This window comes from Henckelia pumila, unplaced genomic scaffold (assembly GCF_033568475.1).
Source record: "Henckelia pumila isolate YLH828 unplaced genomic scaffold, ASM3356847v2 CTG_461:::fragment_3, whole genome shotgun sequence".
NCBI lineage: Eukaryota > Viridiplantae > Streptophyta > Magnoliopsida > Lamiales > Gesneriaceae > Henckelia > Henckelia pumila.
The window spans coordinates 7,531,497-7,603,585 of record NW_027331831.1 but is presented as its reverse complement, the minus strand read 5'-3'; the positions used below and the strand labels follow the sequence as shown (position 1 = coordinate 7,603,585).

At 32.4% G+C, this 72,089-nt stretch overlaps 4 protein-coding genes across 5 annotated transcripts; 1 reads left to right on the top strand and 3 right to left on the bottom strand.

Moving 5' to 3' along the window:
- The first annotated feature begins 15,476 nt into the window (after nt 1-15,476).
- Nucleotides 15,477-21,740, top strand: LOC140871898 (uncharacterized). The gene is made up of 4 exons (XM_073274643.1): nt 15,477-15,486; nt 19,984-20,110; nt 20,872-21,028; nt 21,550-21,740. The coding sequence occupies exons 2-4, from the start codon at nt 20,108-20,110 to the stop codon at nt 21,594-21,596; spliced, it is 207 nt and encodes a 68-aa protein (XP_073130744.1). The 5' UTR covers nt 15,477-15,486; nt 19,984-20,107; the 3' UTR covers nt 21,597-21,740.
- Nucleotides 21,741-23,562: 1,822 nt separating this feature from the next.
- On the bottom strand, nt 23,563-27,447 carry LOC140871376 (F-box only protein 6). Of its 2 annotated transcripts, none has more exons than XM_073273862.1 (2): nt 27,244-27,447; nt 23,563-25,074 (listed from the first exon to the last, which is right to left on the bottom strand). In XM_073273862.1, exons 1-2 carry the CDS (start codon nt 27,384-27,386, stop codon nt 23,826-23,828), a joined length of 1,392 nt encoding a protein of 463 aa, XP_073129963.1. In that variant the 5' UTR covers nt 27,387-27,447; the 3' UTR covers nt 23,563-23,825. The 2 variants fall into 2 exon arrangements, with proteins under 2 accessions (XP_073129963.1, XP_073129964.1); XM_073273863.1 differs by lacking the exon at nt 27,244-27,447 and adding an exon at nt 26,115-26,244.
- Nucleotides 27,448-33,177: 5,730 nt separating this feature from the next.
- On the bottom strand, nt 33,178-34,270 carry LOC140872084 (protein PLANT CADMIUM RESISTANCE 2-like). Its single transcript, XM_073274817.1, has 4 exons — nt 34,052-34,270; nt 33,877-33,948; nt 33,557-33,769; nt 33,178-33,417 (listed from the first exon to the last, which is right to left on the bottom strand). The coding sequence occupies exons 1-4, from the start codon at nt 34,176-34,178 to the stop codon at nt 33,338-33,340; spliced, it is 492 nt and encodes a 163-aa protein (XP_073130918.1). The 5' UTR covers nt 34,179-34,270; the 3' UTR covers nt 33,178-33,337.
- Nucleotides 34,271-52,462: 18,192 nt separating this feature from the next.
- Nucleotides 52,463-53,607, bottom strand: LOC140872268 (protein PLANT CADMIUM RESISTANCE 2-like). The gene is made up of 4 exons (XM_073275086.1): nt 53,408-53,607; nt 53,154-53,225; nt 52,841-53,053; nt 52,463-52,686 (listed from the first exon to the last, which is right to left on the bottom strand). Exons 1-4 carry the CDS (start codon nt 53,547-53,549, stop codon nt 52,607-52,609), a joined length of 507 nt encoding a protein of 168 aa, XP_073131187.1. The 5' UTR covers nt 53,550-53,607; the 3' UTR covers nt 52,463-52,606.
- Between the last annotated feature and the right edge of the window lie 18,482 nt (nt 53,608-72,089).

Genomic DNA, 72,089 nt, shown 5'->3' with positions numbered 1-72,089 from the left:
GGCTGCATTTTATACCAATAGTACTGGAGTGGAGTATTGTGCTATATATATATTCCAGATTTTGTTTAATTAGAAATGATTTTTCTAAGACATAAATTGGATGGAATTTGTCAACAAGGATCGAAATTTCCAAAGGCGATCACGATTCACGCCTCCAGAAATTCTTGCAAGTCATCATGCGGAGACTCGAATTTTCCCAGCTCAAGAAACCGAAACACCTTGAATGAACAAGGTTTGAACGAAAGTCATGTCTTTGATTTGTTGAGGTAATCAAAAGGTGTTTAATATCGTACCGATGACTTATGTTTAATTCACCTGACACAAAATTTTTAAGTTTATGACGAATCGAGATTAATTTATTTAACAAAATTTTCCCCAAACTCAAAAGAAATAAAAGGTGTTTATGAGAGAGACCGGGAAGTGCATTTTCTTGTTGCAACCACTTTCTGTTTATCCTAATTCCTACATCACACTTGAACTGCCGGCTGCTTTATTTCTTGTTCATTTATTTTTGGAAATAAAGATCTATAGTTTGTTATGTTTTACTACTTTTAATTTACATATGCGAATTAAGACAAAAACTCATATGAGACGGTTTCGATAGTCATTTTTTTGAGACGAGTCTCTTATATGAGTTATCCATTAAAAAATATTACATTTTATGCCAAAAATATTATTTATTATTAAATATGGGTAATGTTGACCCGTCTCACGAATAGATCGTCTCACAGGAGTGTTACTCGCAAGTTAATTAGGAGTTTATTGCGTTTTTTATTTATAATTTTTTGTTGAATAAATTATAATTCCACGGTTTCTTTACGTTGCATAAATCACATGATGAGAAATCTATAATCAAATACTTATTCTTTTTTCTTTTTTAGAAACTTTAAGACACACATACAGGGGTGATCACGGTGCGGTTTTGCAGTTATTTATTTATTTTAAAAATATTTAAACCGAATTGCTCTTTGCGGTTCGGTTATATTTTATTTTTTTATTTGAGGTTTTACATATAAAATTGGTTTCGCGGTTTTAAACGGTTGCAGTCGGTTTGCGGTTTTTTATGATAAATAGAATGAAAAAAAGCTAAAATTATTTAAAATAATAATAGAAAAAAATAATAAATAACCTATTTAAAGATAATATAACCATAAATAGCTAGTACAATACATAATTAGATAAAATAGATTAAAAAAAAGCATCAAAATTGATAAATATAATGCTCTAAGTTTCATTTTTAGTCATGATTAAATTAACTTTGAAGAATATTTGTTGTGTTAAGAAAGAAAGAAGATAAAATATTGAAAGAATGTTGCAAGAGAAAGTGACGGAGTGCAAGTTAGAAATATATTAAGGTACCGTTAATAACATTATTTAAAACAACTATATAAGGCAAGGCGATGCGGGTGGTTTTGGGTAAAAAAAAAAAAAATTAACCGCACCGTGGAGGCGGTGCGGTTTCATATTTTTTTTTAAAAACTGCGGTTATTTATAAAAAATAAAAAATGTGATATGGTCGGTTCGGGCGGTTATTGAAAAATTTTGATCACCCCTACACACACTCTTTTTGAACCCACTCGAACCGGGTCGGAATCCAAATTTTCATTATTTGATTCAATCCGATCATACAACAATTGAAAAGAAATCCATAGACATGAAACAAACACGTCCAACTATTAACTAAATACTTAATCAAATAAATATCAATAAAAATAATCACAAAAATTCATGTAAAACTATCTCATGATTAATTTTGTGAAATTGATATTTTACTCGATCCGATACATGAAAACATATCATTTTCTATGTCAAAAATATTATTTTTCACTTTATAAGTAAATCAGATCGCCCCACAGGGCCGTCTCCAGAAATTTAGAGGCCCTAGGCTAATAGTTAAGAAAAAGTTTTAAAAAAAATTTATTAAATAAAAATAAGGATAATTGCATATGCTATATATGGGAAATATCGAGATTGCTAAAACCCCCTATGAAAAAAAATGATCTATTAGCTCCTTTTTTTTTAATCTTGAGCACATACGTCTCCATGTTTTAAAATTTTGAGCACAAAGCCCATTGTCCGTACGTGTTTTCAGGAGTATTTGTGCTCAAAATTAGAAAATACAAGGGGTTAATAGTCATAGAGAGTTTCAGCAATCTTATGATTTTACAGTGGTAGTGTAAGCAATTATCCTATAAAAATATTACATACGGGTTAATAATTAATAATGAACATAATAATCATCCATATCTAATTCGTGTTTTTTGTTGCACCAAATTGTCTACTAAATCATCATAATTAAGTTTAGCTATTATTAGGGGTGGGTTTTCGGTATACCGTATAAAAAATATTTGAAAGAGTTGATGCCCCGCTAGCCAAGTTGTGGCTAAGGGTTTTGAGAGTCTCTTATGTAAACAATCTTTGTTTAATATAATTTACATTCATTAATGACATTTTCTTTATCTTTCTTTATAATGTTATATTGTGATATACTATTATTGTTTTGATAAAGACCTTAAATATACTATAGTGTAAGTAAGATGAGATAGTGAATAAAGAGAGATCACTATCATGAAACACATTTTATAGTCACTGTATATTATAAACAGTTCCTAGTCAATTGAGCCGTCCGCAAATAAGGATAAGGATCGCTCGAGATCGAGACTAGCATTTGCGATGCCAAGTACTACGTTTCATTGGTATGGAACATAGAGATGTTCAAAGCATGCAAATGGATATTCATATGATGAATGATCGAACTACCCTATTCGAACTTTCCAAGTGGTTATCATTAATTGAGTGGATAAGTCCGCGGTTTTGGTTGTACACCATTAGTCCTTATTACTTGAAACATCATGGAGACTCTATATGCTAGTATTGTACTTTGACTCGTTTACCGACTCTATGAGGGTCATCAGGTGTCAGGATTGGGTACAGTTACGACACATATAGGAGTCGATGCTTTGTTGTCAAGGATTCACCACACGCTTGCGAGTGTGGATATCCTATGCAATCTGAGGAGATATTAGTGTGACAAATCTTTGGCCAGAGTACTCGATGTGATTTAGGTTACTTGGTTTTCTAGTAGCACATGCGATGTCACTATTTGATCTTCAAAATGCATAGTTATCGAATCTCGAACAACTCTCGATGTACCAATGGTTGTTGATTCGATCTGGATATATGGATGAAGGGACCGTACTGTACGCTAACCAAAACCTACTGGTTCTTGCAGGCACTATCAGTGATACCTAGGGAATCATGGGGCGATGTTGCTAGTCGCTCTTACCATGATTCGATGGGTAAGTCGGAAATAGTTGTTCCGAGTCACAAGGAGTTGTGAGCCCACAGCTAGCTGTATCCCTGAACTATTGAGGGTCACACAAGTAATGGATTACTAATCCTCGTTGAGATAGTTAAATTTAAAGAGTTAAATTTAATGAAAGAGAAGTTGGACTTCTTAATTAAAGGGAGTGGAATTTCCTAAAATGACATAGGGGTGGGCATTTTTGGAAATCACTGAATTCGGATTCAGAAAAATTATCTTGACTTTAAAAGGTGCAAAAATGGTTTCTGTGCACATTGGTGAAATCAGTTTATCAATCGGAGTCATGATGAATTTTATATTAATTTCTATAATAACAGGCTTGGCTTGTTGGGCTTAAGTTATGGATTATGGGCCCAAAGAAGTTAGTGTCCTAATAGACATATAACTTAATCCAGTCTATAAATTATAAATACATGATAAGCAATTTTCGAAAATCACAAGTTATTCCAAGCTTGATTTTTCGAAAATTACACAAAATAGAAAAAGGATTTTTCGAAAATCCACTCTCCCTTTTTTGAGAGAATTCAGTCTGTGATTTTTATGAAAAATTACATTCTGAATTGACAGATCAAATCTGTTTAATCTCTTCGATAAACATTTGATTGATTTCTAGTGCAATCAATCAGAGGGTTTTAGTTTTCTGTTCGTGGACCTAATTCCGGAGATTGATCGAGCAAGTCATCAGTTCCTGGGATTTACAACAAGAGCAGATTTAATCTGTTGGAGTCCATAATCAAGTCATAGCTTGAACAGGTAAAATATTAATTGTTATTATTATTTTACTTGCATAATTTAATCGTTAGGATTTGATACCCATGATATGGAATCGTTCCAAATAAAAATTATTAAACTTTCGCTGCACCGGGTATCAGATCTATGATCTGAAAATGTGTTCCAACAGTGGCGTCAGAGACAGGTTGCTCTCAGATCAAACGATTAAAATTAATCGATTGTACAAAATTTTTAGCCTCGGATTTTGAAACAAAACCAAATTTTAAATTAAATTTTTTTTTTGAAGGGCAACACGGGCAGCGATTGTCGCTGCCCAGCTCCACGTGGGCAGCCCTGTACCACATGGAGGCGGGGCTGCCAGAGAACGTCCCAGGCAGCCCGGAAAATTAAATTTTGATTTATAATTAGAATTTTAATTTTTTGAAATTTTAATTTTTGGTCCGATCGAAAATTGTTTTTGATTGGTCCACGAGGCATCGGGTCAAATTGTTTGAGTCCGAAATTTTTAAAATTGATTTTTGGATAAATTTGAATTTTAAAAAAATTTATAAATTTTATCCGTTAAATTAAATTTTATAAAATTAATTATTTTGGTACAATTGATGATAAGATATGATCTTATGTATATATTAGATAAAATTTGATTTTATCTTTTAATTATGTTGTCATTGCATGTTATCCAATGATTTAATTATTGAACTAAATATTGGATAAAGGATGATCGATTGCCATGACCAATTTTGTAGGTGTATGTTAGGAAATTTACATTTGGTTTTTGTTATTGTTGTTGAGTTTTATTAATGGGCTTGGTTTATGGCCCAATTTGATTTGTCATTTGTAATAAAAAATGGGTCTGGTTTATGGCCCGTTCCCACCCTTAAATATGTATCCCCTACTTGTCATCGAAATTTATTGTAAATTTATTAGACTTAGTGGGAGATAAAGATTTGAAAACAAAGGTGGGCCCATCAGACAATAAAGACCGAATAAATATAAATTGGAAGCTCAATGTAATAGGATTGCATTGCATACTTGCATATCACCTAGGATTGGACTTAGACTCGTGATTGGCAACCATGGGTCGATTAGTTTTGGGGTAGATCATCCTAAATATAATATATGATATTATTGTTGTATGCATGTTTAGACTAAATTGCATGAATCCCGCAAGCATACAAATATGATAAGATGAGACAATTTTTCAAAATTAAAAATCCCTCATTTTAAATATGATTTAAAATTGATATCAAGATAAACAAAAGAGAATTTAAATATTATTTAAATATTCCTACCTTCCATCAACGATCAATGTATGAGATGCTACCCGCGGGCACGGTCCGGCTCATATTATTGGGGGGGGCCGTTCGTCGGAAAGTTGTACATTGGATCGACACATGTTGTAAGTTGGGTGGAACTCTCATGGGATTGGCTCATATTATTGGGGATCCACATGGCGACCGTCCATCACAACTTAATATTGATGGGTCATCTTGACATATCACAATAAACAGCGTCATATTATTGGGCTCTTATTGAACATGAGGTAAAAAACATGGGAATTGCTTTGGAAGCAATTGGGCTCTACCTTTTGAAAATTATGGTTGGCTGATATTATTCGGGACTATGATTTGTCAATTGGACTCCATGTTCCCACTAAGAAAATCGGTTTCTCGTTTTCACTAGAGGGTAGTGAAATCGTTAAAATAGTGGGAGTGAAATTCATAAAATTAAATCTCGCCATATTTTATGTCTTAGTAAATTAATTAAGCAATCACTGATTATTGTCTGTTTCTTTTCAGTATTTCATTACAATGAATTCACGCAATCCACTATTTTCAATTCTCGAACAAAACAAACTGACTGGCGCAAACTATACGGAATGGTTCCGTAAGTTAAGGATTGTTCTTAGTTCGGAAAAGGTTTTCTACGTGTTAGAAAAGCCTCCTCCGAAAGAAGCCCCGGCTGATGTGAGTCCGGAAGAATTGGCCAAACTTGACAAATGGTGGGACCATGATATCAAGGCCAAATGTTACATGCAGGCTTCGATGTCTGATGAACTTCAGAGGCGATTTGAGAATGCAGTGAATGCTGCTGACATTCACGATACTCTCAAGGAACTTTTTGGAGCTCATTCAAGATCGAAGAGGTATGCCACCGTCAAAGAGCTCATGACATGCCGCATGCGAGATGGGACTTCGGTCCGTGAGCATGGGGTACACATGATTGGACTCATTGAAAAGTTGGTAACACTCGATTTGACATTGGAGCATGAACTGAACGCGGACTTGTTACTTCTTTCTCTTCCTTTGTCGTTTGACGGCTTTGTGATGAACTTCAATATGAACAAGATAGAGGCCATCCTTGAAGAGATGGTCAATATGCTTGTGACTTATGAGGCCATATTAAATAAGGATAAACCGGTACTCTTGGTTGGTTCCTCTTTTAACTCTAAGAAAGGGCCAAGTGGAAAGGGTAAGAAACGTTCTGCCTCACCCAAGAAAATTGTACCAAAGAAAAAGATCAAAACAAAGGCTTCAAACGTGAACGGATCTAAAGACGTTTGTCATCACTGCAAGAAACCCGGTCATTGGAAGCGTAACTGCAAAGTATATCTCGAGCAGTTGCGAACTGCAAAGGGTATGTTTTACATTGAAATAAATGTTTCACTTAATACTACTTATTGGGTATTGGATACCGGATGTGGATCTCACATTTGCAATGATTTGCAGGTGATGACAAGAAGTCGTAAGCTTAGGATGAGTGAGACCCAGCTAAGGCTCGGAAATGGTTCTAGAGTTGAAGCCAAAGCTGTGGGAGACGTTTATTTAGTTTTGCAGAACGATTTTAGGTTATTTTTTAGAGATGTTTTATTTGTGCTAGATTTAGTTAAAAACATTATTTCTGTTTCTATGCTTGATACAGATGGTTTTTCTTGTAATTTTGTGAATGGGATTTGCAATATTTACAAGAATGAATGTTTGATTGGATGTGGACAACTTGAAAACGATCTATATAACTTAAAATTAAAAGACGTACCAATTAATTATGTTGATAAACCGGCAACAACAAATAAAAGGAAAAACGATAGTCAAAACCCGGCAAACCTTTGGCATGCTAGGCTAGGTCATATTTCCTCAAGGAGGATAAACAAGCTAGTGGGAGAGTGCATGTTTGATATGTCTGATATTAACTCTCTACCTACTTGTGAGTCCTGCCTAAAAGGAAAAATGACTAAATCTCTTTTCAAAGGAAAACCTGAGTGTAGTCAAAATCTGTTGGATTTGATCCATACAGATGTTTGCGGTCCATTTAGTATTGATACTAAATTTGGTCACACCTACTTCATTACCTTTACTGATGATTATTCTAGGTATGGGTATTTATATTTGATGAAATATAAGTCTGAATCATTTGAAAAGTTCAAAGAATTCAAGACTGAAGTAGAAAATAAACTAGGTAAAAGTATTAAAGCACTTCGATCGGATCGAGGTGGAGAATATTTAAGTACCGAGTTTTTGGACTATCTAAAAGAGAATGGGATTCTCTCTCAGTGGACTCCTCCTATGACATCTCAGCTTAATGGTGTTTCGTAGCGTCGCAATCGAACTTTGTTGGACATGGTTCGATCCATGACGGGCTTCACTGAGCTCCCACCTTCGTTTTGGGGCTATGCGCTTGAAACGGCGGTATTGTTATTGAACAATGTCTACACTAAAGCAGTGGATAAAACTCCATACGAGTTATGGAATGGCAAAGCTCCTAAGTATTCGTACTTAAGGATTTGGGGATGTCCTGCTTACGTCAAGCGGACAGTGGGAGATAAGTTGGATAGTCGATCCACCTTATGTTATTTTGTAGGGTATCCGAAGAATTCAATCGAATATTATTTCTATCATCCTACTGAAACAAAAGTGTTTGTTTCGAGGAATGCCACCTTCATGGAGAAGAAGTTCTTACTTGATCAGAAAGGCAAGATGATGGAACTCGAAGAAATTCGAGAAGAACCCGAGATACAAAATAACGATCCCACACCTCAGGAACCATTAAACGACACGCCTCTTTCTAGAAGATCCGAGAGGACTTCTAGACCTCCTATTCGATATGGTCTGCTTCTTGAAGGGGATCAAAATGAACCCGACATTGGATGTGATCCAAGAAACTTCAAGGAAGCAATTTTTGATGCAGATTCGAATTTATGGCTTGAAGCTATGCAGTCGGAAATAGACTCGATGCATACAAACCAAGTTTGGTCTTTAGTAGATCCTCCTGATGGAATTGTTCCAATAGGGTGTAAATGGATCTACAAAAGAAAACTTAGGCCTGATGGTAAGGTACTGACATACAAGGCACGATTGGTAGCAAAAGGTTATACTCAAAGACAAGGAGTTGACTATGATGAAACCTTTTCATCAGTCGCAATGTTCAAGTCCATAAGAATCCTTATTGCCATAGCAGCTTGGTATGACTATGAGATATGACAAATGGATGTGAAGACTGCATTTTTTAATGGAAACATTAAGAAAGAAATCTATATGATGCAGCCCGAGGGATTCACATCCATGGGAAGCGAGCATAAGGTATGCAAGCTTCAGAGATCAATTTATGGTCTCAAACAGGCATCAAGAAGTTGGAACCAGAAATTTGATGAAACAATAAAGGATTTTGGTTTCATCAAGAACCCGGAGGAACCATGCGTGTACAAGAAAGTAGTTAAGGATGCTGTGACATTCTTAGTACTTTATGTTGATGACATCCTACTCATTGGAAATGATGTAGGGATGTTGCAGTCAACAAAGATATGGTTATCAGGTAGATTCTCGATGAAGGATTTGGGTGAGGCGTCCTATATTCTACGAATACAGATCTATAGAGATAGATCTAAGAGAATGGTAGGACTCACTCAAGCAACCTACATCAACACCATATTGAAAAAGTTTTCTATGGATGAGTCCAAGAGAGGACATCTATCTATGTGTCATGGAGTTTCTCTATCCAAGTCTATGTCTCCTAAGACTGATGAAGAGATAGAGAAAATGACACACATACCATATGCATCAGCCATAGGTAGTATCATGTATGGGATGATATCTACCAGATCGGATGTAGCCTTTGCTCTAAGTGTCACAAGCAGATATCAGGCCAATCCCGGTCAAATGCATTGGAAAGCTGTGAAGGATATTCTAAAGTACTTGAGAAGGACTAAGAATATATTTATGATTTATGAAGGAAGAGAATTGAAATTGGAAGGCTATACCGACTCTAGCTTCCAAAGTGATGTGGATGACTCGAAGTCAACCTCTGGATTTGTATTCATGCTCAATGACGGTGCTGTCTCTTGGAAGAGTTCCAAGCAGGACACCACAGCAGATTCCACCACTGAGGCAAAATACATTGCAGCATCAGCTGCTGCTAAAGAGGCCGTTTGGATGAGGAATTTCGTCCAAGAGTTGGGCGTAGTTCCTGAAGCTGTTGGTCCAGTCCCGGTGTACTGTGACAACACTGATGTCATTGCTCAGGCAAAGGAACCAAGGTCTCATCAAATATCCAAACACATACTGAGGAAATACCATATCATCCGGAAGATCGTGAAAAGAGGAGACATCACTGTCGAGAGAGCGGCCTCTGCAGACAATATCGCTGATCCACTTACTAAGCCCTTGCCAGGACCATTGTTTGACAAACATCGCGAAGTAGTGGGACTACGTAGTATGACTAGTTGGCTATAGGGCAAGTGGGAGATTGAAAGAGTTGATGCCCCGCTAGCCAAGTTGTGGCTAAGGGCTTTAAGAGTCTCTTATTGTAAACAATCTTTGTTTAATATAATTTACATTCATTAATGACATTTTCTTTATCATTCTTCATAATGTTATATTGTGATATACTATTGTTGTTTTGATAAAGACCTTGAATATACTATAGTGTAAGTAAGATGAGATAGTGAATAAAGAGAGATCACTATCATGAAACACATCTTATAGTCACTGTATATTCTAAATAGTTCCTATTCAATTGAGCCGTCCGCAAATAAAGATAAGGATCGCTCGAGATCGAGACTAGCATTTGCGATGCCAAGTACCACGTTTCATTGGTATAGAACATAGAGATGTTCAAAGCATGCAAATGGATATTCATATGATAAATGATCGAACTACCCTATTCGGACTTTCCAAGTGGTTATCATTAATTGAGTGGATAAGTCCGCGGTTTTGGTTGTACACCATTAGTCCTTATTACTTGAAACATCATGGAGACTCTATATGCTAGTACTGTACTTTGACTCGTTTACCGACTCTATGAGGGTCATCAGGTGTCGGGATTGGGTACAGTTACGACACATATAGAAGTCGATGCTTTGTTGTCATTTTTGGAAATCACTGAATTCGGATTCAGAAAAATTATCTTGACTTTAAAAGGTGCAGAAATGGTTTCTATGCACATTGGTGTAATCAGTTTATCAATCGGAGTCATGATAAATTTTATATTAATTTCTATAATAACAGGCTTGGCTTGTTGGGCTTAAGTTATGGATTATGGGCCCTAAGGAGTTAGTGTCCTAATAGACATATAACTTAATCCAGTCTAAAAATTATAAATACATGATATGCAATTTTCAAAAAGCACAAGTTATTCCAAACTTGATTTTTTGAAAATTACACAAAATAGAAAAAGGATTTTTCGAAAATCCACTCTCCCTTTTTTGAGAGAATTCAGTTTGTGATTTTTATGAAAAATTACATTCTGAATTGACAGATCAAATCTATTTAATCTCTTCGATAAACATTTGATTGATTTCTAGTGCAATCAATCAGAGGGTTTTAGTTTTCTGTTCGTGGACCTAATTCCGGAGATTGATCGAGCAAGTCATCAGTTCCTGGGATTTACAACAAGAATAGATTTAATCTGTTGGAGTCCATAATCAAGTCATAGCTTGAAGAGGTAAAATATTAATTGTTATTATTATTTTACTTGCATAATTTAATCGTTAGGATTTGATACCCATGATATGGAATCGTTCCATATAAAAATTTTTAAACTTCCGCTGCACCGGGTATCAGATCTATGATCTGAAAACGTGTTTCAAAAATATTGGCATGAAAAAAATTCATACTGGTAACGATATCAAAATTCTGAAATGTTGGTATCAAAAAAATCCATATTGGTACCGTATAGATATCGAAAAAAAATTCAATATACCAAAAAAATGTCTAGATTTTAAAAAAAGTTCGGTACAGTATCTCAAAAATTCGGTATTTTAGCTCGGTATCTCAGCCCTAGCTATTATAATTTTTTCAACAGATAATTTGATCAATTAAAAGATTCTAGAATCTCGGAGACCAAAGTCCAGAAATCAAATAATGAAAATAAAAACATCAACCACAACTCACAAATATACAAGAAAAAAATATCCAATAAAAAAACGGCACACTAGTTGACCCAATGTGAATAACTTAGTTCACCTGAGTAGAGCAATTTAACGAAGAAAAACGTTTTTTAAGATGAAACATGATTTTTTTTTTTTTTTACCTACAAAAAAGTGGAGAAACAAAAATACAAAAATTGATCATTATTTCACATTTTTAACAAAAAAACTAAGAAATTCATCTAAAATTTTAAATAAAAAAAATTGAGGCCCCATCTAAGGGGAGGTCCTAGGCTACTGCCTAGGGTGCCTCCTCCTAGAGCTGGGCTTGTCAGATAAATATTCGTGAGACTATCTAAGAAAAAATAATCTATACCAATTATAAAAGTGTGAACCAAGGTCAAAATTTTTCATCGTGTATTTTCAACTACCACTTGATAAATTCTATGAGGATACTTTTGTAAAATCAATTATTATGATAATGTCAAAATTGAGAATGCGTGCATATTAGATAAGGTTTCAGTTTCCAAAAAGATTGAAATACCAAAATATTTTAGTTTTTATTTTATTGTAGATAAACTAAACTTATTTTTTTCACAAGAATTTTAATTAAATTAAATACTTATCCAGTTTTCTAAAAGATTGAAACAACAAAATGCTCTAGTTTTATTTGTTTGTATATGGAAAAACATATTTTTTCAACAAAAAATCTTATGTATTTTAATTTGCGTAAGGACCTATTGAACTAATTAATTATATCATGAGTTCATAAATATAACAAAATATCATATTTTTAAACGTTATTAATATATATATATATATATTAAATTACATATCGGTGTTGAAATAAATCAATTCACGTGGAGTCAAGTATTAATCCAAAATAGTAAATAAAGAACAAACCAACACACAAATATCATATATGTAAAAGTTAAAATTTAAAAAATTAACTATTTTTCCTCCTCAAAAAATCTAAAAACTATAACAATTATTTTATGAGATAATGTTACAATTAACGAAAGAATATTTTTACAAGAGTTGGAGATGGATATCTTCAATTGTTTTTAGCAAAACTATATAAGATTGATATTATTTAAATATTATTTAAGTCTGTAAATATATCTATGTTAATCAATTTACTACGGGTTAGTTAATAAATAAAAAAAAGAAGCCTACAAAAATTATGGATGACACTTCTCACATTAAATTAAAAATCCTGTAAAAATTACATTGATGCAATCAATCAGATGAATAAATAAAGAAAAATATGCAAGAAAACGGTTGAGATAAAATATTGAATGTTAACATTTAAATTAAAGACATTCAAAATTCAATCAAAAATTTCAACAATGAGAGCATTTTAAGCAAAAAGAGATCAGTAGATTTCGAAAAACGAGAAATCAAAAATAAAAGAGGATGTCCAACAAATACATTGATCGTTAATGATACTGACATACAAGTAATAGAAGACAATAACATACCAGCATGCAGATGAGAATGATGAAATTATTGTTGTTCTTTGCAAGTAAATATTTTTAGCATAAAAAAGAGACCGTCTGATTAAATAATAACGATAGAAAAATGCAAATGATTGATGAATATAGTGTCACAAATATAATAATTAAAGATGATGATAATAATGATTTTTTTTGAAGAATAAAAAACACATGATATAAAAAATCGTTAATGAGAGAAAAATCTCAAATATAAAATAAAATATTTGACGCAATAATTTAAATTAAGGTTTAGAATGTATTATCTATAACAATTTTTTTTTTTCATAAATCAACAATGATCAACATATAACATAGAAAATTACAAAATCATATTTAATATAATTTGATTAACATATCACACTTATTAATAAATAAAGAATAAATAATACATAAATGAGATAGAAAATAAAATGAATACATGGTATGAAACATGTCATAATTTCTCAAAATTAATAAAAAAATAGAAAACTCGACCGAGATGTAATAATTACATAGTTTCAATATCAATATTGTATTAATGTAAAACTACAATACACGTAACACTTATATTTATAAGCTTACATGAATTATTGATAATGTCTTATTCTAAACTGTTAATGTGGATGTAAAATAATCATGACCGTAAATAATAGAAACATTGAAACTTCAAGTGTTACATTGTTCGAAAATGTTGCAAATATTTTTATTAGTCGAAAGGTCGAAAATTATATTGATTACATCACTAAGACATGTAATATGTTTTTTTTTCAAAAAATATATATTATTAAAAGAAAATAATTTATTAACTGCGTGTTAATATCTTCTCATCTCAATTAATTTATTTAACAACGTTTATCGACAACAAAACATGTTCCCACGTGCATTTCACGTGACTTTTACTGGGTTTTTTTTATTTTTAGTTTAAAAAAAATAAAACATTTCAAAAATAAGGCGAGTGGTAAAAAATTTCAAAAATACCGCAAAACTCCATTAGCAACAGCGGACGCTGCAAAATTATTTTGCAACGTAATTTTTTTCTCAACAAAATCAAACTCTAAATTTTAATTTTCGACTTGATTATCAGCTAAATCATGAAGACAAAATTTAAAATTTAGCTGGTAAAAAATTAAAATGATTGAATAAATTTGTTTGTGATCAATTATATTTATAACAAAATGGTTAACCAAAATAAACATTTATTGATTAAAAATTTTTGATTTAATATTATTATTAAATAGAACATTTCTCAACCCAAACTCGAGCCGAATCGTAATCATCTCGAAAATAGGAACTTAAACCCGATCAATTCGATATGATTTTTTTTTTACAAAATGATTAAATAACAATTTAAAACACACAATATTAATAGTAATATTAAATCAAAAATTTTAATCAAAATATGTTTATTTAAGTTAACCAATTTTTTTATAATATAACTGATCACAAACAAATTTATTTAATCAGTTTAATTTTTTATCCGTTAAATTTTTATTTTTTTTAAATAATTTTTTAAGTTTAATTATGTTCTTTCAATTTGTGTTGGTTGCATGAAAGAAAATTTAACTTAAAAGTCTAAGTTGTATTAAAAATGTAAATAAGTTTGATAAAAAAAATATATAGTTAGCGAAATTTTTTATAATTATAATTAAAAACAAGCAACTATTTGTGTTTGAAATGAAGATATAAAGTATGAGAATTCATGATTTAATTTTTTAATCAATAAATATTTATTTTGGTTAACCATTTTTTTATAAATATAATTGATCACAAACAAATTTATTTAATCATTTTAATTTTTTACCAGCTAAATTTTTAATTTTTGTCTTCATGATTTAGCTGATAATCAAGTCGAAAATTAAAATTAAAAGTTTATTTTGTTGAGAAAAAATTTACGTTCCAATAAGAAATACATAATCATTTTTTATAAAAATATTTACAAATTAAAAATTATAATAAAACAAATTAAATAATAATAAAAAATTTTAAAAACAAAGAAAGAAAAAAACAACTAGCAGCGTCCGCTGCTAGTTGTTGCTGACTCTGCAAAATAATTTTGCGCGTTTTGCGGTATTTTTGAATTTTTTTAGCACTCGTCTTATTTTTGAAATGTTTTATTTTTTTAAATTAAAAATAAGAAACCCGACTTTTACTTGTATATATAAAAGACCGTGCATGAACTATGTTATATTTAATTTTCTGATTGTGGACTTTGTTGGACGTGGAAAATGCTTGCGACCCACATTTAAACCAGTCTGAATTTGGTGGCGTAGAATGAAAAATTGGTTGGGTTGACATATTTTGGATAATAAATATTAATAATTATTTTGCTCTAACCAGCTCCACAACGACCTACTTAACATAAATCATAATGTATCTACTAAAGGAAGAAATCTTTTTGTCAACTTATGTGTAATTGTTACCGGACCACACTAATTGTAATTAAATTATTTAAAATCTAATAAAAATGCAATATAAAATATTTATCAGAGAACTATCCAATTATTAATTGTTCAAATGCGTGTACTATATCATATGCATAAATACATGTACAAAGTTTATCTATATATATCGATCAATCCGGTAAATTAAAACTAGGTTGGGATATAACAACTAAAATTTTCTTTATGGAATATATACTATAACTTATATAAAATTACAAGCTTCGCCGTATTTTTTCTTTTAAAATTAAAATATTATTTCTTAAAAAAAGATTAAAAAAGGTAAAAGGAATAAAAATTAAATAAAACGTGAGAAGACAAACAGATAAAAATGAAGAAAACAAGTGGGAAGCTATCTATTCCATACTTTCTCCAAATCCCTAAATTAAAAAAAAAAAAAAAAAAACTCTCCATCAAATTGTACATTGAACTTTATATTTTTTTATGTAAGTTATTTATTTTTTGTTTGATGATTTTTTATTGCGTTGAAATAATATTTTGTTTTATAATTATCTTTCTCTCGAAATATATGTGTTTGTTCATCTCGCCCGCCCTATTTTATTTTTCTGGCTCCGTCCCTGTTCACTGTCAAAAAAAATTTTGAACGGTCTAGTATATTAACTGAAGTTATGTATTTTTGACATAAAAAAAAATATTTTTTCATGATTGGAGTTGAGATCTATTTCATATAAATTTTGTGTTTAAATAATTGCTCCAATTATATATATAAACATGGAACACGTAAAAAGAGAATTAGTTATATATCATTAAAAGTTCTATTATATATAATATCACGGATAGTAAAATATTTTGCTAATAATACTCATTTACCAAAGTGGAAATTATAAAATATGATTTTATGCAGGGGCGGATTCAGGACGTTAAAATTGGATGTGCCGCATATTATGTAACGACAATGTACGATGGTATTAGAGTTGTCAATTTTCAACAATGACTATTAATTTCGCTATTTTGACTTGTAGTTTATTTGTTATTTTCATAAAATTTTCTTTTTGAGTTCGAAATATAAAAAAATAAATAAAAATTTTATGTTCGAGGGTCATATAGGTTTGTCATTATTAACGAAATCAAATTTTAACTTAATAAAACTCCTAATTTTTGTCATTTTAGATTTAATTCTTAATTAGTTTAAAGTTCAGAGATATTTTTTTAACTAATTTTTTAGACCTTTTTCAATAAGAGAAAAGCGAGGTAACATAAATTTTTAAAAGTAAAATTTTAGTTTTATAAGAAATGCTCATGCTTAACGTCTATACATGGAAAAAAATTAATTCAATTTAATAAAAACTTAATAATAGACATTAAAATTGTCTCAACTAAAAAAAATTGAAAATGTATCAATTAATCCATGAGTCCAAGATAAAAAAAAAAAAAAAAAAACATTAATCAATAAGAAGAACAAGACATAAATAAAAAAACATTAATTCATGAGTCCAAGACAAATAAATTAAAAAAAAACTATACATGGAAAAAATAATTCAATTTAATAAAGGCATAATAATAGACATTAAAAATGTCTCAATTAAAAAAGATTGAAAATGATTAATTAATCCATGAGTCCAAGATAAATATAAAAAAACAATGGATTGAGAAGAACAAGACAAATAAATGAAAAGAAATCAACTAAAAAAGATTGAAAATGTATTAATTAATTCATGAGTCCAAGATAAATAAATAAAAAAACAATGGATTGAGAAGAACAAGACAAATAAATGAAAAAATTAAAAAGAAAATGAAATGAGGGGAACGTGACCCATTTGCCTGAATAAAATTCTGCAAGCCATCTAGCCTGAAGGCTTGATTATTTTGCGACATAGTTATTAATATATATATATATATATATATATATATATTAATATATAAACGCACTTTATAAAACATTCATATATAATACTAAATTGTTTTTTTTTTGGGATTTTTATAAGAAAAAATTAAATGTAATAACCAACGATGTAATTATTATTTTAAATTTAAATGTGTAAGACAATATGCCAAACGAATTTTGAAAAATAATTGAATAAATTAATATTATAAATTTTGCATGCAATTGTTATTATCTTAGCTAGCTGGGGAGTGGAAGACTTTTTTGTGCATATATGTTAACAATGTGACAATTAACGAGGGATAAGATATACAATCATCTCTGCTGTTTAGGCTTTCTCCTTGGTTCAGTCTTTTAATTTATTTAATCTTTCAAATATATCGTTTTCACGGATTAATTGAACATACTTGAGAGAGTAGAATATTGATGTATGCGTTATAAAAAAATTGAGAAATTAAATTAAAAACATAATTAAATTAGTGGGACGATTTTTACGTGTTATATATCCCAATATTTGTGCATTTAAGAATGCAATGCAGAGAAGATATTTGTTACTCCCCGCCGGCCGACGCTCGCCTCTCACTTTATTTTGCCGTAGAAGTAATGTTCCTTTCTAGATTTTGATAGTTTCCGTATACTTATTTAGTAACATGATTTGAATATGATGATAGTTATATATTAGATTCAATTTTAGTAACATAATTTGAACTTTGAGATAAAATATGAAAAAAAATGGAGAAAGATATGAAAGTAGTTATTAGTAATTTTATACTAAGCGTTGAGAAATAAATTATAGAGATATAAATTAATGAAGTTTAATATTTTACAACATGTTAATTTTTTTAATTGATATCATTATTTACTTAAAATTGAGGTTTTATATTAATTAATTTTTTAATTGATTTGATCAAATCTTATTTGAAATTACAATTATACTCTTTACATAATTTTATTAATTAATTATTTTTATTTTCCTACAATATCGTTTCTTTTATATCTTTATTAATTATACTTTTTATCTATATGTTAAATTCAATCATATATTTAATTATATTTTAAATTTTTAGATAGTTCATCACTCTTAATTAAAAACTACCTCGTCTGCACACGAGTTGCATGTGTACTTAAAATATTTACTATATATATATATATATATTATATTTTTGTTTCAATCAATTTAAATTTGATGAAAGTACAAAAATGGAGAAAATCATGGAGTTTAAAATAGAGATAGATATTTTGTTCTTTTTTTTGTGATTTTTGAAAGGTATTTTAGATATTTCATCTTTGATTTCATCAAATTAATTTTAATTTCGTTACTAAATGGTGTTCTTTTTTAATAATAGAAAGAATTACGCATAAAATGCTTGCAAATAGAGAGACACTAGTTTTAAACAATAAACATTTCACAAGAATTCCGGCAAAAACCGTTTTATGCGTTAATTTTGTGAGATAGAGTTGTGTCTTAATGTGACTCATAAAAATATTATTTTTCATGCATATATTAACTCGATTCATCTCATAAAAATTGATTTGTGATAACATTTAACGTGTTTCTAAAAAATGTTGAGTTTTTACGTCACTTTCCATTGAATTTATACACGGATAATCTATACTATATATATTAATAAATTTGATACATTTTAGTGTCATTATTCATTTTTTCAATGTCAAATTTATCATAATTTAACTTAGTTACTTTTTGTTCTTTGATGTATATTTAATTATGAAAATATTGCATTTATTTATTATTATTTTAACCCTATGTATATTTATATACGGAAACATTATTTTTTATTTTATATTTCACCATTTATTATTTTTTATTTTTTGGTGCAAAAGGAAGTTTGGAGCCTTTTCCAATTAAATTTGGGAGGCAAGGCAAAACGGTTCATTTCAACTTACCTTTACAGGCACTACCTTCATGATAGATCTAAGAGTCATCATTTATCAATACATGCAGGGTCCATTAAAAAATAATGGACCCTACATTTATTAAGAAATATCAACCGTTAGATGCATATCAAGACAGTGCCTGTATAGATAGGATCTAACTTAGCAGGCAAAACCAAGTTTATATACTCATCCACAACTGATTCCCGCTAATTCATCCCCGATTTAAATTTGATGAAAGCATAAAAGTGGAGCAAATCATGGAGTTTAAAATAGAGATATATATTTTGTTCTTTTTTTTATTTTAAGGATATTTTAGATATTTTGTCTTTGATTTTGTCAAATTAATTTTAATTTCATTACTAAGTGGTGTTTTCTTTAATAATAGAAAGAATTGTGCATGAAAATTGAAATGTGTGCAAATAGAGGGACACTAGTTTTAAACAATAAACATTTCAGAAGAATTCCGGCAAAAATGGTTTTATGAATTAATTTTGTGAAATAGAGTTGTGTCTTAACGAAACTCATAAAAATATTGTTTTTCATGAATGTATTAACTCAATTCATCTCATAAAAATTGATTTGTGATAACATTTAACGTGTTTCTAAAAAATGTTGAGTTTTTACGCCATTTTCCACTAAATTTATACACGGAATAAAATAAATTTGATTTATTGTCATTGTCCGTCTTTTCAATGTAAAATTTACCACAATTTAATTAGATTATACATACATACAAGTATGTAACGCGTGTATGTTTTCTTGGAATGACCAATAGAAGTATGCCACGTCAAGAAACCACGCGTTTGACCCAATCGCAAGATAGGCGGTGACTCTTTCCCGGATGGACTGAATTCTTATTCTACATAAATACCGCCTGCGTCAACTCAAATCGTAGACCCAAACAAATTAAAATTAAATTAAAACTAAAATTAAAATAAAGAGATCGGTGCTATTTGCCCCTTCGCCGGAGATAAATCACCTGCAATATCTGCGGCAATCTTTGTTTCCAGCTTCATCTAGCAACCGATCTCGTGAATCATGGTAAGAATTCGTATTTTTCCCTCTATTTTGCGTTCTTTATGGTTAATGTTATCCTTTCCGTCAGATTTTTAGTTTGTGATCGTGATTTTCTATTTTGTTTTCGCATTTATTTTTTCTCTCTGTTTCGTAATCTTGGTGAGATTTTTCTGGCGATGTTGAATAGTTGTGATTTTATATTGTATGATTAATGTTGAGCGACAATGTAGTTCGTGGAGCCGTCAGCTTTGATGGTAGTGTCCCTAATGTTCATAACTGAAACGTTTTCCTTCTCATAGATCTCGTTAGGAAATTGATTACTTTTTTCTTCGTTCGGTAGAAAAGGATTTCTGCGTTTGCGTTTTCTTTTCTTCTGTTTTTTTTTTCTTATTAGCATTGCTCCAATTTTATTGCCTGCGTTATCTGACGATGATTTGGCGCTGTCGATTCAAAGAAAGAACGTAGCTTTCTTAATTTTTTGCTGATCTGATTTTTGTTTTGAAATGTATTAATTGTTGGTTTCTCTATTATGTTGTATGTTGGTGTCTGCATTGTAACTTATTGATGAGAAACAGTATTTGCGCTAGCACGTGGTTGTTATTTGTTTCTCCTCTCTGGATATACTTTCATGAGTTCCTTTTGGCACCCTTTGGTTCATGGATTGGACGATGAGAGATTAATAATATAAGGATTTATTTTAAATTAATATATTTGGATTAGACAATGTGTTATCCTTCACACCAAACAATAGCAATATGTATGATGTGTTGCACGATCTTATACAGACAACTTCAAGGAGGTTTGCCGACAGGAAGATAGAGAAGTTTGACAAGAATATTACCAGGCGTGGTGCAGTCTCTGAGACTAACACAAAGAAGGGAAGCAAATTCCCTGTTGGCCCTATCTTGCTGGGGTTTTTCATTTTCGTTGTTATTGGATCATGTAAAGTTCTCTCGTCCTTTTCCAATTTACTTCTCAGATGATAACTTATTTGTTGATGCAACTATTTGCCGTTTTGGAAGCAATTTTCTTGCTGATGACTTTGGTGCTTTAACGTTGAATGTCATCTAGGTCATGGAATTATAGTTCTTGTGAGAGAGGAAGTTGTGTTCTCAAATTAAGGATACATATTCCTAGTGATGTAGTGTCAAAACCCCTGACTACAAAGTTTAGAGAAATAGATGCAAGGTTTTTGATGATGTTCGCACTTTCATATTTGTACAGGAAAGACATTTAGAAAATGCATTATCATATGACTATATGAGCAAAACCAGCATCCTTGTTTGATATTTCCTCCTGGTTTTGAGAAACTAATTTCAATTCCCATGCGTGCTATTGCGTTACCTGTGATTTCGTCTTTTTTCATCTGTTGTAATAAACTTGCGTTCTATATGTTACTTTGCTAGTGTGTTGTATATCAAACATATGAATGACCCTTTGGTATTGCTTGTGTGTATCTGCAGCGCTGTTTCAGATAATCAGGACAGCTACAAGTGGAGGGATGGCTTAACCACAGTCAATAGTTTTGGCTCTTGAAACGTGGGAGACTCTTTGTTTCTTCAGTGTTTTTGTGCTGGTTACTTTCTGAGTGTAGATGCGAACCTTTTCTATGTTACGATCTACTTTCTCCATTATCATCAAATTTAAGCCTTCACTATAATGCAATTTATTTTCTAAATATTCAATTTTAAAGTTTATGAAGAGATGGCTGAATCGAATAAAATGATAATGGTGGACGCACATATGCACGCACACTATATAATAAATCACTAAAGAGTTCTGATATTTATATGCATACATGTACGTATATATGCACTCACATTATAAAAACTCAATAAGAGGGTGTTTGGAGTATAAGCCGAACTTACAAGCTCTTTAATTCTGTTTGGCAAATATTTTGTCAAAACATTTTATAAGCTGTTAAAATAAGTTGTTTGACAACTTATAAGCTGTTTTTAAAAAAAACATAAGGTTACTCATATTTTTTTAAAAAAATCTTATTTTGATATTTTATTTTTTCATATTATTTTTATATATTTTATTAAATTTTCATTATATCCCTGTCAATTTTTTGTACGTAATTTATTATTTTTTATTTTCTAAATTAAAATTAAAAATAGTTTTATTTTTTAATATATGTTTAATATTTATGATTATGATAAATTGAAAACTACTTTTTTTTTATGTATATTACTATTTAAATTATTTTCATAATATTTTACCTTTTTTATAATTTCGACAATAAAAAAATCTTATAATACCAAACATATCAATATCTTTAAATTGTTTAAAATTAGTTTATCCAAGCACTTTAACAAGTTATTTAAAATAAGTTTATCCAAACACTTTAACAACTTATTTTTAAAATAAGATCTAACAGTTTATAAGCTACTAAGAGGGTGTTTGTGAGAGCTTTTAAGCTCTTAAAAACAGCTTTTAAGTTGTTTTAGAGCTTAAAAGCTTTCCGAATTTGTTTGGTAAGATTTTTTTAGAAACAGCTTATAAGCTGTCAAAATAAGCTGTTTGACAGCTTATAAGCTGTTTTTAAAAAAGTAAGGGGGGAGGTACTTTTTTAAAAAAAATCTTATTTTAAAATTCTATCTTCTAAAATATCCTTATATATTTTAATAAATCTCCACTATATCCTCCAACTATTAAATATTAAATATTATTTTTTAAAAAAAATTTCAAATCACATAATTTTTTCTAAAATAAAATATTATAACAATTTTATTTTTTAAAATATATGTTTATTCTAAAACTATTTTCATATATGTATAACTCGAAATATTATTTTCATATAATTATACCCTTTTTGATAATTTCGACGATAAAAAGATATTATAATACCAAACACATCAACATCTTTAAGTTATTTAAAATAAGTTTATCTAAACACTTTAACAGCTTATTTTTAAATAAGTTCTAACAGCTTATAAGCTCATTAAACAGCTTTTAAGCTTTAGGAGCTTATAAGCTCTTTTTAATAAGGTTAGCCAAACACCCTCTAAAATAGCTTATAAGCTCTAGGCTTATAAGCTGTTTTAAATAAATTTTTAGACAAACACCATCTAAGTTTTGAATGATGAGTGAAAATTTGGTTATACCATAAAATGTGTTTCTCTCATAAATTATAGTATTTACATCAATATATGATGTTTATTTACATTCAAGTGCCAGATTCTCATATGGTGTTTCAGAGTTTATGATTATGCATCTGTCTATTTCCTTTAAAATGTGAGATTTCTCAAGTGTTTGTCAGTAGTTTTTAGGTCATCAATATATAATATATGATACCAATAATTTTCATTAAAATTTGAGGTATAAGGGATTTTCATGATCTAATGACGTTAAAATATGAGGAATGAGGGATTTTCATGATCTAATGACCGGATAATATGAAGACGTAGAAAATTACTCCGAAGGGGACATAGACTAACTCTGTAAAAAGAGACAGGCATTTGCATTAAGAAAACAAATTAACTCCTAGATCATGGAGGACAATGACCAATTATGACAAATAAAATTGTTGGGAGAAAATGTACAATGATTATTTGATCAAAGCATCAAAGCTATAGAAACACAAATACAACATCCGATGATTACAAGAAGATGACATCGTACGGCTGCCACAAGAAGAAAACTCAGCTGTCGAGCGTACAGCAGCGAAATACACGCATCAAAATGAGATCTAGCTACCATTTAAATGCGGTAAATTTAGATCCAGACCAAAGGAAAATCAAGCCAATGCCGTCAAACAAGGGTGAAATGCAGTACCACAAGCAATCCATTGCTTCTTCCTCCCGCGTGGCAGCACACAGCCAGGCACCTTGAGCCATTCCCTGCTTGACAAATCGTAGGAAACAAGCCGATTCATTTGTCTTGATCTCAGTGATAACATAAGTAAGCCCTTGTTACCCAGACAAGTCATTCTAACGTGCTTCCCATAAAACTCCAAGCACCATATGTTTGGCATTCTGTCGACCTCCTTCCACAAAAGAGTCATCTTTTGCAGCTCCCAAATGCACACACACGTGGCGGCATTTTTAGTTAGCAGCCCCACGAGCATGATCCTCCCCCCACATTCAGCTAATGTGTGATCGCTGAGATGTGGAGGACCTGGGATTAGAAACTGCTTCCAAATCCCAGTGTCCATGTTGTAGGACACGAGCCCTTCAGGGTCTGACCGCATGAAGTAGAGCGTTCTATCAACGGAGACTGCTTGAGACCTGAAATTCAGTGAAAGTGGAAGTTTGATATTCGAGGGCATGATTCCGGGACGAGTCCAGTGATTTTTTGTGGAGTCATAGACTTCGTATTCGCCCTCACAACCAACCCAAATGATTTTATATCCAGAGTCTGCAGATCTGCCGTTCAGAGTCATCCCAACTGCTACACGAGACCAGACCTTAACGGACCTAGCTGGCAACTCCTTGAAGGATCTTGTCAAGGGGTTGCAGATATAGAAACTCCGGTGGCCTATATCGAGGAAACATACGAGGCCACCTGCTGATGCCACTGGCAGCACGATCAATTTTGTTGGCAAGGCAGGCACAGTTGGATGGTGCCACTTCTTTGATAATGGGTCATACATTGCTCCAGTATTGACATTTTCATGAGTGATGGTGTAAAACCAAGGTTGGGCTTGCTCGACTTGAGTACATTGGTGGGAGAAACTTTGAGAAGTCAGCAATGAATTCCACTTTTGGCAAACCGAACGGAAACGGAAAAATGTTGCTATCGGAAGTCTTGCAATCACAACTTCAAAGAGATCCTCTGGAAATTCTTTCCAGATAGTTTGTTCCATGCTTTCAGCGGAGCTTGTCATGGCAGTTACTTTCCCTCGATTCCGTTCCTTGCGTGGTTTTTTTGTGGGTGGAGGTTTACCAGGTTCCATCATCTTCAAGTTTTCAGATTTTCCAGCAGTCATAGTGAGATTATAGCAACCGTCTTCTAAAGAACTACCATCTAGATTGAAAAAACACCATCTGAAGAACAAATGAAGTACCTTTAGATGCTAAATGTCAAAAGAATTAAGTAGAGAGAATAACTAAAAACACTGCATGCCAACAGAAATGTCATTTCCGAAAGCAAATACATCCCAGACCACACACGGACATCTAAAGTGTAAACAGAAGGATGTGTACGCAATTTAACATTTAAACGTTAAATTTTTTAACATACGTACGTAATTAGACCTTATATATCTGATCATGACACAAACACTCAGCACTGCTGATGAACATAATCAAAAGGCAGATAAAAAGTAAACGTAAAATAAAATAATCGAGATGCTCAACATCTAGGATGAATAGGTTAGTGATGATACTTTGCAAGGGACTTGTAACATCGAAATAATTGCACATCAATGAAAGTTAATTCTTTCAGTTCAAGGATAGGTTAATCAAACTTGTTTGGGTACAAGAGTGAAAGTTTTCAGACATCCTAGGCACATGCCTCTAGTGAACTCCAGATTAGATATAACAGGTAAACCAAACGGGCACACTACATTGAAAGTGGAAAGGTATAATTGCAAGAACTTTGGACATCAATAGTCAATACAACAAATCAATTTAAACAGCCCCTTTTACAAGAAAAAAAGATCTCGAATCCTGGAAACAAAACTGTCATTAGGGTCAGGCTGCCCCAAGCTTGGCCAGCTAGATTCGACAAAAAATGAATTGAGGCTATAAATTTGTGAGCTGAATTGTGTTAGGACTTAAATGTTTAGACAGATCAAAATATGATGTGCTCGAAAGGCAACGAGCTCAGCTAACGTATGTCCCAACGTAGCAGCTCCTTTGGAGACCAAAAACTGAAAGCATGTTCGACTCCATGTTTCTTGGGGAATTTTGAGCACCTAAATCCCATTATTTACAGATATATGATTTTGTATGATTGTTAATTTTATGCATTGGCATTACATATGTACTTATGTTTAGGCAGTACGCACTCACACAAAACTCAATTAATTTTGAGAGCCAAGTATAGGTAGATGTCTGTGTGGACTGTATGGATTCAGCTTTACCCAAAAGAATTAGCTTTTACAGTGGAATGACTTCTGTTAACCAAAACTCAGCTCAAAGCACCCAATTGACAGACCAGCCAGAATAATAACCAAAACTCGGTCAACATAGCCTGCATGGCAAGCCTACCTGTAAAATAAACAACATATAACTGTTTCTTTAAAGGAAGGGGGGGGGGGGGGGGGGGTTAGTTAGATTATGTGATCAATGTTCCATCGGACATATTGAAAAACAGTGAGGAGATTGACTTGAACATGCAAATTTCAACAGAGCTGTTATCATTTAGTGTTATCCCTGCAAGATTAAGCTATGTTCGTTTTCACATTTGAAATCACAGCAAATAATACCACCCCAGGCAAACATTTATTTCTATTAAAGCATGCCCTGATCTACAGTTCCCTTAGCATATGAAGATACATAAAGAGTTTGATAACAGTAAGTGAGCAATAGGAACTAAGATATAAGTCAGCGAAACCGAAATGCACATTCAACTTATGCATTTAATATGAAGTTAAACAGACGATCCATACAAATATATTTGGTACAAGCCAAGAGACGGTCTCTAAACTTAACCAAGGTACACAACATAACACGTACTTACTAAAAGATGGAACCATGAAATATATCGATTCAAATCCGGGACTTTCGAATTCTTGGATGTGCTTCAGCCTCCAATATCAGTTTAAGTAAAAAATTACCTTTACATACCTAAAAATTATTTCTCTAGACTCCGCTAAAAAAGTGCATAATATTTCAAGATTTCGTGTATGTACTACAATTCCAACATCTACATCCACACACATATATACACATTCTTAACATATAGCCAGCTAAATAATTCCTAAATTCACATCCAGTGATGGCAAATAGGAGCTTGCCTCTATTCATTTTTTCTCAAGTCAAAATTCACATTTTTTAAACAAAATTAATTTCACCCAAACTCTCTCCTGTTTCTGGGATACGAATGAAACCCAGTAAATCAGAAAATAAACACACCCCAAAAAAAAAAATGAAATCTTGAAACAGCAAAATCGACCCCCTTCAAAACACATACTACCACCACAAGCAGCAGCAACAATCATCAAGAAAACCAGGTAAAACTCCGAAACAAACACCCCAAAAACCACAGACCTGAAGGGATGCTGCTGTGGTGGAGCCTGGAAGTGAAGGAAGTAATTGGAAGGAACCGCAGCAGGGGGAGGAGAACCGTAGAGTTCCAAAACCTCTTGCAATTGTCCAATAAGTTGCCTTAGCATGGCCACCCCCTCCATCATCCCATAAGCAGAGGCCTCCCCACCCTCAACCCCTCCCCCGCCCCCTCCATTCTCTCTTTCTCTCTCTATATCTATAGCTTGTGAGTATATATGTATCTATAGCTGTGTAGTATCTATATTTCGTCGACGGGAGGTTTCCTTTTGTTCTTATTGTTATTAATTCAGCGAATCATATCTCGCCACGTCATCGTTACCATCTACGATTAATGAGTAGTATTGACCGTGTACGCAAACTTTCCTCTTTGGATGTTTTTTTTTCTTTTGCCCAAATTGCCCCTGTTTTAATTTATTTTAATATAATACAAATTAATGTTTGGCTTGATGAAATTAGCCTTCAATTAGTTATTTATAATACAAATTATTTTTAAGATATAGTTTTTATATCCAAACCTACCCTTGTAGCATAAAAGTTTGAAACTGTGTGGTAGTTTAAATTTAGGTATATTTACTAACAGCTTATAAATTATCAACCAAAATAATGTAGGTTTAAAACATATTTAATGTATTTGAGATTTTTTCGAATCAAATAATATCGGTCTATTTCAAAAATAGTAATAACTTATCAATTCGGTTGTAGCTATAAATTAATTAAGCACATTAACTATACGTGAATGTAGAGTAGGTGTATTGTTACGCAACATTCAACAAGCAAAACATATCATAACATTAGTAAATATGAGAAGTAAGTAGTATTCTAAAAAGTGTAGATTAGGCACAAGTAAATGTGAATAGTGAAGAAAAAATTTATGAACAAAAATGATGAGAAAATGGTCAACCACAAAAGGCATGATTAATAATTGATTTTTTTAAATCAAAGAAATTTAAAATATTAAATATTTTAATGATAATATAATTTATTTTAAAAAATTCCTCAAGACACCTACATATTTTAAATAGTTACCCTCGATAGTAAAAAAAAATTAACAAATTTATTCTTAACTTTTTTATATATTTATATGTTTGTAAATATATTGATTGGTTTGATATCATTAAATTCATATAAAAAACTTAAAGTTTTATTTCATATATTAGATTCACTTAAATTTAAAATTGTCCCGTGTCACGATTACTTGTTCTTATGTATCGATATATATAGCATTTTCACCCACCTTCTGCTTTTATCACAACAAAATTATCAAGGTTGATGAAAACGAGTAGACAAAATTTAAATGTGTAATGCCTTTAGATCGATTTGTCAGCAAAGAAAATGATGGTTCAGCCTTGCACAAAACTCTAAGAACAAAAATATTCAATGCAATGTGAAATTGACCCATAAATCAAATGGGAGGGACCCAATCAAATATCGAATTAAATGACTTTTTTTATTAAAAAAAATAAAATTCTACCGATTAAATTAAATATACACCAGTACACTACTCTTCCTCTACTCACATTCATGATTCATTTAAGGGGTGATCCAATAATAATAATAATAATAATAATAATAATAATGTTTAAAAATTAAAAAAAAAAAGAGCTAAAGGGTAAAAAGGTAAACAAACAAGAATTCGCTCAGCCTCAGGAAATTGATAAGAAATTTTGTTTGGTCCACCCTTCTCTTTTAATGGCCCATGATGAATTAATTTTCGCTTTAATCACATCAACGGCCACGATTCAACACTCGAGCGAACGATCAACGGTTGGATTTGCTTCTCCTCCGCAGGCCTTTTTCCCTCTACCTTCTTTCCACGCAAATGACATGATTGTTCAACCCCTCTACGGATTTCCCCCTTTTTCCCCATTGAATAAATAATAAATTAAATTAAATAATGTCATTTATATTAATTTTGGGGGACACAAAATCTAATTAATTATTTATGTATAAAATTGGGAAAGATTCTAAAAACTCACGAGATAATATTTATTGTAAATACAAGTTAAATCGACCTGAATATATATACGTAAAAATCATTTCGAACGAAACAAAAGTCGAATTTACCTCGCAAGATAAACTTAAACTATAGTATCTTGTTTCAAAATAAAATGTTGAAAGCTGGTACGTGGTGCAACATGACTTACAAGTTACAACTAGTGGTTCATAATTGAGTATGAATTTGTTGCTTAAAGTTTTCCATGGAGAAATTTTGCACAAATCAATAAATTATACATTTTTTTAGGAATTAGGTATAGGTACGAGTATGGAGTATTTCTTACAATTTAGATTTTTTAAAAACCCAATGACCAAACAATTTTTTTCTTTCGAAGTAGTAACAATAATACCACCAAATCATGAGACTTCACACGTTTTCTATAATTTGAAATGATTACACGCCTATGCCATTTAGATGATTGTAAACCCACTTTATTTTCATATAAATCATAAAAAAGAACACAAGGGCTTCTTTTATTATGTTACTCATTGGTTGAAACAGCTTTTTCCAGCTATAATTATTTCAAGTACATATCTTTTTATTTAATTTAGTTGTTTTAAAATTCCAAAAAAATACTAAATATTGTGTATCGATGATTCATTTGAGCTTTGAATTGTAATATTCGATAGAGATGAGATTAACATTCTTATGTGGTAGACCCTGGATTGCTAAGTTAATTCTTGTTTGGTTTGGATTGGAAAAGTGATTTGAATGGGTGCCTCTTTTTGGTAGTGCTTTCGATTCAATTTTTCGAAAATTTGAAGATTGCTTGATCTTTTAAACATCTAGTAGGTCAGTAATATTGCTCCAAGTTTCAGAAATATTGAAAGCAACACCAAAAGATAATATCAATCAATAATTTTTTTTTAAAAAAAGCATATATCAACAAATTTAGGCACATTAGAATTCGTAAAATCCTTTCAAAATACATCATATACACATTTTTTTTTTGGGGACTGAAAAAAAAGTATCCGAAAATGGGTATTTAAGGAAAAAAGAAAGAAAGTGCAAGGTAATTAAGATATAAAGGTAAAAATAATGATTGTGTTTTCACCAAAACCAAGGTAAAGAATTGGATGGGTGATGATTTACTGTGTGTCTAGGGAAGAGAGGTGCCCGATATTAATCATAGTGTCTCGTAATTATTATCGTCATCATCATTCAAACTATATTAGACTTCTTCTTTTACGTGTGCATCCGTTTACTGATTTGAGTGTTCTAATTTCACTTTATTGAATTCAAGGCTCTCCCACTTTTTATCCTTTTTTTTAAATCACAAATTCAGAAGACGATTATTTACTCTGTATTTTTTTTATTATTATACTAAGTACGATATCTTTTTCATGATAACGTAGATTCAAAATCTAATTAGATATATATTTTATTTGCCTCAATTATATAGTTCTATTTTTTTTCTACACAAATTTTTAAAAAAAATTGAAAAGGTAAATTATATATAAACTTATCATTTTATCCTTATTTAATATATTCAAAAAAATATTTGCACAATGCCACAATTTCAGTTAACATGAATATATTAGTAAAAAAATATTACTAAATATAACGTAAGCTTATATATTTGAGACAAAAAAAATGACATATATAATCGAGACGGATAGAATGATACGAGTTAATGGAATGTTATTTATAGCAAATCTAAAAGTAGTCGGGTAAATATTTATTAGTAGACTCTACATATGAGGATAAACATCTACCTTAAAGTGCACAATGAGATGTTGTCGCATCCTGAAATTTTTTTTTGAAATTTTTCATACCATATGTCATATTCATTATATGTGATATCAAGCAATAAAATTACGTGATCATCTAAATACATCAGATAATTCAAGTGGATCATAACATTCAATTATCGCTCTTTACACCAATCTAACATTGCCCCCCCAGTCTCTTTGGAGTACAGTTTTAATCATTTTGGTGAAAACAATGCTATTTTCCACTCGAATTTGTGCTTTTCGGACAAATGTTATTGTCTTACTTTCTATGGGAAAAATGTTATCCCAAGTCTACAACTCTGAGATGGCCAATGAACTGATGTACATCTCTTCGTTAAAAATTAGAATTAAAACAAAAAGAAATAAAAAATATTTGCGATTTTGGAAATCGTTTTAGCATTAAAGAAATGTTTGAAATTTCTTTTTAAGAAATACTTTAGAGTTTTTTTAAACACTATCTAAATTAACGCAGCTTGTTCGAACTAAAATCATCTCAAATAAATAGTTCATTTCAACCTACCTATACAGGCATTACCTCCATGATAGATCTAATGGTCCTCATTTATCAATACACGCAAGGTCCACTAAAAAATAATGAATCCCACATTTATTGATAAATATCCACCGTTAGATCTATCTCAAGGCAGAGCCCTGTATAGTTAGGATCTAACTTACTAATACATGGTGATGCGATTATCACAAAATGACTATCCGGAGGTGAGGAAACTCCCGGACAAAAAAGATGGGTGAATTCTCGTGCCTCCTTCTGAAAGCGAGTCCTCTCTTGCTTTTATAATGGTCCCCTTGGGCTTTCAATGATTACTGGGTATGGGCTGACTGACGGCTTTCAGGGTGATGGGACGGCCATCACGTGTGATTTAGACATCCGTAGTTTCAGGAAAAAACCCACTCCGTTAGAGCATGGTCCATAATGATTTGGTCGGGGATTTGCTTCTGACACACTCTAAGCAGACGTGGTTGTTTCCTAGCCATCCGGACCTCCCGGGGTCTCCCGAGTGCTTATACTCCCCGGGTTATATCATCACACTCCCTAAAGATAGTGGGGCTAGGACCTGCTCCGCTGTCCCGACCACCCGGCTTGCAGGGTGCCACCCGGGTTTTGGCCACCCGGGGTATCCTACTAGGATATCACCACACGCTGTTTCCTAGCCACCCGGACCTCTCGGGGTCTCCCGAGTGCTTATACTCCCCGGGTTATATCATCACACTCCCTAAAGATAGTCGGGCTAGGACCTGCTCCGCTGTCCCGACCACCCGGCTTGCAGGGTATCACCTGGGATTTTGGCCACCCGGGATATCCTACTAGGATATCACCACACGCTGTTTCCTAGCCACCCGAACCTCCCGGGGTCTCCCGAGTGCTTATACTCCCCGGGTTATATCACATGGTAATAAATAAAATTTACTTTTTCTTCTGTTTTTATCTTTCCAACATTTTAACATCGTTATCTGTGAAATATTCATGACTTTTTGGCATAGTTTCGCTCATTTTAGTTTATTGTATATATATATATATTCGAAATATATATCAGAATCATGGACCGGGTTACAGCTGGGCCTGATTTCAGTTTTCATCCTCACTCGAGATTGTTTTGTTGCCGAAGTTGCAAAAATATTGTTTTGGTCCAACTAATGGCGCCCACAATAAATACGACTGGCCATTTCCTGATCCAAAACCGAAGGACATTTTTTACCCAAACCCAGAACAAAAGTGCCTCACAATTCACAGATTTGAGCATTGAAAATAAAAACCTGTACTTGGTTCTGGGTTGAACTTAATTTTGCATAATATTTTATTAGTTTACTTCACAATTAACTTATTCATAATAATAGTTGTTTGGGGAAAAAAAATCCCAATTATGTTATAATCGGGTTTTGACTCGATTCAACCAAAATTACCGATCAAACCGAAATAATTTGAAAAATAGATTCGGTTACTCAAATCAAACAATATGTTAGGGAAATTTCCCTAATATCATTAGGTGATTTTTTACTTTTTAGTACCAAATGTTCCATGTAAGTAAAGTCTCACACGTGACAAAACTCATATTTTACCCCTCACACACATAGATCAAAAATTATATTTAATTACTTTTGAATTTTTATAGATCCAGCTGGAATGTAAATGTTATCACAATAAATTCAAAAAAAAAAAAAAATCAATCTAAAACTTGAAAATCAAGGGCAACTGGTACTTTCTATTTTTCACACAAGAACATTTATTTTATTTACGACAAAACATTATTACAAATTACAGCTTGAAACTTTTACATATCGAATAACAAACATTATCCAACATAGATCGATCACACACACATTTGGGCAATTATCTGTTCATTCCTCCTACAAACGGAGCTGCTGTCATCCCTTGTCCTTGATTTTGTTTCTCCATGTTGCCATGCCATCCTATATATATATATTTTCAATCACATAACAAATTAATTTATACATAAGATTAATATAATTAATAAAGAGCAGTAGATTCCATGTTAAGAATAGAAATTGGTGCTCTCTAGCTAATACATGTAACATAGTATTTACGTACCAATAGACATATCGAATCCACGGTGTTGGAGCTCACGATATTCTTGGCACAGGGCGCATGTTTCGCAACAACAATGAACCAGACAATCTCCGCAAGGGGACTCCGGCAGCATGTACTGAGTCCTCATCCGGGATCGATAGAAGCACGAATATATACAAGAACATCCCGTGACAACTGCTATTAGGGCGTACAGAGCCCCACTCGCTCCGCAAGCTAATTCAGGGAAACAATTACATTTACATCATATATATTGATCAATATATAAATACAAATCAAACAAAAGATCAATAATTGAATATGTACTTAATTAAATGACTCACAAGTGGACCCTTTATCAACTATCTCAGCAATTTGTCCAAATGTGATGCAGGGGCACCAACATGTCAAGCAACCTGTGTGCACATATACATAATAAAATGTTACTTAATTTCTATATATAGGAGAGATAATTATTGCATATGCTATAATATATATATATAGCTAGGTACTACTTACAATTGGGGACATCGGAGAAGCAATCACAGAGACCAGAGGACCATTCGCCCTGAGCCCCGCCTTGAACGTGCAGAGCCGGCATAGGTATGCCCGTTGCCGCCGGTGGTTGGCCGTATGACTTTTCCATCCCGTTCTATCTTACTCGGAAGAAATTAAATATGATATTATATGCTATTATAATTTATATGTTTTGATTTGATGTATTATAATTGATGTCTAGCAAAGCAACTAACCAGGTCATATATATAGCCTACGCATCTTTAATACCCAGTTGATAACTTGCTGCTGGCCATGTCTTTTCCACGAATCATCGTCCTCGGTCAAGTCAACCACACACCAAATAATAAATGAGTAGGTTACCGGATTCCGGGATGCCATGGATTTATATATATTCGTGAGACGCGTCAAACTGACTGTAATGTAAAGTAATACTTTAATATAAAAAGTTCAATTTTATTTTCATGCGGTGATTCAAATAAAAGAGTAGTTTCATAAAATTGACTCACGAAATCATTGATCTGATCATATGAGTTTGGCCCCGTTTGGATTTGGTAGACATTTTTTTAAAAAAACACTTTTTTAAGCTATAATTTTTGGTTTTTGAAAAAGCTCTAATTTTGACTTTAAAAAATGCTTATTTAAGCACTTTTTTGGTCAATCAAACACTTTATTAAATAAAAAGCACTAAAAAAGTGTTTTTTTGGCCTGACTTTTGAAACCAAACGGGGCCTTTATGTGATAATAAATAATTGTTCCGTGTAGTAGAAAAGTCTCTCTCCTTTTGTTTTCTAGTATATCCGTTTATTAAATATAAAAAAAAAATACTGAATGTACAATTAATACATCATACAACAATATTTATAATTATTATATCGTGATATTCTGTATTCAATGTATCATGAGATTTGATAAATAAAATCATTGTATTGAATTTTTTATGATGCAATAATTGTTGTACAATTTTGTTGTACCAGTTGAATTACTCATAATGAAAAATTTCGATTTTTTTAATTTTTAAAATAGAATACCGTAAAAAATAATACAACTTGAGTTAGTGGGAACAAAAATGACCGGTTATGACAATTCTTTGTCGTGCTGTAATCGTTTTCGATCGTGGTTGGAAGAAGGCAAGTCTACCGGTGAAGACCAATTCCGCATGAATTGGCCAATTCAATATTATTTAAACTTATATAGAGATTATTTATTTAAACCACATTAATTTATGAAACTTAATTCATGGCTATTCGTTGAAAAAAATATTTATATAATAATCTGAGAATATCAATTAGTGTATTTTGACTATGTGAAAATATTCTATTTCAACTATGATAGCAAATATCATACTTCTACATGCATACATTGAGTATGTTGGATCCTCAGTCATTTGGAGCAAAAACACTAAGGATTTTGCACGTAGAGTAGTACGCTGGATCCTCATATTTTTCATCTAAAAAGAAATTTTTAAAAACTACGAAATCAGTGGTTTCCAAAATTGCTTGGTAATAAAAAAGAGTTTTCTTTTCATCCCAATGCTTATAATATCGTCTTTTCCAAAGTATTTTGGAAGAGTCTGAAAAGGATCTTGTTCGTAGAAACCTTTTTCTACTTGGACAATTGTTTGACAATTTTGTTTTTCAAGAAACTCTGATGGGGAATTTAGAGATGTTTGAGTAAGAGCAAGTTGAGAATTTAATGTATGAAAAGATTGTTTTGAAGAATTTTCGGAGTTTGATAAAACTTGAAAGAAATTTTTGATAAAAACTTCTTTTAAAGGTTTTTAGTCAGAAATTTATTTTTTTTAAAGCTTGATTTAAGGCAATTTTCACTTCTGGGATATTCAGAGATTTCTAAGAATTTAATTCTATTTTCAATATCACCAGTTCACCACTTACGTACCTGTGATTTTCTGTATTCAATGTATCATGAGATTTGATAAATAAAACCATTGTATTGAATTTTGTATGATGTAATAATTGTTGTACAATTTTGTTGTACCAGTTGAATTACTCATTGATGCGTTTATCATAAAATGAGTACCCGGGAGTGGGTAAATTCCCAGATGAGAAGATAGGTGAGTGCCTTATTCGCTTGGAAATGAAGTTTATACGGATATTTGAGAGAGTGAGTGTGTGCGGAATTATCATGATGTCTCTTGAGATTCTCCCTCGGTTTTTATACTCGTTCGTCCGGGTCCTCAATGATTATTGGGTATGGGCTTACTGACAGCCTGCAGGATGATGGGATGGTTACCACGTGTGATTTAAACACCCCGTAATTTCAGGAAAGAGCCCATCTCGTTGGCACGTGGTTAATAATGATTTGATATGTGATTTGAATCTGTTATACTCTAAGGAGACGTGGCCGCTTCCTAGCCCTAAAGATAGAAAAGCTCGGGTCCCACCGACCTCTCGGGATCCTTGAGGCATTCCCGGGTATTTACACCCTTCGGGGTTTCCTTATACCCGGGTCCGGGGTTTCCTTATACCCGAATCCGGGGTATTTTCTCACCGGGACATCCGGGATTCTTGAGACCTTTTCGGGTACTTACACCTTCCGGGGTTTTCTTATACCCTGGTCCGGGATATTTTCTCACCGGGACATCACTCATAATAAAAAATTTCGATTTTTTTAATTCTTAAAATAAAATACCGTAAAAAATACTACAACTTGAGTTAGTGGGAACAAAAATGACCAGCTATGACAATTCTTTGTCGTGCTGTACGTAATCGTTTTCGATCGTGGTTGGAAGAAGGCAAGTCTACCGGTGAAGACCAATTCCGCATGAATTGGCCAATTCAATATTATTTAAACTTATATAGAGATTATTTATTTAAACCACATTAATTTATGAAACTTAATTCATGGCTATTCGTTGAAAAAATATTTATATAATAAGCTGAGGATATCAATTAGAGTATTTTGACTATGTGAAAATATTATATTTCAACTATGAATAGCAAATATCATACTTATACATGTATACATTGAGTATGTTGGATCCTCATTCATTTGGAGCAAAAACACTAAGGATTTTGCATGTAGAGTACGCTGGATCCTTATATTTTTCATCTAAAAAGAAAATTTTAAAAACTACGGAATCAGTGGTTTTCAAAATTGCTTGGTAATAAAAAAGAGTTTTCTTTTCATCCCAAAGCTTATAATATCGTTTTTTTCCAAAGTATTTTTGAAGGGTCTGAAAAGGATCTTGTTCGTAGAAACCTTTTTCTACTTGGACAATTATTTGACAATTTTGTTTTTCATGAAACTCTGATGGGGAATTTAGAGATGTTTGAGTAAGAGCAAGTTGAGAATTTAATGTATGAAATGATTGTTTTGAAGAATTTTCGGAGTTTGAAGAATTTTCGGAGTTTGATAAAACTTGAAAAGAATTTTTGATAAAAACTTTTTTTAAAGGTTTTTAGTCAGAAGTTTATTTTTTTTAAAGCTTGATTTAAGGCAATTTTCACTTCTGGTATATCCAAAGATTTCTAAGAATTTAATTCTATTTTCAATATCACCACTTACGTACCTGTGATTTTGATTGAGCTCTATCTTTTAATTCTTTTTCTTCTTCTTGTTTAATAATTTCATACCAAGTTCTTGTTTTTACTTGTTCTGTAGCAGTCTAACTAGGATTTTTATCTTGTTTAGGTGGCATATCTATTTTGAAGAAATTATCGGGTAAGAAAATTTGGTAAAAAAAATTTGTATCACTTTTAATAAATTCAATATCAAAATCAAATATACTTAATATTGCTTGCCATCTTGCAAAATATTGTTTTGAGGCAAGGTTTTGAACATCCTTTTGCAAAACTTCTTTTGCACTTTTACAATCTATTCTTAGTAAGAATTTTTTATTTAGAAGATCACTTTGCAATTTTTGAATGCATAAAACAATGCTCAAAATTTCTTTTTTAATAGGAGAATAGTTTTTCTGAGTGTCATTCCAATGGACAGACGTATACTGGACTACACTATCTTTATCTTCATGTTTTTGTTTTAAAATGTCTCCATATCCTAAATCTGATGCATAAGTTTCAACTATTTTGGGTAATTTGAGATCTGCAATTTTAAGACACGGGATTTCTAGAACCTATCTTTTAATGGTTTTTACAATTTATGTGTATTATTCAGTCAATGGTACTGGTTTTTTTTCTTAAGTCTATCATGTAAAGATTTTGCTATTCTATTGATGTTTGGATATAAATATAGAACATAATTTAAAATTCATATGAATCTTTGTAATTGATTTTTATTAAGTATGAGACAAAAATCTGGAACATAATTTAAACTTCTCAGCAATGGTAACCACCATTTATGAACCATTGGGTTCCTGTGATCAAGGTCGTTGTACAACAAGCAATAATATTTGATACAACCCATACCAACCGAAGCCAATATGCGTACCGTCCCATACCGACCATCATCGATATGCACATTAAACTTTCATTTTTCGAAAAGGCCCTCCCGAAGCTCATCCCGTAATTCCAATCCCATGCTGTTTCCACAAGGACACACAACATCAAAATATTTTCCCATGCATCATCGAAACATCATCATAATCATAAACTTCGTCATGTTATCTCGTTATAAACATCATCATCATAAACTCTCATGACATCATCATTCTCATCATAGACATTTTTCATCATAAAATTTCATAAAAAATTATCATCATAAAACATTCTCATCATGAACTTCATCATGTTATCATGAACCTTGAAAATAACTTGAAACTTAACATGTCATACTCTTTAAATCTTTTCATGCTTGAAAATCATGCATGCTAACTAAAATAAAAGGTAAACATTTCCATTAAAATTTCACAACATTTCATGATTTTCACAGGGAACAACTATCGTTAGAACATACTAGCATATAATGCATTACATTACTACACCGATCCAAGTGAGTCGTTCTTTTCGTTTTTGACATCGAAACTTGAAATTTTTTGCATAGGAACTCTTAAAAATATTTAAAACACTTTAAAAAAATTCATAAACAGTAATTTTGAACTTTAAAAACATGTATTGAAAGTCTCGGGACAGAACACTATGGGCTGGAACACGCAATTTTGCAGGCTCCAACCTATCGGCCAAGCTAGGGCGCGCAATTATGCGCGCCTGAACCAGAAGACAACTTCGAAAAGGAGGCAAACACTCCTCTTTTATTCTCAAATAATTTTATACATAATCAAACGTTTAAACATAGATTTCTAACAAAAAACGGATTCAAAACATGACATAAAACTCATCAAACGATTCTTCCTCAAAGTTTTTGAACTCGAAAGCGCATCAAAAAATAACCCAACACCAAAATTTCAGATTTTGGATTCTTTAAAACTCTTGTTACCAAACATCTCAACATCAAAGCTTCATCAAAAATATATTTTTGACTCTTTTGAAAACCTTGAAAATTTGCCCAAAGACAATCATCTTCAAAATATTTGCATAAAAAATTTACATTCAAAATATGCACACCAAAATTCTCAGATTCAACATCTTTTCTCATCAAATCTCAAAAATCTTTTCATAAAACATCAATAACAATTCACGTTTCACAGTTTAAAATCTTGCTCTTCAAAATCTCTTAAAATCGATGCAATATACATTACATACACATTAACATACAAATTTTTCATATCAAAATACATATATATTCTCGAATGTTGATTTCAAAAGCGTTTAAAACTTGCCTGGTGGTTGAAGGTTGGGTATAATCTGACTTCGATAGCGAAATTGCCTAGCACGAATGCGATCGAGGAACGTCTTTCTTCCGTAATGCAGATTTTTGAACGAGAGAGAAGGGAGAGGGAAGGGGGTAGGCTGTGTTGGAGAGAAAGAGTGAAAGAGGGGAATTGAACGCCTACTAGTTTGTAACTAATGTTTTTGGAAGTCAGCTCATTAGTCGCAAACGCTGTCTTTTAAAATTTTTTCTTCTCAATTTTATAATAAAACCACACCAATAAACTTAAAATAAATAAAAAAATATTTTCTTAACCTCGTTCGTAGGTTAGTTTCGTTTCTCAAAGTCCAGAATTAATCTCCAATCTGAAAACAATAAAACTAATTTGCCACCATTAAACACCAGACAAATTACATAATATTAAATTATTTAATACCACATTTAAACATATATTTTAACACCCAAAAAGTCAACTTTGAAACATAAAATTTCATGCAATATACATAGCACGAAATCTCTTAAATATAACTTTTAAATCATAATAAAATAAAATCATTTAAAATTTATTTAACCCTTCAATACTCCTGAGTAGATTTATGGATTTTCCAGGCGTTACATTGGATATATATTTTCTTGTGTTTAAAAATATTTGATTCCTATTAAACTCTTGTTTTCATTTTATGTAGGAATCTAGTCAAGGAAACTTCCCAAAACTTTCAAGTCTCTATAAATAAAGGGAAGACGGCTGCATAAAACACACAAGAGAGATAGACTTTTACTGCATAAAACCAAGAGCTTTAAGTTGAAGACCACTGAAGATTTTTGGAGTATTTTCCCGGTCGATCACTGTCGTGATTTCTGTGTAGTCGTGGAGTGTTGGGAACATCTATAGACAACACTTGCAAAAGTATTGATTGAAGACTTTCTGTTGATTATCAGATTTCGGCACTCAGTATTAACACCCTATTTGTTTTATTGTTTTATTATTTTTTGTTTTTAGGGTGTTATTTAGTTTTTCACTTTGTTGAGAAAAATAATTTTTCATAGAAAATCACTAGTATTATTTTTTGTAAACTGAATTTTTTTTAGTGATTATTTTGTCCCGAGGTATCACACAAGTGCTGATGATTCCAGCTATAACTAGAAGATATCGTAATGATTTAGAAAAAAAAAAAATAATATAATAAATTTTGAAAATTAAATTGTATCCATGGATGAGGAGAGGTGCCGTGCCTTATCCGAAATTCGAGGATGTAAAAAACATGATCAAATATATATCAATACCCCTCCCAATAAAAAATTAAAATAAATGATAAATGAATTAAATTTCTTAAAAATTCTAAAGGTCCTAAATGTAGTCCTAGATACACATAACATAAATAAGATGCTAGAAAAGTTTCATTATTGGAGTATAGTTACAGAGACAAGTAAATAAATGTGATTAAATGAGTGGCAAGTCTGTTCTCAAATTTTATTTTTAATCAGTTATATTTTTTATTTTATTTTATTTGCAAGTTTAATCCTTTTTCAAAGTGATATTAATTGTGACATGACATCAATATGGTGTTGACATATACAATATGCTTCTATTCTTGATGAAAATAACTAAAATTTTCAAAAATTGAGTACAAGACTGAAACTAAAACTCCACAACATTAAGTATCATAATCGTTAGTGTAACATCCGAAAATTTTAAATGATCCCACTTAGACGCATGAAAATTATTTTTATTATTTAAAATGATTTAGTTTATGTATGATAATTAACGTTTTTTTTTAGTGATTTACTTTATTATTTAAATTTCTAGGTATCTATACAGACCAGGGGCGTAGCCAAAAAATTTTAATCTGGTAGACAAATTTTTTTAAAATGCAGCACATTATATTTGATTATGGTTAATAAATATTAAATATACAAAATTGCACAATCACAGTAAAATATAAAGATTTTTTATGCATATGAGATTTGAGCTTATTACATCTTATATTAAATATATTTTTGCCAGGTAAATAACTCCAAACCCATGTTAACACTTATAAATTTTAAAATTTATAATTTAAATAAATAATATTTAAAAATAAAATATGATCAATTGATTTCGGATATGAAATAAGATACCAATTTAATTTATTCAAAACAATCATAACTCAAAAATTGGCTCTTCGTTTGACAAATTAACTTAAAATTTATATCACAAAATGCAACGTGACAATTTTTATTTGTGTATATTAAAACAAAAGCAACAAATAGTTGTTAAATCGAAATAAATACAATATAATTGGGAAGAAAGAGGTGTTGGGTTAGAGAGCCGAGCAACTTTCATTTATGTATTTTTTTTAAAAAAAAATTCATTTATGTATATAAAAATAAATCAAGGGATTAAGTTGATTTATTAGACAAAATATTTTAATATAATTAGAGCTTAAGTAATAAAAAATTTGAGCCAAAAAATTCTGCTGGGCAAAAACCCACCTTTGCCCCTATATATCTTCGCCCTTGATACAGACACAGTCTTGACACGCATCTAATGGTTAACATTTATCAATAAATTTGGGGTCAATTATTTTTTAATGGACTTCATATTAATAAATGATGACCTTAGATCTATCATAAGATAATGCTTATAAATATAGGTTGAAATGAATCGGAATTGAATAAGGATTATAATGTTCCTTTGGTACAGAGTTTCAGGAGATGATTTCTAGACGATTTCTCAGAGGAAGAGATCCGAGCACGGTAAATCTTAAATTATAATTTTCATGGGCTAAATTTTTAGAGAAGACCAACATATTTTATATTGAAAAAAATAAATATTGTATAGATGAACAGTTGTGAGTTAAAAAATTTTCTATCACGATTTATTTTTAAAACTCACATTTCAAATAAAGTTTTGACACTTTCAAATTTTGAGTAGCACTTTTAATTGTAAGTAACATTTTTTTTATAAGAAAAAGAAAAAGAAAAAGGAGAAGGTTTGCAAGGAGAAGGCCGGAATTTTCCTAGCTTTTGGCGGATTTGATCATGCTCGTGGTATCATTCTTTAGTCGGGATCATCCTCGCATCATCTGAGACAAGTTTGATTTCGTCTTTTTTTTTTTTGTTACGTATCGATGAATTCATATATCCTTTTGGGGTAAGTCTATGCTCCTCCTGGTGAGGAACACCCCCTATTTCCATTGAATTTAACGTGTATTTCTTTTTTTTATTTTTTTTTACATTTTTCTTTTGTTTCTTATCTTGGTTAAGTGCACTCCCACCCATTTTATATTAAACCATGGTTGAGACAAATAAAAAAAATTATCGCTTGATTTACGTCAAATCTTTCTTCCCGCCATTAAAATCACAGAGATATTTTTTTGTTTTTTAAAAAACTGTTCTTTTCCCCCAAATTATTATCGTTTTTTCTTCACCTAAAAGATTCATTCTACCACTTCAAGGAAAAAAAACCCTCGTTCTGCCACATTTTTCTTTCAATCAAAGGTATTGTTCTAGTATTTTTTTAATCCAATATGTGTTTTGAGTGTTGTTTTTCACTACAAGTCATATTTTTTCTATTTTGGTTTTCCTCATGTATTAATTGATCGAATGTAACAAAAGTGGGAATATTTTGTTTCCTGGATTTTTTTCCCTTATGCTGCCACATTTTTCTTTCAATCGAAGGTATGGTTCTAGTATTTTTTTTTTTAAAATCCAATATGTGTTTTGACTTTTGAGTGTTGTTTTTCAATTTTGGTTTTTCTCATATATTAATTGATTGAATGTAACAAAAGTGAGAATATTTGTTCCTGGAATTTTTTTTAAGTTTATTGCTTATTATATTTATATAGAAATGATTATCATGAAATATGAATTTTTACGTTTGACTTTTAAAATTTTATATGCATTCGTACTCAAAAGAAAATTGAAAATCTGGACATTTGTTTATTAGTTGTCTTCATATTATTTTGTGCTCAAGAAACACCTTCTCTTCATGGGTCATTTCAAGTACTTTGTCCCACATTAGATTCTACAATACACATGGCTAATGAACATATTTTTATTGTTTATATGATAAATTGCGGCCATATTACTCACAGAATATTTATTAAGGAAAATGGATTTCACAACAATTTTGGCGGATGCAGTCAAAATTTAATGCAAGATTCATTTCATGACTTTTTCAAAGGTTTGCATCACTTTAATTAGTTTAATTTATATATTATACTACTACTACTACACATACTAATAACTAATTGAAAATTGTGTTCATCTTTGTAGGATGATTCGAGACCTTGATGGTGCTATGATGCTATGAAATTTTTTTGAAGATTTTGAATGACAATGCTAGAACATGTTTTTGCTCATTTACAATGAAAACATTGTGTAGTTCAATTGTTTTTGAGATGTAATGTTTTTGATATGACATCATATATTGAATTTAAGATGTGGTTTATTCTTAATGTCATTGTAATTATTATGCATATCGATTATTTATTGAGAGAATATATAGATATATATATATATATATATATATATATATATATATATATATATATATATATATGCTCATACTTGTTGATTTCAAAGTTAGAAATGAGAGAAATGAGATAATATTTTAAGCAAATATGGATGTAAAATTTGCAAAATATCAATCAAAACCACTTAAATGTGGAGATAAATGAGAAAATTATATTACTGTAGCATCTATATGGCTATAATAAATTTATTTTTAATGGTGAATGTTGATGTATTATAATTTTCAAAATTTTAAATATTCTATCTTAAATAATTAATCCTGGTAGAAAAAAATATATAATTTTGAAAGAAATCGTGTTGCTGAAAATTATTAATAAAAGTAAATTCATGGTAATTTTTTATTGTTTAAAATTTCTAAATTTTTATCATAAAAAGTTAAGTCGAATGCTGGAAAAAAAAAAGGATGCTACATTTTTATGTTTGGGTTTACATTAGATATAAATTAAAGAGAGAAAACTCTCGGTCATATGAGATGAAGAAGAGAGAGACAATTATATATTCTTAACTAAGGTTAAAATGAGTTTGCTATAGAAGAAAGAGAAAATAAAATTAAATGAGTTTGACACACACGTGTCAGCAATATAGAATGGGGAGCTAGTCTCCTTGAGGGTTCATTTCAACCTACCTATACAGACATTACCCCCATGATAAATCTAAGGGTTTTAATTTATCAATACACGACCCCGCACTAAAAAATAATGGATCCCACATTTATTGATAAATATCCACCGTTAGATCTGCCTCAAGGCAGTGCCTGTATAGATAGGATCTAACTTACCCTCCTGGAGTAGAATAGAAGAACCCATCGTTTTGATCGAATTATGTGTGCGTGTGTTGTTGCTGGAGACACGGGCTGCTGCACGAATTCGAGACCTCGATGGGCAAGGAGGTCACGGTTAGGAGCTGTCCCGAGGGTAAGCGTGAAGGTACTGCACGCATTGCGGCTCGGGTGATGGCTCGAACGTGGTCTTAAGCAATGTAGTGTCAAAGTTCGGGTTCGGTCCTCTTCGTTCGGGCAGTGCCAAGAATTTAAAAGAAAAGTTTGGCATCTTCAAAAAAATATTTTTGAGGCACGATGAGTAGATGATGAAATTTGTTTAAACTGTCATGACTTTTGGACATTGACCTTTGGGCCAGGCCCAGAGGGTCTAGACTGGGCTAGAGTCTAGCCCATGCTAGCCTGTGGGCCTAGGGGTCCAATCATCTACGTGCTTATTAGTTTGAGTATTATTTTGTGATAAAAATTATTAACTCAGCCTACTTTCTTTAGGCCTGGTCTATTAATTTTAGTGAGTATTATTTTGTGATAAAAATTATTAACTCAGCCTACCGTTTGGACAATCTGAATTGGACTGTTAGATTGCTACAAATTTTTATTTCAAAATCATTATTATCAAGTTCAGATGTTTTTTGAATAAAATCAGAAAAACCAATAAGTATGTACATAAAATTTTTAGCTTATACCCTCAAAAAAAAATTCTTAGCTTATCCTATATTAATTTTTTTTTTGTTAGTATCGGTATCAGAACCTAAAATTTGAAATATTTTTTTCCCAGTTCTTAGGTACATGTTATATAACGATCTTATCATATTAAAAAAAAGAATTATTATAAAACAAGTGTATATGAGCAAAATATTTTAGTGTGGGTATTTTTAAAGTTAAGCATGCCATATAAGAGATTAAATGAAGTTATAATAATCTATATCTATACCATCTATAATAATCTATATCTATATCTATACCATCTATAAAAATGTGAATCGAGGTCAAAATTTTCATTGTGTATTTTCAACTTTATCATTGGTTTGTACACACTTGATAAAATCTGTGAGGATGTCTTTGTAAAGTCAATTATTATGATAATGTCAAAATTAACAAAGTATGTGCATTGGATAAGAATCCAGGTTCCAAAAATATTGAAATACCAAAATATTTTGGTTTTTAATTTTTTGTAGATAAAATGAATAGATTTTTTTCACAAAAAATTTTAAAAAAAATCCACAAAAATCTTAATTAAAATAATAATACAGTTTTCTAAAAGATTGAAACACTAAAATACTTTGGTTGTTATTTGTTTGTAGATGGAATGAACATATTTTTTCTACAAAAAATCTTATGTATTTTAATTTGAATAAGGACCTATTGAGTTAAATAATTATATCATGAGTTTATAAATATATAAAAATATCAGATCTGTAAACGTTATTAATATATATATATATATATATGTACTAATTAAAAAGTGGAATCAAGTTTTTACAAAATAATAAATAAAGAACACACCAACACATACATATCATATATGTAAAAGTTAAAATTAAAAAAATTTAACTATTTTTCCTCCTCATAAAACTAAAAAGTATAATAATTATTTTATGAGATAATTTTTCAATTAATGAAGGAATGTTTTTACAAGAATTGGAGATAGATAAATCGGTTAAATCTTTATGTAACTTAGAAGTATATGTTTTGAAGGTAAAATTTTTAATTTTTTAAAAATAAATATTTACAAAAATTATTCATTATCATTACTCGCTACTTCTCCTTATGACTAATAATAGGAAATGTTCAACTCAAAATAACGATGTTCGCAAAATTTGTGTAATAACCTATTGTGCCAAATAATTAAATCTCGAGTTCATAATTATATATTAAAAATATTAGATTTTCAAACGTTATTAATATATATATATATATATATATATATATATATATATTTGAATTAAACTACACATGGGTATTGAAATATATTAATTCAAATGGAATCAAGTTTTAATCCAAAATAATAAATAAAGAATATACCAACACAACTCATGTCATATATGTACAAATTGAAATTTAAAAATTAAACTTTTTTTCCTCATCATAGGTGCTAAAAACTATAACAATTATTTATGAGATGATTTTGCAATTAACGAATGAATATTTTTACAAGAGATGGAGATTGATAAACCAGTTATAGCTTTCTGTAACTTAAAGATACATGTTTTGAAGGTAAATTTTATAAATTCTTGTAAATAAATCTTTACGAAAATGACTTAATTTTAACATTACTCGCTACTTGTTCTTATGACTAATAGTAGAAAATGTCCAGCTCTAAACAACAACGACGTTAACAAATCCCTCTTGCATGGAAAAAAGATACAACAAATATATGGTATGAATATCTTCAATTGTTTTTAACAAAACAATAGGATTGATATTATTTTTTTTAATTATTAAAGTATGTAAATATATCTATGTTAATCAATCTACTACATGTTATAATTTCGAAAAAAGAAGTCTAGAAGAACTATGAATGATACATCTTAGATCAAATTAAATATCCAGAAAAAACTTATATTGATACAAATTCTCAATCAGATGAATAATTTACAAGATGTACAATATTATTTATTATTTCAATTTATTTTTATCATTTCACGAGAATTTTTTTGAATATTTTATCATTGGATCAAATATTTTATAAATGACATTTATAAAACACAACAAAGACAATTACAAAAGCATGATTTAATTTGATTTAACGTATATTACTTATTAACAAATATATAATAAATTATATTTCTTCAAGGAATATATACATGAAATAAACAAATAAGACAAATCTATGAAACGAATCATGTAGTAGTTGCTCAAGATTAATCAACAAAACAATAAAAAATTCGAGCTGTAATAACTGGATAAAATTCGATATTAATATTGTATCAAGGTAAAACTACATTTAAACATTATATTTATAAGTTTACATGAGTTATTGAAATATTTTATCTTAAGGTGTTAAAATAAATATAGAAAATTGATGATCACAAATGATGACACTGGAACTGCAACATTTACATTTGTTCGACGATGTTGAAATTTTTTTTATTGGTTGAAGTGTTGAATATTAATGCAGTTGGGAATGAAATCATTGTAGCAAAAAGAAGATCAACATATTTTGAAAACCAAAAAATTAAAAAGAAAAGAGGATTTCCAACAACTACATCGATTGTTAACGATATTGACATACAAGTAATAAAAGACGATAACATACCAGATTATACAGTTGGGAATGATGAAATTATAATTGTTATTTTTGCAAGTAAATATGTTTAGCATAAAAAAAATATCGTCCAACAAAATAATAAAATAATAACGATAAAAAAATACAAACGATTAATGGAGACATCATCACAAGAATTGCTATATGATTCTTTCATAGAGAATAAAAAACAGATGGTAAATAAAAAATATCGTGAAAGAGAGAAAAATTCAAAATATAAAAAAATGTGACATAATAATTTAAATTAAGTTTTAGAATGTATTATCTATATTACATTTTTTCCCAATGAATCAGTAGCCACAAAATAAGTAATCAACACATAAGGTAAGAAATTATAAAATCAATATTTAATTTAATTTGATTAATGTATATCACTTATTAACAAATACAGAATAAATTATATCGACTCAAAGCATACATGAGATAGAAAATAAGACAAATTCATGATACGAAGTTTGTCATAATCACTCAAGATTAATTAACAAAATGATGAAAAACCCGAGATATAATAATTGCATATGATTCATTATCGATATTGTGCCAATTAGATAAAACTATATTAAAAATTTTATCCATAAACTTACATGAATTATTGATAATGTTTTATTTTAAACCATTAATATAGATATAGAATAATGATGACCGTAAATGATGAACATTGAAACTGTAAGGGTTACATTGTTCGAAAATATTGCAAATGTTTTTATATTTGCAACGTTGAAAATTATATTGATTTTATCACTAAGATATATAAATATTTTTTCTTTCAAAGAGTATATATTATTACCAATTATTTATAGAATATACTTTATCATGACCACAACACTTCAATATAATATAAGATTTTAGAGACTCTGACTTTATCTAAAAATACATCTGTCATATATGTGTCTATGAGTGAGCTCTATTCAACTGATATACAAAGATATTGAACATGGAAAAGTATTCTATAAACTGGGTTTTCTGTGAAGATGTTGATTGTGATTCTGTGAATGCTCAAGACTCTGTTTGTTCTTTACACTCATGTTTTCAAAATTGGAGCGAACTGTCAACATGATGACAAGGAGGTTGTGCAGAAGCCTCCTCCCTCGATTTTTGGTTCGTCCTCGCATGCTGCTTCACAAACTGCGTCAGCCACCTCGACTGCTGGTATTTCTTCCAGCACTCCTCACCAGGTACCTCTCACTCCTACCTCTCCTAGATTGGATGCAATTACCACTACTGAAACCCCATCCCAAAAGTATCATTGACTACGGTGGATAAAGTGATCAAGTCTATGATGGAATTTGAGATCTTTAAAGACCAGACGACACACATGGAAACAGATGATGATAATGGTGACATCCTGAGATAATTTTTGAAGAGCAGGCGCCAAATCAGTCTCTTCGCCTGATCATTCCTGAGACCACGCCTGCTACTCCGCCAGTTATTCCTGCCATTACAACTGCAGATGCCACACCCCCTAGGACTCAAATCTCATCTGAAGTGACTCCTCCTGCAACTTCTAAATATCCTGCTACGTCACTCCACCGATCAAAACTGCATCACATGTTCTCCCAACAAAAGAAGGCACATATGGTGCTCAAGATATGGAACAAAATGCAAACAACTCTTGTTATAGCTCCAGCTCTGACTCCGACAATGATGATCAACCAGAGACCTCACACCAAACTACCTCTCATGGTCAGACTACATACACCTCTGATAAAGCTCTGGCTGAAGCTGTATATGATCACATAGAGGAAATCAAATGCATTATTCAGTCTCTAGATTCCCATCTCTCTTCTACGGATGTAGATTTGTCTGACTCCAGAAAACCAATCATGACAAAGATCTCTGTTGTGCTTCAAGAGGTATAAGGGTGTACGAATCAAGTTAAGCTTATTAATAAGGACAACAACAATGATATCGTCACCATTTCCAGGCAACTGACTCAGACAGAACATCGTCTAGATGTTAATATAAATGCAAGAATGGACACACACCATGCAGCTTTGGGAGTTCAGATAGATGTTCACACTTCGCATGGATACCCTACAAGCAGCCCCAGGGACACAAATCAGCAAACTACTTGATCATTTGTCCAAGGGTAATGCCAAAAAGGGGGAAAAAGAACGTCGCCGGACGGAGGAGGCTAAGCGGGCTCATGAAAAGAGAATGGAGGAGGCGAGGAAGAAGAAAAAAGAAGAAGAGAAGAGAAGACGAGGAGGAGGCTTTGGAGGGAGTAGTTGGTTTAAGAAGAAGTTGTACTTAGTTTTTTTATTTAATGTTTAGTAGGTGTAATATGTCTTTATCCTTCTCGCTTGTTTGAAATGAAATTCATTTCTTCAATGAATTCATTACCTCTCTTTTCTTTCGCATATTTTATTTCACTTGGAGCTTAGGTTTTCTCATCACCAAAAGAGAGAAATTCTTAAATCCTTAAAGTTTTGGTGATAACAGACAATAATTTATTGCTGTAGATCTTGTTGTCTTGTTTTGTAAAACATGTACTCGATCGCTTCTCAAAGATCACTCGACTGCTTTGAAGATTACTCGCCAGGTTGTAAGAAGTCACTCGCCTAGTTTCATGTAGTAGTCAGCACTAGCCTAGTCTCAAGCCACTCGACTGGCCACCATAACAAGATCTACTCGTCTGGTTCAAACAGTTATCGACCGTTCACCATTACAAGCATATATTTTACAAAGGCCTCAAGGAATGTCTTCTTATTCAAGCTACAATTGTTTAGAACTGTTGTTTGCTTTTCAGTAAAAGTATTTTGTCAAGACACACACAACCAACAAGAAAGAATGAAAATCAGAATATTTTTCCGAAATGCTCACCGATAAGCTTATGATCAGAAACTGTCTGCGATAGTTACCTTCTTGACTGGGAAAGATACAAATCTCGCATTTATTAAAGTGTACTACATATCAAGAAAGGACAACGTAAAAAATACCTTTGCATTAATGATCTTCATATAAACGTTGAGTCTCTCCATACAAAAGACACTATAAATATAAATTGTTTGAAGAGAGAAGAACTACCGAAGTTTTATCTTTGCGACTTGAATCCTTCACATTAACTGATCTAGCAATCTTACTTGAGCACTCACAAAAGCTTTATCTCACTCTGTTCAAGTCAGCCCTTGCTCAATCATAAAAAGTTATCATATCTTCAAGGATCAACCAAGGGTTCTCAAGCTCGTCGACCTTTTCAGATAGAAAGTTCGAGAAGAAGAGTTTGATAGTTTGATATGTGGATTCAAACAAGTGAAGCTTCATTTGTGATATTTTGATAAGAATTGTAATCTTATCCTGTATTGTACTAGGAGTTTCAAGTTAGGCATTTGATAAGTCCTAATATTGGAGTGATGTATTACAAGACGTTGTAATAACCAAAATCTTTTAGTGAATTTTTTCATGTGTGGAAGAAGAAGAAGAGACGTAGAAAGATTCAACCTTCGAACTTTCATATCTCTTGTGTTCTTTACTATTTTTTTATCTTGTTGACTTACTTATAATTTGAGTATAAGTTCTTTAGTGAATGTCATGAACTATTTTCGTACTTTTAAGTTGTTCAAGTACCTTCAAAAGGTTGAGAAATTTGGTCGTGGATTAACATCTACTCGACCGATCGTACATTTCAAAGAATGTGTATTCAACTCCTCTACGCACACCTGATCCTAACACAAATTTATAGTAAAAAACAGACAATTGAAGTAGAAATAAAATAAAATGCTTTTTAATAAGTAAAATGAAATTTAATTTAATTTAATTTTAATTTTACAATTTTTAAAATAAATTTGTAAAAATTCAGTTAATTCATATACTGCCGAATTAACCGGTTTTTGTGTTGATTTCAATAGGAAATTCCAGTTGGTGCGGTTTGTAAAAAGAAAACAAAGTTCGGTCAACATAATTCGGTTGAAAGGGATTGGATTGTATTGGTCAGTTCGGTTTTAACCAAATCAATATTGGTTTGTTACCCATTATCCCAATTTTCCCTAAAGTCAAGTTTAACAAATGACATAACTCATGACCTTTTACCTTCACGCACGAGAAAAATAAAAATCATATTTACTTTTGAATTTTCAAAGATGCAGGAAAGTAAATGTTATTACACATATATATAATAAAATAAACTCGAAAAAGATCAATCTTTAAAACTTGAAAATGAAGGCCACGAGGTACCTTTTTTTTTTCACACAAGAACATTTATTTTATTCACGATAAAACATTATTACAACCTGAAATTATTACTCATTCGAAAATCGAATAACAAACATTATCCAAGATAAATCGGTCACACACACATTTGGGCAAATGCTCATCTGTTCATTCCTCCGACAAATGGGGCAGCTGCCATCCCTTGTCCATTATTTTGTTTCTCCATGTTGCCATTCCATCCTATGTATTTCAATGATACAACAAATTTATACATAAGAAATAATTGCTCTCTATTAATTTATGTAACAATATAACATGCAATTCTCATTTTTGTTGCAATGCAAACACGTGAAATAAAAAACTGCATCAGGAAAAAGCATGCATATATATTTACCAAGAGACATATCGAATCCACGGTGTTGAAGCTCTCGATATTCTTGACACAGGGCGCATGCTTCGCAACAACAATGAACCAGAAAATCTCCGCATGGGGACTCCGGCAGCATGTACTGAGTTCTCATTCGAGATCGATAAATGCGCGAATATATGCAAGAACATCCCGTGACACCTGCTACTAGGGCGAACCAAGTCCCACTTGCACCGGATGCTAATTATTCAGGGAAACAACATATATCTCCATCATATTCAATACATAAATCAAATCAAATAAAAGATCAATAAATAAATATGTACGTAATTTGACTCACAAGTGGATCCTTTATCAACTATCTCAACAATTCGTCCAAAAGTGATACATGGGCACCAACATGTCAAGCAACCTGCGTATAAATATAATGGAACCTTAATTAATTTCTAGCAAGAGATAAAGACGATTATCGCATGCATATATATATATATATATACAAACTTATAATTGATTTAAACTTTCTGCGATTATTATTTCTCAATCATACATGAATATATATGTATGAGCCTGCTGTCAGAACTAGCTAGTACTTACAATTGGGGACATCAGAGAAGCAATCAAAGAGGCCAGAAGACCATTCGCTCGGAGCCCCGCCCTGAACTTGCAGAGCCGGCATAGGTATGCCCGTTGCCGCCGGTGGTTGGTCGTATTCTGGCGGTGGGTGAGGCAATTCCATGGAGTACTATCTTATAACTTGCAAGAAAATATAAGATTATATATATCTGTTATTTTTCATGTATATGTTACCAATAGTTATAATGTCTAGCAAAGCAACTAATCATTTATATATAGAGGACAAATCACGTGCGATACATCTGGAAGACATTCTTATATAAATGTATACATTTATCTAGTGTTTCTGTTAAACTACCATTTAGTATAGGTCTAGTCTGACGTTTTTGCATTTCTAGATGATTAAAATAAAGTTTCTAGCTAATACGTCTATACTGTATTCAAAAAAAAAAAAAAAATGGTAACGAAAAAAAAAAATCATAACACAAATATGACATACAAATATGACATAATATTGGTTGTTACCGTTATGGTGCTTTGTTTTCCAACCAAAACAAGATTGCATTAAGTTGAACCAATTTAAGCATTTAACTTTTATATGAAATACTTCATTTAATTTGTTACTATAACCTCCTGTACTATTATCTTGTTGTGTTGAGGTTCGAGCTATTAAAAATAGATGACACGCTATAATTTCTTAATTAAGATATCAAATGTAAATTAGAAATACACTCATATTCTAATGATCTTCAAATACAAAAGTTATTTAAATGTTTTATAGTTTGATGAAATATTTGTTCTCTAATCACCTTGATTCAAAATTTGAACTCGACTCTCATGTTTATAGATAAAATTAAATGATGCCTCTCTATTGCTACAAATATGATTTCACTAAACTTGTATAATAATTTTCTGGATCGTTGCTTTTGGAACAACGTCCGATAAACTTACAAGAATATATCCAGTACCTCCAAGTATAATGATCACCTTCTCAAAAAATGATTTTCGAATTCCAGTTAATTACTTCTTATATGTTTCTATCGACACTTTCAAGTGTTTTGTTGCGGTAATTCATCACATACAATTAATATATCAAGTGTGTTTTAGTTTATACTCTGTCAGACTGCTTTGTTTGTAATTGTACAACAACTTTCTTAATACACAAATTTTTCTCATGAATACATGCATGTGACATTTTGAGTATTAATCATTTAAAAACATAAAATTACTTTGATGTGATCTTAATAGACCCTTTGTTTATGCAGTCTCTTAATTTGAAAGTTGAACAAATACATTCATTAACAATTAACAAATTAAATAATCAATTGAAGTATACTCTCTCATATTATGTAATAATCTTTAGGGATATATTTTTCTTTCTTTTAGATCTGCAATATTTAATCGACCAATGAAATGATTTATTTTTCCCCATTCCAACAACCTTTTGTTGTCTAAAACGGAAATTTATTATACAAATAAACTTTTCTCTCGCTTTATCAAGCTTCATAGTGAAAAATGAAAATGTATCAAATATATATCCTAATGCTCCGAACCAGTGTTTTTTTATAACCGAACCGTAAATCAAACAGTTAAATCTTTAAAAAACGGTCTGATCGGTCCAACCTGATGATTAGACCGAACAAATATTATATAAAATAATAATATAATATAGTAACTGATATATTTTAAAATTTAAAGACTTTAAATATATGTATATATATATATATATATATATTTAACAAAGTTTAAAATCTTAACAACAAAAAATATATAATAAAACCATCATATATATTATAAAAAATTATAATAAAAATTAGCTCAAATAATATTAAAATAATATTTTTAACAAAATTCGAAACCAAGCTATTATGTTTATGTGTATATATATATAAACAAAATAAAAATTTTAAATTTCAAATACAGAAAATAATTTTTTTTTAGAAATTTATGGAAAAAAATTCAAATTACAGAAAAATTTTAAAATATCTTTTAAAAAAATAGGTGAACCAATTTAGGGGAAAAAAACCAATTAAAATAAAATATGTTGTTATAAACTCAAAATTTTTTTTCCTAAATTGAATAAACTCTGCAGATTCACTATCGCTAAATAGACGAACCAATTATGAAACATTATTTTCTGGGAAAATTTATATTATTTTTCCATCGTCGCAACAAAAGAATTGGAATCAATGTTTTTTTGCACGAAAATATTGGGAATAATGCATTTGAGTTCGATATACACTGATCAGTGATTTCTTATTCAAGTTTGACGAATCGACTTACAAAGACAAAACAAATACTATATTTGTCAAAAAAATTCAACTCTGAATGATATAATATATTTATGCAATAATTAATAAATATATATATATTATTTAAACACAAAAATTCAAAGTCATGATCAACATAATTTTTTTTTAGTAATACTCTTGTGAGACGGTCTCATTCGTGAGACGAGTCAATTTTACCCATATTTATAATAATAAGTAATAATTTTGACATAAAATATAATATTTTTTAAGGATAACTCATATAAAAGACTCGTCTCAAAAAATGACATTTGAGTCATGTCATAGGAGTTTTTGCATATATATATATATATTTCATAATTGAGGAAATTAAATTTCTAAATATTATCGTTTTGTTCTTGATTCGCTTTGCATATATAAACTTATTCGAAAGATTATAAACCCACATATTGAAATTACGGTTATGATTTTTGTACAAAAATCTATTCACTTAGGCTGCATTTACTTAGTGGGATGAGATAACACGTGGATAAATCATATTAGAATTATTAAAATGATTTTAAAGGATTTAAAATAATGATAGATAAACAGTAGCATGTTCACTTCGAGTTATTAATTTTGGGATTGAAATAATGATTGAAGGATGAATGATAGTTTTACCCTCCACTTATGATATACAATCTTATGCTTAATTTTGTATTCATATAATTTGGATTGAGATATTTTTGAACTAAATTATTATTGATTCACACAGAGGCATTTTCATTTATCAAAATTATTAGGTATAAAAATATGTATTTTTTAAAAAATAATAAAATTTATAAATTGAGTTATAAAAAAGAGAAAGACGGAAAAAAATTGAGAGGAAAATAAAATAATTGTAGGAGGGTATATTAGGATTTATGTGTATTTTTTTCACAAATTTTGGTTAGGATATGTTATCCCTTGTGTAGTTAAGGATGTCTAATCTCATAAATTAGGGTTGAATTGCGACCCTTGAGATTTGAGAGATTTGATTTTTTTTGTAAGTAAACAATAGATGAAGTTGTATTATTAAGCTTATCCTATTGTTATCTTACATATATAAACTTTTCAAAATATTTATAGATGTACAAATTCAAATCAAGATTTTTGTGGAAAAAACTGTTCACTTCATACATAAGCAAATAAAAACATAAAAATTTTGATGTTACAATTTTCTAGACAACTAAATTTTTATCTAGCATATACATAGTTTGTAAATTTTGATCTTATAATAATAATTGATTTTACAAAATTTTTTTTTTTTTACCAAATTTATCAAGTATATATAAACGAAAAAAATACATAATATAAAATTTTAAGAGTTTATATCTATAATTTATAATTATATATAGGGAATATAGTCAAAATAGTCCTGTAAGTTTACCTAATTTGTGTTTTGGTCCTGTAAGTATTTAATTTTGTGTTTTGGTCCTATAAATTAAGTTATAATTGGATTTTAGTTCTTTCTTCATAGATTGTTGACGTGACATTAGAAAATGCTGACGTGACAGCTAAAAATGCTTAAATAACATTGAGAAATGATGACGTATCTGTTGTGGTATCAACAATTAAATGTTATGTTTTCAACACCTTAAATATTATATTTTCAAAATCAGACTGTACCAACGGGTTCAACCAATTCGACATGGAACCGGTCACTGATTTGATCCGAAACGCTCCAAAAAACCGTTTTAACGATTGAACCGATAGAATTGGTCAAGAACTAAAAAATTGGTTTTTCGAATTTTTTTAGAAAAATTAGTTTTTTTATTTTAAAACCTTAATTTAATATTTTATTATATATATACATGATTATTTGATTTTTTTTCTCGTTAGAAATATTATTTATTAATATTAGAGTTTATAATTTTTTAACATATTTTTTATTTTTTAAAAATTAATTAATATTTATAAATATTAAAGTTTAGTTTTCAAACTACGATAGATATATATTTTTTCTATTTATATAAATTTGTTAGGTTTTATAATTTAAAATATATTATTAATTATATTATATAAACGATTTTCCGATACGACCATCCGATTAAAATAATCCAATCAATTGGAATGTTTTTTTAAGTTAGATCGGTTTGATCATCGGTCCGATTATAAAAATATTTTTTAAATAAAAAAAAGACTAAAAACCAAAATATAACTAAACTTACAGGACCAAAACTCAAAATTCAATACTTATAAGACCAAATTACAAAACAAGTAAACTTACAGAACTATTTTGGCTATTATCCCTTATATATATATATATATATATATATATATATATATATATATATATATATATATATATATATCCTACACATTTCCATAGCTAGTCAATAACTTGCTGCTGGCCATGAATTTTCCACGAGTCATCGTCCTCGGTCAGGTCAACCCCAAAACATTTGTGAGAAAAATCTCTCTCCCCCTCTTCTAATGAGAATATTGGTAATTATTAGATAAGAAAATTTATATATTTTAATTTTAATTAAAATACCAGCCAAGACAATTCAAATGGTTTTTCGTGGTTGGAGGCTACAATGAAGACCAATTCTATATATGAATTGGTAAGCGAATCAAACCATTGGCTTCAGATCGTTTGTTCTATATATTTAATATACCTTAATTTTCTTGTCAAAAAAAATATACATTAATTTTTGAATATTCTTCACGCCAATTTTTGTTGAAAAATATGGTTTTGTTTGGACAATAATTTAAAAACGTTTTTGGTATTTTATATAGAAGTTTATGGAACTTGATGATATTATTGATATGAACAACCGGTATAAATAGATACAAAAAAGTTCCTACGAAAGCATAAAGATTTACACAATATAAACTTCTAACTTACATTACAATATATAAAGAAAGCTATAGGAGATAAGTAAACAAGATAAATACAAATATGATAAATATTGACAAGAATATTTGCTAACATGCCTCCTCAAGATGGTGATTTTTTAAAAACACAAATCTTGAAAGATAAGTCACGAAGACTAGCAGAATATAATGGTTTGGTGAGAGCATCCGTCAGTTGATCTTGGGAGGAAACATGATAAATGCGTAACTGCGAACTTTGAATCAATTCACGAACAAAGTGATAATCCAGCGCAATGTGTTTCATACGAGAATGAAAAACTGGATTAGCACATAGATAAGTAGCTCCAATGTTATCACTATATAAGACAGGTACGGAAGTGAGAGAGACACCGAGCTCACGAAGGAGAGAACTGATCCAAGTGATTTCGGTCGCACCAGTCGCAATAGCACGATACTCGGCTTTAGTGGAGGAGCGAGCGACAGATCGCTGCTTCTTGGAGCTCCAGGAAAACGGATTGGAGCCTAAGAAAATAACATAAATGGCAGTAGAGCAACGGTCATCGGGATTGTCAGCCCAGTCAGCATCAGTGAAGCCATGTAAAGTAAAAGCAAGATCCTTCCGAAGATGAAGACCATAGTCGATATTTCCATTGAGATAGCGTAGTATGCGCTTGACAGCGCCCCAATGATGTTCAGAAGTAGAGTGCATGAATTGGGATAGACTATTAACAACAAATGCTACATCAGGATGGGTAAGGAGAATGTACCGAAGACTACCTACAACCTGACGGTAGCGAGATGCATCAGTAGAGGGAGCACCATCATTTAGAGATAAGGACGTGCCAGTTGCCAAAGGCGTTTGAACAGGTTTGGCATTCTGCATGTGAAAGCGTGCTAGAAGATCAGCAATATACTTTCGTTGAGAGAGAATAAGACCGCCAGCATTGGGAGTGACCTCAACCCCCAAGAAGTAAGATAATGCACCCAAGTCCTTGAGAGAAAATTGTGCAGCCAGACTGGTAATAACATCAGTTATAAGGGACGAAGAGCTATATTTAACAATCAAATCATCAACATATACCAAGAGATAAACAGTGGCAGATGAGCGACGGAGAATAAACAGTGATGCATCAGATAGGGAATTGGAGAATCCAAGACCCAAGAGAAAAGTACGCAGCGCTTGATACCAGGCACGTGGCGCCTGTTTAAGCCCGTATATAGCTTTTCGAGCTTACAGACATGAATGGGAAAGTTACTGTCACAGAAGCCGGGAGGTTGAGCCATGAAGACCTCCTCATCTAGGGAGCCCTGCAGAAAAGAATTATTAACATCAAGTTGGTGCAAGGACCAGCCTTGTTGCACCGCAAGACTCAATATAAGGCGAACAGTGGTAGGCTTGACGACAGGGCTAAAGGTGTCACTGTATTCAAGTCCCGGCCGTTGGTGAAACCCCTTAGCAACAAGACGGGCTTTAAAGCAATCGACAGACCCATCAGGATTGCGTTTAATGTGAAATACCCATTTTCAGCCAACAAGATTCTGAGTGGGATGAGATGGAACAAGATCCCAAGTACCATTCTGAAGTAGTGCATCAAATTCAAGAGACATGGCAGAGCGTCAACGAGGATCTTTGAGAGTTAGAGAGGCACATGTAGGTTCAAGGTCTGAGGAACCAGCGGTGGTGACAAGTGAGTATTTGGGATTTAGTTTGAGAATATTATGCTTGGAGCGGGTGAGCATATGGTGAGTGGCCTGGAGGGATAAGTTGCGGCCGTGGTGAGGGATCCACACAAAGAGGTGGGGCAGCCAATGGAACTACGTGTGATGACTGAGAGACCGTAGGGGTGGGGAGAGGAAGAAGGGGGGGAGGGGATGGCGGGACAAGGTACAGAGTCGAAAGAGGGCGAGGAGAGAGTGGGATAAGGAAAGACAGATTCTTCAAAACGAACATCACGCGAGACAAGGAGTTTGGTGGACACTGGATCAAAACACAAATATGCACTTTGAGTGAGGGAGTAGCCGAGGAAGACACAAGGATGAGATTTGGGCTCCATTTTTTTGCTTATTGTATGGGCGCAACCAAGGATAACACAGACACCCAAAGACACGCAGTTTGTGAAATTTTGGACAGTGGCCGAATAATTTTTCGAACGAGGAAGACATAGAGAGATTGAATTTTGGCATGCGATTTATAGTATAGGTGGCGACCGCAAAGGCAAAGGGCCAGAAAGTGGGCGGAAGTGAGGCTTGGTGAAGTAGAGTGAGACCAGTTTCAACAATATGACGATGCCAGTGTTCAGAATATCCATTGTGTTCAGGCGTGTGAGGGGGAGTGGTGAGATAGGAGATGCCGTGGGTGGAGAGAAAGGGACGCAGAGCCTGAAACTCCCCACCATTGTCAGTGTAGAGAGTGACAATTTTAGTTTTAAACTTGTTTTCAACCAGCGAAGTGAAGGCGGTGAAGATGGAGAGGACATCAGATTTATGTTTTATTGGATACAGCCAGACATATTTCGTCTAATGATCGACCAAAATGACATAGTATTTATAGCCATCCATGGAGAGAACAAGCGACGACCATACATGAGAGAAAATTAATTCTAGGGGATGGGATGATGTAAGAGAAGAGTTATAAAAATGTAACTTGTGACTTTTATTAATATTGCAAGAATTACAATGAAACTGTGAAAAACTTTTTGAAGAAACATGAAAGACTCTAGAAGTAACTAAATGACGAATAACTGCGGATGAAGGATGACCTAAGCGAGAGTACCATAGGGACAGAGAGTCAGAGGTGGCACTGAGTGCGACATGAGGTGACGGGGAGGATACGGTGCTCGGCCAAACGTAAGTTCCATGCCTACAGTGCCCGGTTAGGAGCAGGGCCCCCGTGCGAAGATCCTTCACGTGAAAGGAGGAAGAGATAAAGGTGACAGAAACATTGTTAGTGTGACAAAGTTGAGTGACCGAGATTAAATTTTTGGTCATAGAAGGTACACAAAACATTTTCAAGAAATAATGGGTTAGTAAGCAGAATCTCTTACATGACGTAGCCGAGGACCCTATCTAATCACCGTACACTCAAACAAATCAGTGAATAATGAATAAGCACCGAAAGAGTCTTAATATGTGTGTCAGTGTCTGTTGGGATCGGTTGAGGGGTGATCGGTTAGGTAAATTGATTTGCACTATAGCAATTGAGTAATGCATGATTATCGTAGTGATGTACTATAGATGCTTGGACATCTAAGACAATTACTAAAGTACGAAAGTGTTGTTCAAGATATTTAAACTGAGTATGCATGTATTATGTATTGCATTGTTTATATGACATGATTTTATCTGCATATTACTTGTCACGATATTATGCTTCATGAATTAGCATATTGAACTTATACCCTTGAGATAGTCAATAGTAGGGCGATCACCCTACGTGCAGTGGATGATTCGACACTTGGACTCGTGTCAGGTCATCGATATCCACTTGGGTATATGAGTCACCTTCTGGTGCGACAGCACATAGTGCTATATACCTGGGGCCTGAGTCAGTGAGCAGGATTCTTCACGACCTAGTGTCTTGGTACCCGTACACTTGCATTCATGCTCATTTGGTATTTGTATATTCATACTCTCGTAAATAGCATAGTTCGCTCACGTCGATGTTTTTATGTTTCTTGGACACCCCATTCGATGGGACAGTTGTAGGTAGTTCTCCCGAGTATTTGGAGATTAGGTGGTGACCAAGACATGATTGCAGGGCTAGCCACTAGGTTTTATTTCATTTGTATTAAAGTTAATTCGATTGAGTTGTATTATTTTGGTTTATTTATCGATTGTATTCTGTAGGTTAGGTAATTTTAATTTTTTTCGAAGTTACTCTGATTATGTTTATTTACAGTTTAATTGCATGCTTAAGTTTCTGATTAGTAGGTGGTCACGATGCGGGTCACTATAGGTTGTGTGGTAACCCGTATCATATTGTAAGTCAATTATATATTAACATGATTAAGTGTTACTAATTAAACAAATCAAAAGATTAAATAGAATTAAAATATGAATTTCAGACTTCGAAACCATCGAAGAGTTCGGAAGCGCAGAACTGTGTATGTTACAAGTTCGGATGCAAGGGTAATTCAGAAGGTCCGAACTGAGTTCGGAAGCAAATAAATAGTTCGGAGAGAAGGGTACAATTCGGAATGTACGATCCGTATCATCTAGATAAGCAAATGAATTCACATTCGAGGATGGGCCACATCGACGATCGAAGCGTCCGATCGTGATTTGCATGCAGAGTTCGGAAGTCCGAACTCGAGTTCGGAAGTCCGAACTCGAGTTCGGAGCTTCCGAACTCCGCCTATAAATAGGGCCTCCGAGACTTCATTTTAATTCAAAAATTCATAAGCTTTCCTTCTTAAATCAGTCTATAATTGAGGGCCCGATAATAAGTGATGTTCTTATGGAATATCATCGGAGTTGTGAGTATAAATTAGGTTATCACCATCAACAGGCTAACGAGGGAAATAGGTATGGTCCGAGAATCCTATTAAAATATAGGAGTATCTGTTAGCTTATTAAAGATTTTTAGAACATGATTAGTGATATGATAATCACTCGACTGTAGGCTTAGAACTTAGACCCTGATTGTACTTGATCTATCATCTTGAGGCATATAAGTACTGACTGAGATTTTCAGCTGAGTATCCATGCTTATATGTTGCATTTATGTGTCATGATACATGTTTTACTACTTTACATACATACTGCATGTGCACATACACGTGGAGCCGTATCTCCTTCAAGATAGCTTTTCTAGTAGGATCGCGCAGCCCTGCACTTGTTTATACTGTCGGACACTGGGAGTTACCGCAATACACGGATACTGATACTACGATGTTCTAGACGAGTGTGTGAGCTACCCAGCAGTCGGATTCCCAGATAGTGCTATATACTCATTGGTTTGTAGTCTGAGTAGGACTTGGTAGTTAACCAACCATCCCAGTCATCTCAGGCTACATGAATCATATTAATTTTGTATACTTATATTTACGTACTGGGCATTAGTATCTCATGTATTTAGTATTATCTTGGAAACCTCATTCCACGGAGAAGGTCTCAGGCTGGACAGAGCGACTGGATCGAGACAGAATTAGATGCTGGTTCAGGAAATGATGGAAGTTTTATTTGCCTCTAGTTAGTTTCATCATTCATGTTGTAAATATTTACGGATAAATATATTAGGTTTTTATTGTAGTTGTATTCCGTGGGTTTCTCTTGTACCAGGGTGTCAAGTTTCCGCAATAAACACTATTATTTTAATTATTATTATTATATTAAACGACTTATATTTTTAATACTACTAGCTAGTATGTGATTCGAGCGTGGTCACTACAGGTTGTTAAGCCCATGAGTGTGGAGTGAGGTGTGTCTTACTGATAGTGTTGTCTCATATATTTTCGAAAAGTCTGTAAGGATCGGTTGATGATCAACTGGGTAAGTAAAATGCTTTGATTATGCTTGATAGTTTGGTCACTGTAGCAATTTAGCATATAACCAGCTACGTTGTATTCAGTTGAGGTTGGTCAACTGTAGTAACCCAGATTCCATTTTAAGATAATATGATAATCATGATTAAGGGTCCAGTCTAAACTGCTGAACTGTTGAGTTGCTGAACTGCAGCTAGGGAACATGAGCAGCTGGGGAATATAGCAGCTAGGGAAATTCGAGTAGCTAAGGAAACACGAGTAGCTAGGGAATCTACTGCTAGGGATTATACGGCTAGGGATTCTTTAGCTAAGGAATCTGCTGCTAGGGATTATACGGCTATGGATTATTTAGCTAGGGAATTCCGTTAATAAGGAAGTTTGAAAAGCTGCTAGGGAATCCTGACCTGCTGCTAGGGAATCCCGAACTGCTATTAGAGAAGCCGAACCCTCAAGGACAGGCAGGCAGGTGTGTGGACGCTTTCATGAGTGACAGCTGGCGCCTAAGCATGAGGTGTCAAAAATGGTAATAACTCAGCTCAAGAATTTGATACGTGGAGAGAATTCAGGAGCTCAGACGTCTCGACATTGGCTCGAGAATCCCAAACACCCCAGATTTTTTGTCTATAAATAGGAGCTGATGGTTCAGATATTATCATACCACTTCCATCTCACTTCATATTTCTGCTCGGGAAGGAGTAGCTTGGGAGTTCGGGAAAGAGTAGCTCGGGAGCTCGGGAAGGAAGAGCTCGAGGTCGGACCGAGAGGCCAGGTCTGGTCGATCTTGACCAGGTGCTGATCAGGTTGGGTCGGGCTTGAGACCAGGTCGGGTTGGGTTTTAACCTAGGATAGCTAGGGGTTGTCTTCTTCCAGCTTAATTCAGACTTCGGTGTTATGTACGTACACATTGACTGAGATTGCCAGCGAGTATACATGTTTATATGTTGCATTTACTTGGCATTATTATGTGACATGATATATGTTTTATCGCTTTCTATATTAATATGTCATGTGCACATACACGTTGAACCTATACCTTGTTATACCCTGATTATAGAGCCGCTCAGCTCTATACTTGTTATATAGTCTGTCATTGAGAGTACCGCGATGGCGGGGACATGTATGTCAGACTACTCTAGTGTACTAGATGAGTATGGTTGTATCCAGAGGTTGATCCGTGAGGTTACAATACTCATTTGGTGCCTGTACTTAGCATGACTTATCAGATGACCGTTTACCAGTCAACACGATTGCATGCATCATATACATATGTTTACTCATGTTTATGTACTGGGTGTTAGCGCTCACGTCCTAGTTGTTATCTTGTACCCCTCATTCCATGGGGCAGTTCACAGGATGGATGGAGCCGGTAGTTCGAGGCAGGACTATGGAGCAGGCGCTTACAGGGGATATTTTATACAGCAGAATTCGATATAGCTGTATAATGTTTACCTTAAGTTATTTCAATAAGGTTGTATCACTACTGAAAATAAGCTTGAAAATTTTGTACTAAGCTGATATGTAAATTATGGGTTATGTTTCCGCTTGTTTTTCTTTGTTTAGTATTTATGCTTTAATTAAGTTTAGTGCATGCCATAGTTGCCAGTTAGTAGGTGATTCAATGCTGAGTCACTATATTTTTGGTATCAGAGCATGCATAGATTTTGGGATTAGTACTTGGAATTTAACCTAGTTTTGAGTGATTTTGCGCATTTGGGATTTTAATGTGCAAATCTTTTCAGATAATGGCTGATGGAGGTAAAGAAAGTCATGGTAGTGTTGGCCAGGGAGATGGTCATCAGCATCGTCACCATCGTCATCATCATGAGGATCGACATCGTCCTCTTGAGGGTAGACATCGCTACACTATCAATAAGTTTATGCAGGTAGGAACGAAACCCTTGTTGGGAGGCGAGAATCCTGAGGAAGTGAGGAACTGGATGGCCAGAATCGAAATTGCTTTTTGTGCTTTCGAGTGTACTGAGGAGCAGAAGATGGAAGTTATAGAGTTTGTTCTAGATGGACGTGCACGCTTATGGTGGGATTTTAAGGCAGCTCAGGCGCGTACTGAGAGAGGACGGGTGACTTGGGAGGATTTCCGTCAGCAGTTTCAGAAATTATATTTTCCTCCAGCTGTTCGTCAGGCACGATCAATGGAGTTGCTTACGCTGAGGCAGAGATCTATGACTATTGATGAGTATCAGCAGCGATTCATTGATCTGCTACCTTACAGTCCCCATATCAATGAGAGTGATGCGTCCAAGTATGATATCTTTCTGCAAGGCTTGAATCAGGATATTTATTCATAGGTTGTTGTCTGTGATGATCCGACATCTTATGAGACTCTGGTTAATCGGTGACGTCAAGTGGAGAACAGCAATTGGCGAGCACTGCTGATGATGCCAGGACAGCCTAGTGGATCTCTTGGGCCTAGGGCTCAATCTGTTGTGCAATCTGGACCTATGTCTTCTTCTACTACTTATTATGGATCTCGTGGTTCACGAGGTATGTTCCGGTTTGGGAAAAATAAGAAGAAATATGAATTTTGCAGTCACTGTGGTGGGAAGCATTCTGCATCTTCTTGTCGAAAGGCTTCTGGTGCATGTTATATTTGCGGTGTGCAGAGACATCTGTAGAGAGATTGTCCTCAGCGTACGGGAGCTGCGAGTGGATCGGGATCACAGATGGGATCTCAGGCTTCTACTCATCCACGTCAGCAGCCATCACCATCTAGTTCTTTTAGTTTCTGTCCACATACGCAAGGGCAAGTATTTGCTCTGTCTCAGGAAGAGGCTAAAGATGGAAGCGATCGAATGTTGGCAGGTACCTTTTTGTTATGCGGTATTCCTGCACTTGTTTTAATTGATACTGAAGCATCGCATTCCTTTAATTCTAGACGTTTTGTGAAGAATCATAGATTGCCATATATATCATTAGACCTGGATTTAGTTGTATCTACTCCGTTGGAACAGGAGGTAGTAACTAAGCGTCTGCCGTCTAGTGATGGGTTGCCTTCTAGAGTTTGAGGGTTACTTGTTGTCTGCTAATCTGATGATCTTAGCGATGATAGATTTTGATTGTATTTTGGGAATAGATATGCTGACTTTGTATCACGCTACTGTGGATTGTTATCAGCGTCTGGTACAGTTTCATCCGAATGAGGGTGATATCTGGTACTTCTATGGTGAGGGAGCACGACCTCCTATGCCACTTGTATCGGCTCTGAAGGCATGTCATGTCTTAGAGTCAGGTGGGGAGGGCTACCTCATTTATACAGTTGATATGTCCACGAGTAGTCCGGGTATTGATCAGTTACCGGTTGTCAGCGAGTTTCCGGATGTATTCCCTGACGAGATTCCTGGTTTTTCTCCGGTTTGAGAGGTTGAATTTGGTATTGATCTAGTACCAGGAACAACGCCTATATCCCGAAAACCTTATCGTCTGGCACCGTCAGAGATGAGGGAATTGAAACAGCAGTTGCAGGATCTGCTTGATAAGGGATATATTCGTCCAAGTGTTTCTCCGTTGGGAGCACCTATGTTATTCGTCAAGAAGAAGGATGGATCGATACGATTGTGTATTGACTACAGGCAGTTGAATCATGTCATCATCAAGAATTAGTATCCTTTGCCACGAATTGATGATATATTCGATCAATTACAAGGTACTTCTATCTACTCCAAGATAGATCTGAGATCTGGATACCACCAGATATGGGTACGATACTCAGATATTTCTACGACTGCTTTTAGGACCAGATACGGACATTATCAATTTTTGGTGATGCCATTTGGTTTGACGAATGCACCGGCAGTCTTTATGAATATGATGAATCAAGTATTTTGGGAATATCTGGATATATTTGTCATCGTCTTCATTGATGATATTCTTGTCTATTCTCATGGCAGGGATGAGCATGCACATCATTTGAGAATTGTCCTGCAGACGTTACGAGATAAGCAGCTATATGCGAAATTTAGCAAGTGCGAATTTTGGTTTGATCGGGTAGTGTTTCTCGGTCTTGTGATTTCAAGTGAAGGAATATATGTGGATCCAAGTGTTGCGTGTTTTTCGCTCGCAAGCGCAAAATGTCAAGTAATAATATAGGAATTAAGTCCAAGTCGATCCCACGGAGAATGAATAAATGATATTATATCAAATATTTATAACTAATAAAATCCTAATCCTATGTAGAGCTACGAAATTGATCTGATTTTATAAAACTAAAATTTTCAAGAAACAAAACTAAATAACCACGAGTTCACGAGAGAAAAAATCAATAAGCGATGAATGCTAGAGGTTCGACTTCACTTAACTGTCCACCACAATTTATTTCTAATGATTGTTCAATTATCAATTCTTCTAGTTTACTAGCCAAGAATCCCTATTATTTTCTACTACCTCTCTCGAGTGTCAAGCAGAATTTCGTATTCAATAGCAAACTCAATATGTCTATCTAAGTTTAACTATTAAATCCGGTAAATGGCACGAGAATTCTTCTAAAGACTTCTATGGAGTTATATGCCTCTTGAACAATATAAACACCAAAGATGTATTTTCCTATGTCGTATTCAAAATCTCCTCTCTCGAGTGATAGATTCTAAATCAATTATCATTCAATCTATGACCAGTAAATTGAAAGCATTAAAATCAGGAAAACACAAATAAACTGTGCGAAGAATTCAAATATAGAAATCAAAATATCTCAATCATGGTTTTCAGTCAAGATCCGTCTACCTCTAGACTAAGAAATTAGTTCATAACAAATTCAAAGATCAAACAAAACTTGTTCTTCAAATAATCCATCAAACTAGAAAAATAAAGTTTAAAGGAAAACTAGAACGAAGTAAAATTAAGCTTTTCCATCGCCGGTTGCCGCCGTCTTCTGTCTTCGTATCAAATTCTCGAGCTCTTGTGCACTTCAAAACTCTCAATAGTCGTCTCTATGCTCTGAAAACTCTCTAAACCCTTGTATCCTCCAGAATAAGTCATAAAATCCCTTTTAAAACTTGATTAAAGACTTTCCATATTTTTGGAGACTGCGCAGCGCTGGAGCGCTAATAATTTGGCGCTGGGGCGCTCAAGTTTCGTATTTTATTTTTCAATGACGGAAGTCTAGCGCTGGAGTGCTCAAAATACGGAGCTGGGGCGCTCTGGACATGAATTTACGGGCGCTGGAGTGCTGGAAAACTAGAGCTGGGGCGCTACTTGTTCTTCCATTTCACCATCTGCGCAGCATTTTTGTAAAAATCATAACTTAAGTTCTAGCCGTCGGATCGAGCTGAAATTTTGGCAACAACTTTAAAAATCCTAAACTTCAATTTGAACGGTGGAAATCGGATTTGTATGTCTGTAACATTCCCAGTAATTTTCTGAAATTTGCTGTCCCGTAATTCGGCTTTCCGCTTCTTCTTGCTACTTTTCTTCAAATCCTTGCAACTCACAAAAACAACAACAAATACGCATAATATTCACTCGATACATCACAAAATCCAATTCAAATCATATATAAATTAAGTGCATAAAATGCACTTATCAAATCCCCCCAAACTTAGAATTTTGCTAGTCCCGAGCAAAACAGTAATGAGCAATATAGTCGACCTCCGAATTTATACATTCCAAAATTCAATACACATGTCAGCTAATTTTTTCAAGAGTTTTCGTGAGTGTGTGATTTGCCAATCTCATCTACCCACCTAACTTTCGGTAAAATCATGCAATTCGTAAGCTTCATAAAATCATTAACTCCGCCCTCAAGTTTCAAAATACTCTCAACCAAGTTCAACTTTTACTCACACAGATCAACAGGACTTTTTCGGTTAACATTAGGCTCAAGTATAATCAGCAGGAGATAAGCATCCATATATATATCAATGTAAACAAGGAATCATGATGCAAAGCAAAGGGAATTGAATATTTTCAATTTGTGCAGGATTATGAGTAGCTAAAATTTTTTTATTTGCATTGTCAGACATTAGTCTTGGCTTTCTTCTACTCCATACATCTCCATCTTTATGCCTTGTATTTGGACTAGAATTTCAATCCATTTTTTTTCTTTTCAAGGCCTCCCCTCACCTTACTTTCTCCGCCATTACTTTTCTTTGAACTTTTTAGCTACTCAATTTGTTTTGGATTTTTCATGAATATAGAATGGCTAAAAAAACTCAATAGATTCGAAAAAAAAAACGCCTAAATCACTTCTGTGATCTTAAAAATCTACCTCAGTTTCAAATAAAAATCACAAGAGTTAAGAATCAAATCCTCTAATCCGCATCACAAATCCACATAATTTTTTTCTAATTGCTAAGAGTATCAAAAATCATGGCATTCGTGCATAAATATGAGAACTCAAGATTAAATATAGCTAACATAAACTTTTTCAGCACACAAAATTTATTTTCATCATAGGCCAACACAATTACAATATCATGCCTTCAACTCCAACTAACTCATAAAAAATTTCAAATTTTCACAATTTTTAAACACCCCACCAAACTTAAATTGTGCATTGTCCTCAATGTACAATATTCATTAAAAACAAGGGACACATACCTTAGGCACCAAGCATCAGTACTCGGCACCATCTTAATCACTCAAAACTCTTCATCAGGGGTGACTCCTAAACTCTTTCAGCTCCATACTTTTTAACCTACACAATTCAAAATCATTATTAATGTCTAGTTTCTTCATGATAAAAATAAAAACAAAAACAACTAAAATAAAAAAAAACGCAAAAAAAAACTAGCTTGGGTTGCCTCTCAAAAAGCGCTTAGTTTATAGTCCATAGCCCGACTTTATTATAATTCTAGCCCGGTTCCGCTTTGTTGATCCCTTTCGCTTTCACCCTCCAAATATATTCAACAACCTTTTTAAACTTTGATTTCTTCTTCGTTTTCTTCTTCTTCTTCTTCTTCTTCTTCTTTGGAACCTTCGGATCATTCTTCTTTGAATCTACCTCATGAACAAGTTTGGGATGGCCATCCAGCTTCACAACTCGCTCAATCATGTATAATTCCTCGATGGGTGGATTACTTGATTTCTTAAATATGTTAAAAATAACTCTTTATCCGTCCACACCCATCGACAACTCACCATTCTTCAACTCAATCTTGGCATCAGCAGTGGCCAAGAAAGGTCTCCCCAATATCAGTGGCATATTGACCGGCTATTTCGGTATGAATAAATTCTACTGGCAAGCGAACCAGGTCAAATTATAATAAAGTGGACAAAAGTCCGGATGTCGAACCCAAAGGGACTGTAAAAGTATGATTACCAAAATATATTTATTTCTACTTAATCTAGACTAATTAAAAATAATGATTTCAGATTTTAGACTAAAGATTAAAATTGCAATAAAAATCAATTTAATTAAAACGCAGCTGGAAAACTTTGGATTACTTAAAATTTTGGAAAAGTTCGATCAAGGATCACGTAGGTACCAGACAATTCATGCAACAAGCAGTTGATCTAAGATATCATACTTAATCTTAATTCACGAGAATTTTTCTAATTTGTTCGAAAGACTATTTCTAGAACAATCAAACCTATTCAAATATTGATGAACTAATCTTTCGTAATTCTAATCAAATTTGAATGCATAAATCACTGTGAAAATTCAGTAAACACCTAAACCGCATATTGAAACCGAATTCTATTTCTAGTCAGTTTTACACTATGTTGAATGTAGTAGCCCGTGCCCTAATTGAGTAATTAAAGGATTAATGCTAATCAAATAAATTGGGGATTGGACGGATCGGAAGCTCCGAAGGGACGATCGGAAGCTCCGATCGGGATCGGAGGCACCGATGATATTACGTCATCCATGACGTGTGGCTGGATCGGAAGCTCCGATCAGGACCGGAAGCTCCGATCAGGACCGGAGGCTCCGATCACCCCTATCCGGAGTCAACAAGTGATATTTTGACACGTGGCAGATCAGGATCTTCGGAAGCTCCGATGGCAGGATCGGACGTTCCGATCGAAGTTCGGACGTTCCGATCGAGGATCGGAAGTTCCGATCGTTGTCTATAAATAGAAGGCCGAGACTTCATTTCTCTTTGCCAATTCCGAGTTCTCCTTTCCTTTCTAGTCCTTTTGGAGCTGTTCTAGTCTTCTTAGGCTTGAACCGGGAGTCGT

Coding starts and splice junctions, on each gene's coding strand:
- LOC140872084 (XM_073274817.1), bottom strand. CDS start 34,178: ATGGAAAAGTCATACGGCCAACCACCGGCGGCAACGGGCATACCTATG. Junction 33,770..33,876: donor AGTTGATAAAGGGTCCACTT/GTGAGTCATTTA, acceptor TCCCTGAATTAG/CTTGCGGAGCGAGTGGGGCT. Junction 33,418..33,556: donor TGGATTCGATATGTCTATTG/GTACGTAAATAC, acceptor ATATATATATAG/GATGGCATGGCAACATGGAG.
- LOC140871898 (XM_073274643.1), top strand. Junction 21,029..21,549: donor TTTCGTTGTTATTGGATCAT/GTAAAGTTCTCT, acceptor GTGTATCTGCAG/CGCTGTTTCAGATAATCAGG.
- LOC140871376 (XM_073273862.1), bottom strand. CDS start 27,386: ATGATGGAGGGGGTGGCCATGCTAAGGCAACTTATTGGACAATTGCAA. Junction 25,075..27,243: donor CCACAGCAGCATCCCTTCAG/GTCTGTGGTTTT, acceptor TTTGTTCTTCAG/ATGGTGTTTTTTCAATCTAG.
- LOC140872268 (XM_073275086.1), bottom strand. CDS start 53,549: ATGGAATTGCCTCACCCACCGCCAGAATACGACCAACCACCGGCGGCA. Junction 53,226..53,407: donor CTTCTCTGATGTCCCCAATT/GTAAGTACTAGC, acceptor ATTTATACGCAG/GTTGCTTGACATGTTGGTGC. Junction 52,687..52,840: donor TGGATTCGATATGTCTCTTG/GTAAATATATAT, acceptor TGAAATACATAG/GATGGAATGGCAACATGGAG.